This window comes from Sturnira hondurensis, unplaced genomic scaffold, assembly GCF_014824575.4.
Source record: "Sturnira hondurensis isolate 20B ecotype Veracruz unplaced genomic scaffold, ASM1482457v3 Scaffold0017436, whole genome shotgun sequence".
Taxonomy (NCBI): domain Eukaryota; kingdom Metazoa; phylum Chordata; class Mammalia; order Chiroptera; family Phyllostomidae; genus Sturnira; species Sturnira hondurensis.
In genome coordinates this window covers 14,826,307-14,894,190 of record NW_028090067.1, presented here as the reverse complement: position 1 = coordinate 14,894,190, position 67,884 = coordinate 14,826,307, and the positions used below count along the sequence as shown (strand labels likewise).

Below are 67,884 nucleotides of genomic sequence, written 5' to 3'. Positions count from 1 at the left end.
GCACCCACCCCGTCTAAGCCTCCATTTTCTCGCCCTCGGAAGTGGCAGGACCCAGCCTCACACTGGCTGCTCAGGGAGGCTGAGCGAGGCCGAGTGTGGGGTGAGTCCCATGGCTCTCGCCCCTGTGAGCAGCAGGCGGGGCCTCTGGGTCAAAGACAATGCGGGTGTCCTCCCGGGGCTCGTCCCCCAGATCCAACACCCTGGCGCCCACCTCGAGGTCCGCCCTGTGCTCTGAGGCTGTGCAAGCAGAGGCCAGTGTCCCCACACAGGCTGCTGGTGCCCCGTCCCTGAGGCCTTCACTTTTTTAAACTCATTCTTTTTGTCCGCAAAAACAATAACTGTGATTATCCACGTGGCTCTGGACTGGGACTGATTTTGTCCCCAAAATTGGCACGTGGCAATATCTGAAGGCATTTTGGTTGTCACAACCGGAAGCTGTTGCTGGCATGGAGTGGCGCTGGCCAGGGATGCTGCTAAACACCTTACAATGCACAAGAAGAATTACCGGCCTCAAGGGTCAGCGGTGCCGGCCGATGCCCGGAAAGCTGGCACCGTTCGGGTGCTGCGCGAGCTCGGCCAGCGTCAGACATTCAGTGTCAGGAGCCTCAGCCTTGCAGCAACTTCAGGAGGCTGCAGGGACATCTAGGAGAGAACGTTCATGCTTGGGAAAGTGAGAGAGCTTGTCTACAGAGCTCGGAAGAGGCCTCGCCAGGCTTCCTCACAGGACTCCACTATCTGCCCTCAAAACCAGGGAGGGCCCTCCTGTGTCTGCCCCCTACCCAGGGGGCAGGGGTCACAGCTAGGCTCAGCATCTACAAGCCCAGTTTGCCGGCGCCAGTTTCCCAGGCTCCGGAAGGAGCCCCCGACTCTCCCTGTCATGGAAGTGCTGGTCCAAGAGTCCGCTTCCCTGGGGTGCTCACAGTAGGGCTGGGTCACCAAGAAATGGCAGGGTTGACACACGTGGCTGAGAGTGAGAGCCGCTACCAGGGCCTTTCCTGGCCCCCTGGCCCCTCAGCAGAGTGCCTGAGGTGGCTGCTGGGTCAGCTGTCCTAATGAACCTGAATCCTGGTTCTGGGGCTCCCCCCAGGCCCCAGCTCCCCAGGTCTGCGGACCTTGTGCTGGCCCGGTCCTTCCCTTCCACATCTGAACCCCTGGCATGAGCTGCTGTCAGGAGAGGGAGACCACCCCCAACACTGGAATATGAGGAGGGTGGGCAGGCCGCCCAGGGCCACTGACAGGGTCTCCTTGGGCACCCAGCGCCTGCTCACGAATCAGGCACAGCGCCTCGGGCTCACTGGCCTGCAGGCCACCTCCCCGCCCAGCCCCTCTGGGTTCAAGGAAAGGCTATCAAGTTTAAGTGTGAGCAACAGGCTGAGTTCAAGTTGTGTCTCTGTCGTGACCAGCTGTGCTACTCTGGCCAAGTTGCTCAACCTCTCTGAGCTCCATGGGAGCAAGACCGCATGAATGCCTTAAGGTCCTTGTGAGAACCAGGCAGACAGGGAAGGGGCCTTGCGGACTGCATGGCCTGGCACAGCATCAAAGGACTCCCGCGGCACCTGCTGCCCAGGCCCTGCTTCCACCAAGGTGGGTGTGAGGGGAGACGCTCAGGGGACCCTTTTTCCTTCAGTGACATCTGCTTGTTTAATAGAGGACGATAACATTCACCAGGACACCCTCTAGGTGTAAATATTTACCCATCAAGAGCTCTAGGAGGACCAGCCCTAGGGGAACATCCAGGCTGGGAGGGTGGAACAGAGGGAGGCAGCCAAGGGGAATGGGAAGGGGCGAAAAGGTGAGTAATCACCACTGCTGGCAGCCCTTCCACAGCCCGACTTCACGGGGCCTCGGAGTCCTGCGTGGGGAGGTGCTACTGTCCCATTTGACAGAAGAGGAAAGTGAGGCCCGAGAGCGGCTGTCCCCCAGCTAGGCGCCCAGAGCAGCCAGGGCAGGGAGGAAGGGGGTTTCCTCTGGGAGGCAGGGGTAGGGGGGTTACCCTCGACCCAGAACAGCTCCGCTGGTGGAGCAACAGTCTGGGACTGTCCCAGCCTTTCCCCCCACTGAGTGCCCCCAGCACCCCATCCTGAACACCTCCATCTCTCTGGATCCATCTGCGGCCCTGCCTGCCCCCCTGAAGGACCCCACCCCTCCCTCCTTCTCTCCATCTCTAACATGGACCAAAAAGTTGATTCACTCCATGCAGTTCTGCAACTTCAGAGCCATGGATCGTCGGCACTGAGGTCCTGCCCAGTGCAGGAGCCTCCGAGTGACATTTCACCTGACACCCTGTCACCGCCAAGACACCTACAGCAGCCACCACCACCCCCCACCCTGCTCCTCCCACACACAGCCTTGGGGCCCCTCCAGGGGACAGGCCCCCTCACAGGGCCAATGAGAGAGTTCCTGCGCCTGGAGATGGACAGTGACTCAGAGTGCGACACCATCCGCCGAGACAGTGGGGAAGGTAGTATTACCCAGGCCAGCGCATGAGGCAGACAGGTGAGGGAGGGTCACAGGGAGAGCAGAGGGCGGTCCAGGCAGGGGCTCCACAGTTGCAAAGGCTTGGGGGACTGGGCTGAAGGAGGTTGGGGATCAGGGAGAAGGATGGAGGTGCTGGGACCTCTGTAGTTAAGGGGACCATGGTAGGACAGGGGCAGGGGGAACCGTGCAGCCCACTCTGCAAGCAAGACGACCAGGTCCAGCCATGACCTGAGTGGTTTTCCACAAGGGTTGGGGGACACGAATGGAGTGGGGCAGGGGCAACAGAGGGCAGAAGCCAGGGGCTGACGCTGCCCTGGTCAGCGGGGACCCAGTGAGTGCAGCCCGGTCCCACCTGAGCCAACCCACCCCCTTTGCCTTGAAAGACTAGGTGCTGAAAGGGGGTCCCGTGAGTGCTCTGACAGCCTCCCAGGACGCCAAAGGGACGATTCCGTCCAAGGGGCCTTGCCTGTGCCTCACCCACACCGGCCTCAGCTCCCCTCCCCTCCCTACAGAAAGGAGCTCATTTCTGAACCCGCTCGGGCACTGCTGCCGACCCAGCCAGGCCCAGGGAGCACTCCATCGCACGGGGAGCCTGGCCTGCTTCTGCAGGGGACAAAGGACAGACCAGTCACCAAGGAGGGGGTGATAAACAAAAAGTGCAACACAACATAAAGATGAACAAGGACACCAAAGCCACCCCCAAGCGGACCTGTCCACCTGGAGGCCACCCTGCTCAAAGCCAGATCGATTGGCCGTCTTCTGAAGCAACAGCCAGGGGCCAGGCAGGGCTCGCCGCGCCCCCACAGCACCAGGCGGATGCCGGATGCCGGCGGCAGTGGAGCCTGGCGAGGGGGCCGCGTCTGTTTCACTTGCTAAGGCTAATCCCCCCACACTGAGACCGTGAAGTTTGACTTAAATATTCCGGTTGCTGTGGCAACCTTCTCCATTGCTTCTACCCTGTCATTCTCTATTGCAAACCGCAGTAGGAACTTTTTGCTTCAATAGGAAACTTATGGTTGCCAAGGCAACCCTCTTACAGCACCCTGAGGATGCAGGTAGGCTGCAGGTGAGGGTGGGATCTGTCCATCGTGGCAGAGGACGGGCCCAGGGCAATGGGGGCTGAGGGGGAGATGTTTGGGATAGAACATGGGGGGAGGGGGGAGAAAGGGCATCCACAAGTTCACTCATTTGTTCCCTCCCTTGCTTGCTCATAAGTCATTCATTCGTTCGTTCACCTGCACCCTGGGTCGCTCCAACATCCATTTTGTTTTCTGGCTCTTTTGTTTCGTGTGGATGGGTGGGCAGAGCCCTGCACAGGCGTACAGCCCACCTGGAAGAGCGGGAATAGAAAGGGCGCTGGCTTTGGAGTCAGGCAGAGCTGGGTTTGCATTTAGAGGGCCTACTCTCCTCATTTATAAATGGAACACAGAACGGAACCTGCTCCAGGACCCCTGGGAGTAGCAAACAACGCATTGATACAGGTCTTCCCATGTGAGGAGGGTGAAGGCAGCCACCACCGCTCCCCTTCGCTCTCCAGTGGTGGGGAAGGGGTTGAGCCCAAGCGGGGAGGCAACGTGGAAACTGGGGTCAGGCCAAGGTGGCGGGCAGGGCTGCGGGAGCTCCTCACCCGGTTGCTCACAGAGAGGAGCAGAGAGCCCTCCCTCCCCTGAGGTCCCTGAGGTCCCAGAGGAAGTGAGGGAGGGACAGGATAGGAGTGGCGGGCAGCAGCGTTCCAGGAGGGCTCCCTGCCAGGCTTTCTAGGCACTGCCTCGCTGCACCCTAACAAGCCATGGGAGTTTTCTCCCCACCATTTGGCAGATTTGGAAACCCGTGCTCAGAGAGGTGGAGTCAGGTCACCCAGAAAGTAGGCGAGTCGATCAGGAATTCAACCGTGGGCCGCGTGCCTGCCAAGCTCCTCATTTAATTCTCACAGTGGCCCGGGAGGCCTGTTCCCGCACCCCCACCCCCGTCCCGCAGCTATGAGGAACATAGTGTGCGCAGAACATAGCGTGTGCGTGCACAGGCATGCCCAGGCTGGGCACCTCCGCTGAAACCACGTGGTGAGAGAGCCCCACTGCTTTGCGGCCTGTTTGACTGGACACTGGGCCTGAGACCAGAGCCTCTGCCCTTTCCGGTCCAGAAGTCACATGGGAAGAGGGACGGGAGGGGGAACCAATAAAAACCTGTTATTCTTGCTCCATCCTCAACGCCCTCAACCTCCAACAGCCTGGCTTCATGGGGACCTGGGCCTGGTCAGTGGTCAGTGTGTGGGATGGGGTGAGAGGCTTGGGCAGGGGCTTCCATGCTGCTGTGGCCACACAGAGGGTGGACACCAGGCTGGGAGGCCAGGCCGGCAGCTGGGACACACCACCGTCCAGGCCGCGGAGGACAGACCAGCAGCCCCTTCGACCTGTGAGGACTAGAGGTGGCGGAAGAGAAGGGAAAGGGTGACCCTGGGAGATGGGCATCGTATCCCTCCTTCCGGGGGGACAAGGCTGACAATGACCGAGGAACTGCAGGTCTCAGACTTGAACCCCGTCTGCGGGTCCGTGCCCAGGGCCCCTCTGGCCCCTCTCCCTGAGCCCCATCCTCTGCTCCCCTGCTCTCCCTCCCGTCCAGAACGTTCTTCCCCAGATGGCTGCTCATACTGCTCAGAGAGGCTTCCTCTGATCATTCCCTTGGCTTGGAATAATCAGCTTTAGAGGCAGGGGGTGGGGGCCAGGCGCATGAGACAAGGCGGCTGTGCTGAGTGAGTGCCTAAGGGGTTCTCCGCTCCGTTCTCCCCACCTGTCCCTGTGAGTGATAGTCTCCATTGTAAGTTTTAAAAATAATAATGGAAATTAACATTCCCCCCACTCTCCTCCGTCCCATTTCCTCGGTTCATTTTCCTCAGGGTTTCTCGCCCCCTGACATTGCCCTGTGTCTATTTGACCGTTGGTCCGCGTGCCCGTGAGTGGGGATTTGTCTTACTCACATCTGCCGCCTCGATGCCAAGCAGGTAGGTGGTGCTCCACGAGCATTTGCCAAGTCGACGGAAGAATCAAATGCACCAGAGGGGGCGCGCTTGGTCTAAAGAGTAGCCATGCAGCGGCGCGAGGCTGGGCCCGGTCCGGTTCCAGCCATGGGTGCAGAGCTGAGAGGAGGACAGCCTTCTGCATTCATTCATCCAACAAACATTTATGCACACACCTGTTGCCAGTGTGTCAGTCTGTGCCAATGCTCAGTGTGTCGAGTCTCGGACTGTGGTTGGAGACAGGCCAGGGGCTGTGGGGACCCTCACAAGGGGCACCTCACCCAGGCTCGGGCAGCAGGGAGGGCTTCCTGAAGGAAGTGACATCTAAGCTGAATTGCCAGCTGAGTAACATGCAGCCTGGGGAGGAGGATGGGTATCCAGGCAGAAGACCCAGCATGGCCACAGGTGCAGAGGGTGTCCAGGTGAGGGCACTGGGAGAACTGTCATCCTTCAGTGTGGCTGGGGCAGAGGGCAGGGGCGGGCCCTGAAGGTCAAGGTGCTTCTCACCCTGGCAGTCCAGCCCTGAGGCCTCCCACTGACCCCTTCGTTGCACCCCTATGATCCAGCCTCACACTGCAGAGCAAACACCAGTGGGCCCCGGACACACTTCATGGTGTTGAGGGGGCCGGGGTGCACCCCCAGCGTGTGTGCCAGGAAGCGCTGGCTCACCACCGGAGGGAACCAGGGAGAGCACGGCTGGGTTCCGTGCTTGGATTCAGGCTGCCGCATCATGCCTCAGGAGGCTCCCCGGGCGCAAACGCCAGGCCGTTCCCCAGGGTGGACTGGTGAGGGTGGGGGTAGGCAGAGAGGCTGGGAGTGTCCCCAGACCACGTAGCTGCCCCTTCAGTCCCCGTTCCCTTCTCCTGGCCCACCCCACCCTTGCAGAGCGTGCAGACAGTTCACCCAAAAGACTCAGTGACCCATGTGTGGGCCACTCACTTGCCCCTCCCAGGGTTGGAGACAAAGCAGAGAGACGCCTGTTGTGACAGACTCTCCGGCCCTGGTGGGACCAGTGAAGCAAACCCAGGGAGAGAAGGGGGTTGCTGTACAGGCAGCAAAACCTCACCTGTGGAGGGAACCCCCAAACCCCCACGGAGGGGGTGCAGGGGGGACACTCCCTTCTGCTCCACTCCCTGTGGCTGACAGAGTGCTCTCCCACGCAGCTCCAGGTTTAATCCCCTTCCTACAGATGGGAACACTGAGGCTGTCACTTTCCCGATCACACACCGCCCTCAGGGACAGAGCTGGGGTGGCACCCCCATCTAACGCCCCCGCCCCCTGAAGTCTGCTCTGCTCACGAGGGAAGCAGGGATGGTTCCCAGGAACCAGAGGGGCAGGGCCAGCTGGGGCTGCAGGGTGAGGGCTCCGCCCACTCTGGGGCCTGGGGACCCCCTAGGGGGTCTGGGGACCAGGCAGGAGGCGGGTGCCAGGGGATCTGCCTCTGTGGAGGCAACAAGGATCTTTAGAACAAACCTTGAACCCAATAGACTCTCAGAAAGATGGTCAGAGAATGGGACGAGAGGAGGAGGAAGCGGGCGAGAAGGTGAGCTGCTGGGGGTGGATCTGAGAAGCCAGCCTGAGAAAGCCTTCGGCTGAGCCCAGGGAAGCTCCCTGCTCCTCCCTCCTCCCTCGGACCCGCTCTGCGAGGCAGCCAGGACGCCCCCCAGCAGGCCTGGTGAGACTGGGTGGTGGTGCTGTGCCTGGGGCTCTCCGTCGTCCTCCCCCCGGGCCTGGAGCTGCCCTCTGACCCACCCCTTCACTCGTTCATTCACTCGGAGCACGTTGGGCGGGCGGTGGCATGACAGACAGGGCCCCTACGTGTTGCTGGTGTGACGGGGTCGGGAGGAACTTCTTTGGCTCCGCACCTGGGTTACCTGGTGGAGAGTCCTGGGGCTAGACTGTCCTAGCCAAAAACTGGTTCAGGGGCTCACCCCCAGCCCCACGAGAGCCTGGCATTCCTCGCCACGGCTTTGCTCCTTTTGCTCCAGACACGGGCTCCTTCACCTCTATGTCCATGGCCGGCCCTCCCCAAGGGCCTGAGCTGGGCTTGAGGGACACAGGCCGGCCCAAAGGAGCAGCAGCCGCTCCTGAGCTGCTCATCCCGTGGGGAGCAGTGTGGACTCGCCGCCCACACGGACACGGGCACCCTCTCTGGCCATCCCTGGGCTGGCAGCTGCAGGACTGGAAGGAGGAGCCACAAAGCCGGAGGAAGTGAAATCCTGCATTGGGACAGGCGGGCAGGAGAGGCCAGGCCCAGCAGAAGGCACAGCCCAGGTGTGCACAGGGACGGGGCAGGACCCTGCAGGGGAGTGCCTCTTTAAATCTGTAGCCTGGGTGCCTCGCTCGCTGGCTACGCCCTCACGCCACCCCTCTGCATGTGCCAGCACGGGAACGTCAGGGACCGTAATGGCAGTGACTTAGGAAGATGGGGGGCAAGGTTGAAGAGGACCGGGGCCGGGAGAGCAAGAGCCATCTCTCGGCTGGCCAGAGCAGGACGCAGCTCCAGCAGGGCGGGCACATGGCCTCTGTGGGAACGCAGCCAACGGTGGCAGCCCCACCAGAGGGAGCCAGGAACGCCCCCCAGCCTCAGCCCCTTCCCATCGGCCATCTCCAGCAAGCCCTGCCACAAACTGGACAAACACAATAGGACTGCCCAGCTGGGCCCGATGGGGACCACAAGGGCCCTTAAAGAGGAGGCAGGGGAGAGAGAGACAGAGGAGGTGCAAGGACAGGGTCAGAGGGTCAGAGGAAGGCAGAGAGAGGCCAGGTCACCTCGAATATACACGGTCCCTTCACCACATGCTCCCCGGGCCCTGACTCTGTGCCGGGCTCTGGGGACACCGAGACGAAGAAGGTGCCCTGGCTGCCTGCAGGGCAGCCCTGGGCCTCCCCAGAGCCCCTGGAAGCATGGCCCCGGCGCCAGCTGCCGGGGGTAAGAAAGTTGAAGTGTAGTTACCCGCACTGCTGTACTTGGAATTCTATGTTTTTCTTCCTTATAATCCTTGCCCGAGGACATTTTTTCATGGCTTTAGAGAGAGAGGAAGAGAGAGGAAGAGGAACATGGATGTAAGAAAGAAACATGGGTCTGTTGACTTCCATATGCACCTCGGCCAGGGACAGTATCCGCCACCTGGGCACGTGCCCTGACTGGGAATCGAACCTGCAACCTTCCAGTCTACAGTCTATGGGATGATGCTCCACCCAACTGAGCCATACTAGCCAGGGCCAGATGTGAGAGAGGAACATCCACCGGTTTCCTCCCATACACACCCCGACCAGGGATCAGACCCTCGACCTGGGCATGCGCCCTGAACAGGGATGGAGCCCACAAACTTCTGGTGCACGGATGGTGCTCCAACCATCTGAGCCACCCGGCCAGGACTCATCACTGCTGAATTGGGCTGTGTGGCCTGGCTCTGTGGGTTGCTGAAGGCAGGTCCACATCTCCTCCCGTCTTATCCCCATAGCACCTGGTGTGCGTAGAATATTCTGGTCAGTCCATGGGTCACAGACCCCCAGAACCTCAGAGCCCCAAACGGCTTCAAGGATCAGCTAGTTCAATGTTCCAGGTTCACAGGTTGGGGCTGGCCCACAGCCACATCCAGCATGGCTCCCCAAGGGGCCGCCCATGCCGCTGTACCCCAAAAGGGCCTGTTGTCTTGCTCAGGCTCTGCCTCCAAGCTGTGTCCATTTCTCATGGTTTTTGCACCAGCATCCTTTACCCCAGGGCCTCATTAAAGACCGTGAGTACCTAAATACTGGGATGCGACGTGAGGGGAGGTGCTAGGACCCACACTGCATCTGCAGTGTGACCACAACTGCACAAAAGTCACACCTGTGGATCAGGACTAGAGGCGGCAGTTTTCCTTCATCTGGGGAAGCCCAGCTAGACATCACGCCCTCTCCACTCTCCAGGAGATGGGCTGCAACAGGCCCGTGGCGGAGGCAGGATGAGAACCCAGGCCCCCGCCTCCTGTCTGGCCAGATTTAGGGGGCCAGTGGAGGACAGTGGGGAGGGCTGAGGTGGAGGCCCCGCGGAGCTCCCCCGTACCCTCCGGCCTGCCCCTTCTGGCCTGGGCGTCAGGGGACAGGCCCCCAGGACAGAAGCTGTGCCAGGTGGGTCTGGGGACAAGGTGGCTGCTATGTGGACCAGGTTCTAAAACAAGCCCTACTCACGGCGAGTCACCACAGCAACGAGAAAGTTGCTCCACAGAAGCGGATTCAAAAGCTACTGTCACAGTCACTGCCACTGTCACCTGGAGGAGCCTCTGCGGTCAGGCCCAGGGCGGGCACTTCACACGTTCACCACTGGGTTCGCCACCTGCAGATGGGGGCCCTGCGGTGGGGACTGAGGCCCTGGCCAGAGCCACGTCTGGCCCCAGGCCTGTCTGGCTCCAGGCTCAGCGATGGATGGGAACTGGGGGCCTGGACACAGGCCATCTCCCTGCCTGTCTCCAGCCTCCCGGGTAGGCTCATGGCTTCTGGGCCCATTGCTCCTTCCCCCCAAAGCCTCTGTTCCCTCTGTGGTGGCAGGACAGGCAAACAAGCAAGATGGGACCATGGGACTCCTGCCATAATCTCCCGCCCTCAGGGCTTCATCACAGCCTTGTCCCCACAGGACTGGTCAACAGCGCCACCCTGTGGCAGGTGGCATTGCTCTGCATCTGCTCCAAGCTTTCTCATCCCCTCTTCCAGGTGTGAGAAGCTCTTTGCTCTCTCCTCGGGCTGGGACTTCCAGTGACTTTGTCCGGTATACTCCGGAGAAGGTGTGAATACTGGTCAGAGTCCAGTGTCAGATGAGAGAGTCTGATGAGAGAGACACCTAGCTAATCTAAGCAAAAAAGGTGTGTGTGTTTTTCCATTTTTAAGCCATATTCAGTGGCTGAGCACCCAGGAACAACAGCCCAAAACACCCCACACAACCGGGCCACCACGGGGGCCTTGGCTCCTGCCTCCACCAGAAAGCTGAGAATCAGAAGTCACCACTCGGTGGCCAGCTCGAGCCATGCCCACTCTGCCACACTCCACACAGGTGCCCTGTGCCTTGTCTCTCCCCCACGACACGCAGCGCCAACTTCTTGTCCAGTCCAGGGTTCTGCACAGCAGGGTTTATGTCCCAGCTGGATGGCTAGCTACCTGCAGGGGGTCTGGGAATGAGTGTGCCGTGCCCCCGCTTCTGCGGACAGGCAGCAGGCCACGCAGAGGGCCTGGTGAGTGTAGCGTGTGCCACGGGCAAAGTCTGACCCTCACAGTCATTACTGTCCTCGGAGTCTCAATTTCCCAACTCTTCCCCTGCAGGGTCAGCCCCGGGGAAGGGGGAGAACAGAGGGCAGGGCCAAGAACCAAGTGCAGGGTCACACACACCGGCAAGGACAGTAACATGGCCACCCTACAGCCCAGGCCTTCCCAAGGAAATGGGAGGGTCCAGACGCCTGGCCTCTGGCCCCGGGGAGCCCCCTACTGTCTGCGTGTCGGTGGGAGTCGCAGGCCCTGTCTGGGCCTCCGTCTCCCCAGCTGCAACAGTGCTGGCGATCCGACGGGCCCCAGGGCCCTCAGTGGTCAGAGTCCTGCTCCAGCAGAGGGAATTGTGACTGGGTGGAAGCACTGCCTGGCCCAGCACCTGCCTCCCCTCCACCTTCTCTCCTCAGCGCCTGCCTGCGCCCCTGGTCTCCCTTGCTGACCGACCACCTCTACCCTCCCCCAGCCCAGCCTGCCCCAGGCTGCTCCCCCAGCCGGCTAAGCTCGACTGGGCTTGAGGACAGGGTGGGGCAGACGCTGTGGGCCAGGGCCTAGACTGTGGCTGGTCCCTCTGAGGCCAGGGGTTGGCGCTGGAGGCAGGGGAGAAGGGGCGGCAGCTGCTCTCTGACACTGCCCCCCCCCCCGCCCGGCTCCCCACCCCAGCTCTGCCGATGAGGGGAGGGCTCCACGTGGGCACCCTCCACGTGGGCACCCGCTGCCGTGCACAGGGCTGTCAAAGCAGCATTCCAGCTCCCGGGCTGGGGGACTGTTCTCGTGTCCACCGCCCCGGGCTCCGTATCAAAGCACCAGGCTGACATGGAAGCTCTTCCTCGGAGCCCAGAGCACTGACCTCTCCCCCTACGTGCTGGTGCGGACATTCTTTGTGAGCCTTCCTCCTCCCAGGCAGGAAGAAACGAGCTCTGCTCGCTGTATTCCACTGTCTAGGAAACAGAGTGGATGCTCAGAGAATTTAGTTGAACTAAGAGAGTCAATAACGATAATAGAAACAGTGAAAGAGTAGGCACCACGTGCCAAGCTCTTCTAAGAATGCTACACACGGCAATGCGCTTAACCCCTGCTACGCCCAGCATTGTGGGTGCTGCCAGCCTGTCCACGATGTGATGGATGCGTGAGCAAAGGCCACGTCCTCCCAGCGGGAAGGCGCTGGCCCAAGGAAAGGAGACCCGTCACGAGGCACACAGCACAGAGGGCAAGTGGCCAGGTGACAATCTGCTACTTACGACACCCAACTCTGCAGTGCAGTCACAGCTCCTCCAGGAGGTGTGGCGGGCAGACACCCTGCATAATCCCCATTTTCCTGACCTGTGCCAGTAGGGACATGTCATCTTAAACTGCGTAAACCAGTCCCAGGCCTCGGTGGCTGAAAACAAGAGGCGTATTTCTCACTTGTGCCACATGTGCATTCGAAGGGTAGGGACAGGGCTGTGCTCCCTGCTGTCCTCACCGAAGACCCTACCGAAATGTCAGGAGGAAGGGAGCTGGAAGAATTATGTACTAGTTCCAAAAGGTTTCCATTGGGAAGCCAAACGTTCCTTCAGCTCCTGTTTCATTGGCCAGAGCCTGGAACGTGGCTAACTCAAGGGGAAGGATGTATAATCTTCAATGGGCCCAGAAGGGGGAACTGTGGATTCTGGTGAAAAGTTGTGGGTTAATGATTCCCTCCTGGACGTGTGCTGTGCTGAGTGCTGGGAAGAAACACAAATTCAGCAGGGCCCATCCTCCCAGAGTTCCTTTTGATGGGGAGACAGAAAACACTGCAATCCAGCAAGACGAGGGTTCTGGCAGAGAGGGGTGCTCGCAGGGGCCCCAACCTGGCCCCGAAAAGAGAAGGCTCCTGAGGAACCGCCCACAGAGCAAGGCTGGGTGCAGGGCCCCGCCCTCCCAGGTGGAGAGGGGAGAGTGGCAGCATTCTGTGGGGGGCCCACTGCCCCCAGCCCCATCCCACAGGGCAACCCCAGGGGGATCTGGCTCCCATGGACTCTGGAGTTCTGCTCTTACCTCCGCAGGGCAAACTGAATGTGGGTTCCCACCAGAGGCAGGTCAGACTGTTTGGGGTGAAGACCCCAGGAAGAGGAGGGAATGCAGCCTCCCTATACCAGAGGGCACACCCTCTTAAGTGTCACCAGGCCCTCTAAAGGGACAGGCGGGCTTGAAGCTTGGGGGCCTCTGGCAGCCAAGAGGTCCTCAAATCACGCTGGCTGTGAGCAGGAGAGCCACAGGCGACTGAGGGGCGAGGCCAGAAGCAGCAGGTCCCAGACCAGGTCACCAGACGTCCTAACTCTAGTGCCGGTGCTTCTGTGGCCAGGAAGAAACCCAAGACATGGTGTTGTGGCCGCCTCCAAGGAGGGAAGCGGGTGACTGGGGGGCAGCTTTGGGCAAAGGGGACTGAGTCTTACGCCCCGGAGGATTCTTCAAGCGGAATCTGGGCTGCTGAGCCTGGACCAGGGAGTCTCTCAGTCCCCAGGGTAGGGGCCAGGGGGTCCCTGGGAAGCCACTGGAGGGAACCTGAGAATGGCCAGGCAGGGCCACGGGAGGTGGGCAATGACTGCTGCCGTGCCCGGTGCTCTGGCGCCCCCTTGTGGACACAGTCCTCACACCTGCAGGAGAATCAGAGGGCCCTCTTATCAAAAAATCTGACTGCCCTAACTGGTGTAGTTCAGTGGTTCTCTCAGTGTTTCTCTCCCTCCCTTCCTAACAGTACATAGAATCTTTGTTAAAAAATCTGATTGGAGGTAAAAAGACAAAAAAGGGACCATGGCTCAGGACAAAGAAGGAAGCAAACTGGATGCTCTGGAGCCTGATGCACAGGATTCCAGTTCAGCAGCTCCTGACCCGCGCGCACCAGCCACAGGCCCCGCCTGCCGAGCGAGTGCGCAGGCGCACACCCCAACTGTCCTCCACCCCTTGCTCGGTTTCATTTATTACCCTCCTTAACATTGGGGGAATGGAGGCCCGGGGAGACTGAAAAAACAGTCAATTCAGAGCACATGCCCAAAGAGCTAGCATTAGCATCCAGCTGGCTGACCCTCACTCCATAAGGACCAGTATCTTCTGCCAGTGCTGGCCCCGCCTCGCTCCAGAGTCAGACTGCTGGGCTCCACACTGAACAGCCGCGTGACACAGGGTCCCCCTGAACCTCAGTTTCCAAATCTGCGAAGTGGGCAGGGCTTTTCTGCGATGTTAGTAATAAAAATTCTGCATCCCAGGGACCTCAATCCCAGGACCCCATAAACACAGGAAACGGAAACCCATCTTTGAGCTGCAGACACAGATGAACGACACAGGCAGGAAAAGCGCCCTCTGCCCCTGCTATTTTGGTGCAAAAACAGTAACACGTGCCCTGAGTTTTGAGCACACTTTGAAATGCTGTTTTCTGTCACTTTAACACCAGCACACACTAGAACAATCACTGTGTGCCAGGCAGTCTCGTGGACGTCAGAAATGTGACCCCACATCGCCCTCATGTCCCTCCATGGGGTGATGCCCGAGTTATGAAGGAGGAAATCGAGGCTCAGGCAGGTACAGTAAGGGCCCGAGGTTACGACCAGAAAGTGGCAAAGCTGGGATCTGAACCCAGGCCATCGGGCTCTCAGTCCATGCTCTTGGCCACTGTGCTTTATTGCCCCAGGTTCTGAGTGTGCGTGCTCATCGCTGACGTGCGTACCAACATGAGCTGTCAGGAACCTCGGCGGTCGCTCTCTGGCCAGACCGTGTCCCAAAGCACACGTCAGCTTTTGCTCGTCTAGACCTGAAGCTTCCATCACAGTGATCACTAACTCAAACACAGAACTGGATGTTCTATTTAAATACTCGTATATTAAACAATATTAAACAATTAAAGCCATGAGAGATATACATTAAGCAAACTACACCGTTAAAACCACGTGAGTTTCCGAACCGAAGGGTAGAAGGACTGAGCCCTGAGCAAGCCCCTCAGCCTCTCCTCACTCGAGAGCTCCCCGCACAAGGCTGGACGTGGAGGTATGGGGTGGCCCTTCGTGGGAAGGGAAGACCCAGGGAGGCCTGGGGCTGAGGGGTGCCAGGAGAGGCCAAGTCATGGAAGGCAGGAAAGGGGGAATGGAGAATGCCACTGGAGGACAAGAGGCACGGCCGTCCTGTGAATACTGGTTTATGCCCGGCCAGCTGACGCCTGACTTCTGTCACCTCCATCAATCCTCAGAGCCACCCCAGGAGAAGACTGAAGGCACCCCCTTTTAAAGACGAGAAAAGGAAGAGTGATAAACAATGTGCCCAGCAGAGGAATGTGCGTGTCCCCGGAACAATCCCCTCTGAGAGTCCTGGCCTGAATGGTCCCCTCCGAACATGAGCTGACTTTCATGAGAGAGATGACAGCACATGGAAGACACATCCAGCTAGATAGGCAGTGGGGACAATGGCCTAGAGAAGCAGACCCCAGACGCAGAGCTGGAGGGGACCCACCAGAGAGTGACCCAGGAGAGGGGCTGGCCACCCGGAGATGTCTGTGAGGTGCCTGCAAGGCCTCACCCCAGCAGACACCCTCCAAACTAGCTGGGCTGGTGAGCAGCAGCACTCTGCTCACTTCCCTTCCTGCTCCTCGCTCGGTCTTTCCGGGAGCTCAGAGGTCTCCCCAAATAGCCAGGTACTTCCTGGCCCCAGGCTCTCTACCTGCTGCTCCCTCTGCAGGGATGGAGGGGTGGCTTTGCATGCTGCCCCTCCTATGATCCCCACACCCCATCTCCACCAGCCACAGCCAAGCTAGGGGCTCCTCCTCTGGTCCCTCCACAGAGCACCTGCCAGTCATCTACCAGGGGACAGGGACCACGCCAGGGTAGTCCTCCCTCAAACTGTCCCTCCTACAACCGGGACCAGCTACCCTGAATGCAGGCCCTGCCATCACTCACTGAGACACGTGGCTCTCTGGGCTCCAGCTTCTCCACCTGTGAAATGGAGGGGACCACAGTACCAGCACCCATGACCCACTTTACAAACATGGGTGATGGGCAATAGCCATCACCAGATGAGACCTAGGTGAGCGCATTCCCTGGAGAAAGAGCCCGCTCCATCGAGAGAGAAGCAGCCCACCACCGCAGGGTTAGGGCTCGCTCCCCAAACCAGGACCTGTGGACCAGGTCTGCAAAGACGGGTCCACATTCCCGAGTCTCCGTCTGGACAAGATGAAAGGCGAAAGGAAACCAGAAATGCGCGCAAGCTCTCAGGAAGATCACCGTCCAAATGAGAGGACGAAACACTGTTAAAAATCTCCCCGAAGTTATCAAAGAAGGCTTTGAACACAGTGAGTCAGAGAGAAATGGATTCAGTGCCTCTCATCTCCCCACCTCCTGGAAGCTGCAGTCGGAGCTGCAGCGGCCGGAAGTCACTCCTCAAAGACCCGTGGCGAGGCCCACGCCGAGGCCCCATTGTCCCACCCGCATTCACAAGGAAGACCGCAACCCGGTCTCCAGCGCTCGTCATCACTGCCGTCATGTTTCACTCGGTGGTTATTCTTAAACATTTCATCTGCTACCAGTTTATTAGAATGAAGGGTTTAACGTGTATTTCTAAATTCCCGTTTTGCTTGAGGCTTTGTATCACTAAACGTATTTTATTTCACTGATTTCTTTAATTTTGTGAATTCTAGCTTTGTAAGAGAACAAAATGATACTCACATTGGCATTTCAGTATCAGCAAAAAGACAACGAGCTAAACAGCAGCATCATTCGCCTTCCCCAGTATTGCTGCCACTAGTGCTCTCTGCCCCTCGGACCTCACGGCTCAGGGTGACGGGACTTGTGGCCTCCAGTTTACTGACCTCCAGTCCAACACAGAGAAGCCAGAGCCTACTCACGCCCCCCAGCATGCGGGCGACCCCTGGCAGAGAACCGCCTACAGAACCCCAGCACTGCGGCACGTCCCCACTGTGCTCTAAGACCAGCGGGGGTCCACGTCCCTGCACACCGAGGCCACCAGTCTCACCACTCAGCCAGGCCGGCCTTCCTGGGCATCTCCCTGGCAGCCACTCGTCCTCAACAGCCATGTCACCCCGTCACGGACTAGGAAACTGTGGCACAGAAAGACTGGGTGAATCCAGCCAGTCTGACTGCACAACTGTACCTCCTATCCAACCACGAAGCCGTGGGGGACAGCCGAGGCTGCCGAGGCTTCCACGCCTTAGACAGCACCTCCCATCACACTGATCTTGCTGAACTCCCACCAGGGCCAGCGAGAAACCCGGTTCTCCATCCCCACAGAGCAGCTGGACCACCAAAGTAAGAGCCCTGCCCAGGAGCCCGAGCGGCAGATGCAGGTCAGAAACCCAGCAGAAGCCTACACAGACCCAACACACACAACTTTATTATTTTGACAAACTCCAAAAGCTCACTTCCTGGACCTGCCTGGGCCCAACGTGCAGAGGCAGCGAGCAGTGCAGGGTGGCTCCTTCCACCGGGCCAGAGAGGAGCGCTCCAGGGCAGTTCAAGAAGATGGCAGCCGGAGGCAGAGGCAGCGTGAGCTGGCTGCCGAGGGAGTCAGGAGGTGGGTGGCCCGGGCTCACTTGAGGCGGTAGAGGACCTTGCGCTGCATGCGATGCTGGACCTCGCCCCGACGCAGCATGAGCTGCAGGACCTTGTGGACGGCATGCTCCGGGTACTTCTGCGGACACAAGGCCGGATGCAGGAGCAGCTTCCCGAGGGGACCCCAGGACACCCACCAAGCCGCCCACTGGGCCCTGCAGGGCCGCCCCCCACCCCGACAGATAACTTTCAGCCACACCCCTTCGTGTCCTTTGATCATGAGGGCTCACGCTTCCTGACTGCCTACCAGGCACCAGGCCCTGTTCAAAGTCTTCACAAACCCAACTCACTCGGTCACCACAGCCACACCCGTGCAGCGGGCGCTATACCCACCCCCACTTCACAGCGGAGGAAACTGAGGCACGGAAAAGCCCTGTCACTTGCTCAGTCACACAGCAACTAAGTGGTCCACCTGACCCTAGAACTCAAGCTCCTGACACGTGCTGTCTCAGCCTTGGTGGGCTCACCTACAGAATGGGCATGGTTCTCCCTGCTGCCCTACGGATAGAACTGCCCTACAGATCAGGAGGAGATGGTGTACATGACAGAGGAGCTGAGAACAGACACCAGGCCTGTTCCTGAGACTTAAAGATGGTGACGAGTTCTCCATAGCATCTGGGAGGCCAGTGCCTCTCTATGGGGTCACTCCTCTCTATGGAGTGACCTGAGCCTCTCAGGTCACTGTCCCCAGGGACCTGAGGCTCACCCACCCATCTCTGCTCATCCCCCGCCACAAAAGCCAAGGATGGGGGGACAAATAGATAGGAGGGTAGGAAAAAGCCTGGTGTGGCTCCACCAGACCCCCAGCCACCTGTCCCCTCCCCCTCACAGGACTGCCCCAGGCTGAAGCAGTCCTGAGGGGAGGCACAATGAGCCCAGGTCTGGGATGAGGAACAGTCTCCCCACCACGGTGTCCCATTTGCCAGACAAACAGGACACGGGTGTTGGTGGATGGGAACTGGGCCATGGGCATCCTCCCCTCCCCTGCTGGACCCAGAGAAGGCCCACCTGCTTGGTGAAGTCCTGGATGATGCTGTGCTCTGACACCTGCGAGCCAATGGCAAAGCGGCGCTTGAGCTGCTTCTCGATGCGGCTCAGCATCTCCTGGTCCTCCTGGCTGGTGAAGCCCTCCACCCCTGCGGGCACGAGAAGGGAGGCCGGTGGGTAGGGCAGGGTGCTGGGGGCATCAGTCGGCCCACGGCAGGAGGCTTGGAGCCAAGGAGGCCTCTATCCCAAGGGAGAGCGGCTAGAGCCAGCCTGGGAAGAGGAACTTAGAGGCAGAGGAACAGAGCGTGCTGGGGAACTGGGGTCCTGGCGAGGACATGGCTGAAGAGACAAGGGGACAAGGTGAACCCGTGGGGAAGGATGTTCCGGGCAGAGGCCACGGCAGGCACAGAGGCCTGAGGCAGGAACACGCCCGCCTGGTTCAAAGCCCAGTCCTCTGGGGCCCAGCAGGCACATCATGGGTTTTGCTTTGACTCTGGTTAGAGCAGTGTCCACTGGCGGGCTCTGCAGACACAGGAGCTGACTCCCGTCTGCAGGGAGAGGGAAGGGAGTTGCCGTCAGTGCTGCCAGAGGTCTGCAGACAGGCTGAGCCTGCAGCAGGCAGGGGCTGAGGGGCACTGAGGGAACCTCTCCGAGGGCCAGCTTTCCTGTCTCTAAGGCAGGAAGGACAAAGTGGCCAGCATGGCTTCCGGGGCAGGTGTAAGTAAAATGAGGGAAAGAGCTTCACAGGAGTGCATTCTGCTGTTCTCCACCCATGATGAAGCTGCGTCCGTTCCTAACGAACTGGCCCAAGAGGGCTGTGCCCGAGGGTCTGGAGAGGACCGCTGCCTCTCCCCACCCTGGAGGAAGACGGCTGGGGGAGAAAGCAGACAGGAAGCAAGCGCAGAAGAGCAACAAACACCCTGGGCCTGTGGCAGGCTGCACAGCCCACGGAGCCCCCAGCCCACATCCCACCCCCGCTCACCCGATAAGGTGCCTGACAAGGCGGCATCCAGCGTGGACACCTGGAAGAGCCTCAGGGCCTCCTCCACGTCCGCCTCCGTGGCGAAGGGCTGCAGCTTCATCTTGCTGAGGGCCTCGGCAATGCGCACTATGGCCTCCAGCTGCCTGTGCAGGGGCGACGGGACAACGTGGTGGTCTCAGCCGCCCCTCCTCCCCCGCCCATCCTGACACCAGGTGATGCCTGCCCAAGGGAGTAAGACTGCAGGGCAGAGCACAGGCTGTCCCATGACCTGTCACGACCCGCCTTCCTTTCCTCCTCAGTTAATGAACCCCACCCTTTATTTTGGCACGTGACACCAGGCTAAGACATTTCCTGGCCTCTCTCGCATCTAGTGCATCTGTGTGACTCAGGTGTGGCCAACAAGTCCGAACATTTCTGCAGAAATTCTAGGAAGTGTCCTTAAAAGGTGGGCCCTTCTTTTCCTTCCTCTCCCACTGCCTGGAACACAGAGGTGATGGACGAGGTTCCAGCAGCCATCCTGGACCATTAGGATGAAGGCGAGTCTGAAGGAATCCAGGCTACTGGCGACAGGGGCCACAACAGCCCTGGACCACCAGTCCCTCGGAACACTTCTACCCGAGAGGGAGACAGGCTTCCAGCCTCCTTAGACTATTTCCCTTGGGCTTTCCATTACATACGGCCAATCCCGCTCCTAACTAATTAACACCGAAGGCAGGATTCCAACCAGGTAGGTCGAGCTCTTCATCACTACACTCGACCTTTTAACTCACAAGGATGAAGAGTGTCAGGAGCTGAGAAAACTGAGGTCCAGAAAAGGAAAGAAATTTCCCTGCAGTCACACAGTGGGCCTGAGGCGAGGACCCAGATCTCTTGACTCACAGGCCTGGGCCTTCCCTCACCCTCAGGCTTCCCTGCAGTGGAAGAAGCCAGACAGAATCCAGAAAAGAAGGTTCTAGGTTTTCCTGACCTTACGTAACCCAAGAAATACAAATGACCAGGGAGACCACTGTTGCCACTCCGAAAGGACCCCTTCCTGCCCAGCAGGCCTTACCAAGGGCCTGCACTGTGTACTTAGCAATGGCCATGGTCCCCCCTTCCAGGGCACACCCAGCCCAGCCCAGCCCAGCCGGCCGGCTCACCGCACAGTGATGGGAATGCTGGAGCGGCGTTCGCTGTCCCTCTCGTGCTGACGGGCCCCGCTCCGCATGAGGATATACCGGTTCTTCAGCTTCTCTGCGGCCTCCGCCGACAGCCGGGGGCCACACCTCCTGCAGAATGGTGGGGAGCAGCTGCCACGAGGCCAGGAAGGAAACCTCCCTGCCCACTGCTGGCTTACGGTCCCACACTCCCCAACAGGCAGGACGCCGCCTTTGGGAAAGATTCAGGTAAGATCTGGGCTACGAACAGGTGCCACAGAGACCAACAGCGGGAGAGAAAAACAGGCGCCTTCGCCAGAAAACAGGAAAGAGAAGTCAGGTCCATCTGCAGGGACTGTCGACCACCCCTCTGTACTGCCAGGTGACGCGTGGCTCGTCATGAAGTGGGGTGGCCTCATCCGCAGTGCAGAACACCGACAGCACCACGCAGCCCACCAGACGGCAGGCTCCCAGCAGTCCTCAACGCCAAACTGCTCCACCGCCCAACACGTCAGAGGACGTGATGATGTGCAACAACGCCCACAGGAGGCGTTGGTCCTGGACCACGTGGCTACTGCCCAGGGACAGCGAGCACTCGGACCCTCCCAGTGGGGACGTCCAATCCCAGTGGGGGCCACAGTGGGGATGTCCAATCGATGGGGGTCCACCCACGTCCTGTCCCCTCCACCTGGCAGGTTGGCTGACAGCGACTTAAGGGAAGCCTCCAATCTCCTCACCCAGCCCTCATCCTAAGGGTGGGAGACCAAGGCCAGGGGTGGGTAGGGGCGAGCTCCCCGAGGCCGCGAGGAGAAGCTCAGAGCTGAGGAAGACCCAGAAATGACTGGGCCCCACACAGCCCTCCACCCGAGAAGGCGGTGAGTTAGGGCCCGCACAACGGCCGCGTTCACCTCCCATCAAGGGGCCCTCAAAGGCCCCTCCACCCCGGGGTTTCGGCTCCAATGAGACAGCCGGGGCGTAGGTCAAGAGCCCTGGCACAGGGGCTAAAGCACAGCGTCTGGAGCCAGGTACCTGCGTTCAGATCCTGGCTCCACTCCCTCCTTCCTGTGCCCTTGGGTAAGTTACTTAACCTCTGTCTCAGCTTCCCTATCTATAAAATGGAACAGTAACACACCAGTCTTACAGGTTTCGGGCCAAGGGCTACAGTTTACTTGTCCATAAGACACTCAGAGTAACACCTGGCACAGAACAATGACCCTACGTACCACACTATTATTGACCACCAGTAACAACAACAGTAATTAAAGCCACAACTGCCACCTACTGAGCGTTTACTGGGTACAGGGCTGTGCCACACATTTACTCATGGTCTTGGGCAATCCTTACAAAGGCCCAGTAAACATCAACCCGGGAAAACAAGGCTCAAAGGTCGTGTACTGGCCTAAGGTCAGACAGTGGGGGCGGGCACTACCCAGAGCCCGTGTTCACACTAACCACACTGCCTTGCNCACCCCGGGGTTTTGGCTCCAATGAGACAGCCGGGGCGTAGGTCAAGAGCCCTGGCACAGGGGCTAAAGCACAGCCTCTGGAGCCAGGTACCTGCCTTCAGATCCTGGCTCCACTCCCTCCTTCCTGTGCCCTTGGGTAAGTTACTTAACCTCTGTCTCAGCTTCCCTATCTATAAAATGGAACAGTAACACACCAGTCTTATAGGTTTCGGGGCAAGGGCTAGTTTACTTGTCCATAAGACACTCAGAGTAACACCTGGCACAGAACAATGACCCTACGTACCACACTATTATTGACCACCAGTAACAACAACAGTAATTAAAACCACAACTGCCACCTACTGAGCGTTTACTGGGTACAGGGCTGTGCCACACATTTACTCATGGTCTTGGGCAATCCTTACAAAGGCCCAGTAAACATCAACCCGGGAAAACAAGGCTCAAAGGTCGTGTACTGGCCTAAGGTCAGACAGTGGGGGCGGGCACTACCCAGAGCCCGTGTTCACACTAACCACACTGCCTTGCCTTCCTGAATGTCATGGGGGAGGGGGCCTTTGAGACCATCTAAATCCAACTAAATCCTTTGAGACCATCTCCAACTTTGGAGATGGAGAAGCTGAGGCCGACAGCCAGAGTGACCTGTATGAGGTCAGAAAGCAGCAGAGCAGGTTCAGCAGAGCTGAAACTCTGAGAACAGCATCATCTCAGGCGTCCTTCACGAGGAGCAGGCCCAGGGAATGGGGTTCTCTCCCCCTCTGCTGGGGAGCCGGCAGCCCCAGCCCACGGGGCCGGCATGCGGGACTCACGCGCGGCAGTAGGCAATGAACTTCTTCAGCTTGGTCAGGTCGATCTCGCCATCCACAGCCTGGGTCTGCGTCAGCGCGCTCACGTGCAGAGTGATGACGTGTCTGGCCAGCATCTGGCAGGCAGAGGGGACCCTGAGTCGGCGGGCAAGCTCCCCCAAGCGTGGTCCCAATGGATATCGAGCAGGCAGGGATTCCGGACTCTAATCGATGGAATGGGGTGGCCCTCCACCCCGGCGGCAGCTGCCAGAGCACTCATTCCCCCACTGAGAGAGCAGAATGGCGGACAGGAGCCCCATCCACACCATGACCTAGATCCCACAGGGCCCCAACCCTCTGGGCTCATCCATTACGTAAGCCACCGAGTTCCTTCCAGAAACTATCCAGAACCTGTCACTTGCACACAGGGGGAGTGGGTGATCCAACCCCAATCACATGGTGCATCACTCCCAGGAGAGACAGAACTCTGCTCCCTAGTTCAATGCTCTCTGCAGTCCCCAACTGCCGCCGCCGTGGCTACCACTTAGGGCCTCAGCTGATGGTCAGGACTTCGGCCTCACCCCTCGTCCTCCCTCCCCCAGAACCGAGGGCCTGGTGGGAGCTAAGCCCCGTGCACCCTGTGGCCCTGACGCACCACATCCCTCTCCTCATTGTGCTCGTCCTTGACGATGAAGATCATGTCAAAGCGGGACAGGATGGTGGGCATGAAGTCGATGTTGTCCTCCCCCTTCGTCTCATCCCAGCGGCCGAACACGGAGTTGGCAGCAGCCAGGACAGAGCAGCGGGAGTTGAGGGTGGTGGTGATCCCGGCCTGAGAGGGAGGGGCGATGACAGGTCAGAGAGGAGGACCCCACGCCACGGCTCTCAGGCCAGAACACGTGCACACCATCCTGGGCCTGCTGCTGCCGTGGTCGCAGATGCCTGGGCAGACAGGACGCGGCCCGGCGCTCAGGGCACCCTGGGCACGCAGGCCCAGGCTGGGTCTCGGCCGAGTGGGCTTGCCAGAGAGGCCCACTCACCTTGGCGATGGAGATGGTCTGCTGCTCCATGGCCTCGTGGATGGCCACGCGGTCGTCCTCTCGCATCTGGGGGAGGAGGAAGCGTCCATCAGAGCAGGCGAGGGGTGGGGAGCAGCGCCGGTAGGAAAGCTGCGGCACGACCACCCCAGGTCCTGGCCTCACGCCATGCCAAGGGCAGGAACCGGTCACCTCTCATCCTGGTGACAACTGGGTGGGCTCGGCTCTCCTCTCCCTACTCCCCCGATGTGGAGAAGAGGTCAAGCTACTTCCCACCTGCCCTACAGTGACAGGCAGGGCACAGTGTAAGTCTCCGATTCCATGCTGTCCAGGCCTAGAAGTCCACACCCCCTGCCCCCGTCACCCTCACCTTGTCAAACTCATCGATACAGACGACCCCGCCGTCAGCCAGGACCATGGCTCCGCCCTCCATGATGAAGTTCCGGGACGAGGGGTCCCTCATCACCGAGGCTGTCAGGCCTGCTGCGCTGCTGCCTTTCCCAGACGTGTACACCTGGGGGGCGGCACGGGGAGGGGGTCAGGGCCCAGCAGGGCTTCCACACTCCGGCCCCACCCACACATCACCGCTGGCTACAGAGGACAGCACAGGACTCGGGGAGCCTCCCTCCGGATGGGGAGGTCACCCGGCCCATGTGGCCTGGAGGCGCGCCCCCACCGGGCAGTTCTAATCCACCACGGCCGAGTCCCAGCGGAGGCTCTGCCCCAGCCCCACGAAGCAGCCCTTAGGGGGCCCGGCTCGCAGAAGCAAGGTGAGGCCCAGAGGACAGAAGCAGCACACTTCTAGGTGCCCGCAAAACCACCACAGACTTCTGACTCCCAGGAAGAAGTTCCCCCGACCCCGACTCCCACGTCATCTGTGTAAAGCCCCGCAGGCCCCCGAGCCCTTCAACTGCCAATGTCCAAACGGAGACATGCTTAAGCGCAAAATACACCCAGGTTTCAAACAGCACTAAAAAAGTAAAGTATGTCCTTGGTATGTTTTATGTTAAGCTCTATGTTGAAATACTTTAAGTATACTGGATTAAATAATATCACCCGCATTAATTTCACTTGTTTCATTTCACTTTTTTTTTTAAAGATTTTATTTGTCCTTAGACGTGAAGAGAAGAGGGAGAGAAGTATCAATGAATGTTTGCATCTCGTGCGTCCCCTGCTGGGAACTGGCCTGCAACCCAAACATGTGACCCAACTGGGAATCGAACTGTGATCCTTCGCTTCACAGGCCCGCGCTCAATTCACTGAGCTACACCAGCCAGGGCTCATTTCACTTTTTTAATGCAGCTGCTAGAATACTTAAATCACACCCGTGGCTCACACCTGTAGCTCACACATTCTTCTACGGGACAGCTCTGGCACAGAGCATTTGGCATACCTCTTACCTGTCCAGAGACCACCCCTACCACCCGTACAGCCTGTCCCACTGGACCCGGCAGGTGTCCTTGCCCCTCTGATCTGCAGACACCTCCGTCACTCAGGGCGGAGGCCCCGGCCGTGCAGACACTCATGCTCAGAGCCCTGTGCGAGTACTCACTAGTGAGACACTTCGCTGTTCCATCCATTTCCTCGCCCATAAGACGCGGCTCCAGCACCTGCCGCAGAGCTGAGGTGCAGAGTACGCGAGTAAACCTACGTAAAGCACTCCAGACAGCACCTGCCCCTTGGCTTCATCCGTGACTGTGACCAGTGCCATGGTTCACTGCACGGACAATGAACTGAGGCTCCGGGAGCTTAGGTGACTTGCTTAAGGTCCACAGCCAATGACTCGCTTAAGAGGCTTGGGCCAGGCTGAGACCCAAACCCCATCCTGCCTCTCCTCCAGTGTTCTGCCACCACCCCAAGACCACACTCACCTGCTGATTTCCTTCCCCCTGTGCCGCCTGGCCACGACCAAGGCGGGTGAGGAAGAGATTCTGGGTGGTCCTGCCCTCCTGATGTGGCAGCCAGGGAGAGCAGCCCCGCCCCACACTCACCCCAATGGGAGAACACTTCTCCACAAACTTCAGCAGCTGGGACTTGGCCGTCCCCGGGTCCCCCAGCATCAGCAGGTTGATGTCTCCTCGGCGAGTGAGTCCGTCAGGGAGCCTAGGGGAAGATAAGCAGATGGGCACGAAGGGCTGGGACTCAGGCTGGTCAGAGCGGCGGGCTGGCAGTCAGCCCCCAACTATTACTGGCCAACCATTAAAAGGAGAGGCAGGGGCCCAGGCCTGAGACCACGGTCACAGCCCCATGACCCCTAGCCTCACCCATGGTAACCCGGCTCCCAGGGAGGGGAGGGTCAAAGAAACTGGCACTTGGGGCTGGGCTGGGCGCTCAGTGAGCATCTGATAAACATCCCTGGTAGTGGACAGAAGGAAAGCAGGGGAGCTGCCAGTGGGCAGGCGGTACACGCAAACCAGCACCACACGGGCAGGCTCCCTTAGGTCTCTACGCTTCAGTTTCCTCATCTGTAAAATGGGCGTGATGGCAGATTTCTCACAGGCTTACAAAGACTGACTGGGTCTCGGACACATATCAGCCCTTAGAAAAGGGCCTGGTGCACAGTAAGAATTCAGTGAACAGTAGCCGCTAGTAATACTACTTTCTAGACCTGTATTATGTTACCATGTCACTTGGTGCCCATAGGACACACCGGGTGCCCTTTGAGTGCTGGGCTTGTCCCATCATGTCCACGTGGAAATGTGGCTTCAGAGAGGTGGTTTCTCGCGTCCACACAGAAAACAAGCAGCACAGCAGAGATTCAATCTCTCGCCTCCAGACTGCACACCCAGAGCTCTCCCCACGGTACCCGCCAGGCACCCCACAATCCACGGAGATCAGAGGCTAGTCCCCAGCCAGATGACAAGGAGCCTGGGAGCTGGGGATGCGCCTGCGTAGCAGGGAAGGCTGACACACCAACCCAGCCCCAGACCCGGGGGACCTGAACCTCTACCTTTTTCGGGAACCCCCAAAGAGTAGGCAGGCGATAGCCTTCTTCATGTCCATGCCCCCAAAGATGGAGGGGGCGATGCTCTTGGAAATGACCTCGTAGACATTGGGGAGAGCAGCCAAGCGCCGAAACTCCTCCTCATCCTGTGGGGTCACAGCCCCGGCAAAGCTGCGGCCTGGGTGGGGCAGGGAGGGGGTGCATGAGAGCTGGGTGAGGGGGAACCAGCTCCAGCCCACTACCCCAGCCTGGGCCCTGCTCAGGGCGTCTCAGAACGAAGGGTCCTCAGAGTCGAGACAGCGCAAGCACCAGCAGGAAGACAGAGCCCCAGTTCTCCCCTCAGGAGTGGGCCTTCACGGTCCAGGGTCCCGTGAGCGAGAAGAGTAGGGGGGGGTCAGAGGAGCTGCGGGCCAGACTGTGGAGGCCCTTGGGGACCCCTGGCAGTCTGCCACCTTCCTAAGAGGGGTGGAGGGTTCTCAGACCAGAACCAACGTGGTATCTTTGGTTACGACAGCACCACCTACCGTGACTGCAGTGCAGAAGAGTGGGGGAGGGAGCGGGACACAGGCCCAACAATGACGCAGCAGAGACATGGGATCGGCCCAAGGCACAGCACAGCCTGTTGGCAGGGCCAGGCAGAGCCCCACAACCAACTCACCAGAGCCATCTGTGTCCACCTGGATGCCCAGGACCCGGATGTATGAGCTGCGGATGCCCACGCCCACCCTGTCACGGCCCCTGCTAGAGGACAGGCCAAACTTCTTAATGGAGTAGATGCCCATGATGGTGACCCTGTTTCCGGGGACGACCTTGTCACACAGGTACCTGAGAGGATGATGGGGGAGAAGGGGAAAAGCAGGTGAGGGCCTGGTGGAGACACAGTGTTCCAACTCCACTCACCTCATCTCACGGCCCACCCTAGCATGTCTTCCGAAGCCTCACAACCTGAGCTGGTTCCAGATCTCCCCATCCCTACGGGGCCAGAAAACGGGGCCTTCTCCCCTTGTCACAGCCTACCCCATGCCCGGGGTCTCCACTGCTCGAAGGACGACGCTGACAATCCAAGTTACGGTGGTGGCCCGCCCCTCCCGCTGCCACTGCCTTCACAGGCTCACGCTCTGCTGCTGGGGGTTGGAGGGGAGCCCTCAGAAGCCCCGTCTCAAAGTGGGTGACTGTCTACTCGCTACGCTGCACACCTGACACTAACACAAAATAACACTGAACACAAACTAAAGTTGATGAAGATGTAAAAAGCAAAATGAAATAAAAATAAAAAACAAAGCGCTCCATCTTCTCCGCTGTCAGCCTTTATCCCTTCGCCGCCTCCAGGGAAGCCTGCCTTCCTCGCCCCCAGCCCCCGCCCCCCGCAAGCGCCACTGCCCATTCCTGCCTCCTCACGGCTCCGCGAGCTCGGCCAAGTCCTTTGGCCTCTGGATTTCCTCCTCCTCTTTTGAAAAAGAAGATGTTGAAACAAGGAAGCTCGAGTCCCTCCAGCCAGAGTCAGCGTGGCGTGGAGGAAACGCTGGGACGTGGACCCGCACGCTGCCGCTTAGGAGCTCTGTGACTGCAGGGTCGCTGCAACTCAGAGCCTGGGGGCTCGCTCACTCTTTATCTGACCCCTCAACCGTTGTGGGGTCAGGCGCGGTAACAGACACAAAGTGCTTCATACGCCAGAGGCTGTCACAGCCTAAAAAGGGTTGTCACTGCTAACGGCAGACTCCATGAGTCCTCTCTTCCTGCACCCCACTGAAGCTTTGTGGGTCACAGACTGCATGGAGAAAACCTAATATATAATGAGTACTTAGCTTGGGTAAGAAACCGAGCTCAGCACCTGACACGCGTTTTCCAGTTTAAACCTCACAGCAGCCCGATGAGAGATCTGGGGTGCCAGGATCGATCCCGTTTTACTGATAAGAAAACTGAGGCCCAGCAAGCTCATGCAACTTGCTCAGGAGTCTGACTTCCACACATTCTGCCACCCCTGAAGCAGCTAGTGAAACCTGCAGGTCTGCGCCAGGGATGAACCGACACCCCTGAACACCTGTGCGGACCCCGGCTCAGACCCCCAGCCACCAGGCCTCAACTCGGCCCCCTCTCCCTCCTTCCAGTTGCTCCAGGAAACCCAAGGAAGACTCTGCACAGCAGTAGCGGGCAGGGGGCAGGCTGGGACAAGGCCCCGCCAGCAGCTGGAGATCTGGCAGTGCCCCCTGGAGCCTCCCAGCTCTAAGAGGGCAGGACTGTCTCCCGGGGGGAAAAAAACACAGGCTCAAAGCTCCTCCACTCAGAGTCAGTGACGTGCTCTTGATCTGCAAAACGGGGGCTGACGTGCCCGATGGGAAGACAAAACTATGGGAAGCGCCAGGCACAGAGCAAGAGTCCCCTAACCAGCCATCTCTCCTCCCGCACCCACCACGCTGGACAGTTCACACCAGCACCAGCTTAGGAATAACCAGAGACACCCATCCTCACAGATGCCGCCCCAGCCCCTGCCCACCTCACCTGTCACAGTAGAGCTGCATGTGTCTGGGCATCTCACCGTGGGGCACTGCGTCAGGCAGCTCCTGCAGCTTCAGGGTCTGGAAGTCCACGCACTTGCACTTGTCAGGCATGATGAAGTACGGGTCCAGCGGGCACTTGGGGCGCCCGGCCTGCTCCCTGCACCAGGGAAGAAAGGGTCACCAGAGCTATCCTGAGAAGCCAGAGCCCCAGGAGCCCCTACCAGGAGTCAGCCACCAAGAATGACGCAAGGTGTGGCAAGCAGCAAATCAAGCATCTCCATTAGCTGGGAAAGGCCCTGAAAAGGTGGGTCTATAGGGACTGGACACTAGATCAGCAGTACGGAGACTGGCTCCAGGCTAGGCTCTTCCATGAACTGGCTGGCAGACATGTCACTGCCAGCCCCTCACAGGGTCTTGGGGTCCCCACAGGGAAAGAGGGGCCAGGTTGCCAATGATCTTCCTAAACCCCCACTCAAGTCCCAGGATCCAAGGGTCTGGGCATGTCGAGACTCTCTGCAGGGTCTAGGCCTCTCTATGCCCGTATGTGATGAAATCATTAACTACTGTAGCAGCTTCACAGCAAAGCACAGGCTGTGTTCCAGATGCCAGGACACAGCAGTGGATAGAAGCCCCTGCTCTTTCAGAGCCTGGGTCCTAGTCAGTGGGGGCTGGAAGACAAATGAGCAAGTAACCATGTGACAGCGTAACGGGCAGCTCTGTGCGCTCACGCAGGTGGGGGAGAATGGATGGCCGTGTAGGTGCCCATCAAGAGCAAGATGGCAGGTCAGGGGGCAGACGTGTGGAGCAAGATGAAGGAAGAAGTGAGGCATGGACTACGGAGGTCAGAGGAAAGGAAGTTCTAGGCAGAGAAGGCAGCAAGCTCAGGGGCCCCGCGCCAGGAGCGTGCTCAGTGTATTCCTGGAGCAAGAGGGGGCAGCAAGGCTGGGCCTGGAGGGGGAGGGAGGCCTGATGGAGCAGGGAACAGAGTGTGGAGGGCAGTGCAGGGCACAGCGTGGACTTGACTTTGGGTCAGACGGAGACGACCAGAGCACCTGTAGCGTGGGGTCGCCTGACTGTTGGCTGGAGAAGTGACGGGGGACGGGGGTTGACACAGGGGTCAGGGAGGAGGCTTTGCACGGCTGCAGAAGAGAGACAAGAGCAGCATGGAGCCACGCCAAAGGCAGCAGGATTGGTCCGAGTCTTTAACACAGACTCACAAGCAGAGCCAAAGGACTCCTGCGTACTTGGATGCAAAACGGAAACAAACACCACGAAACCAAGGACTTGGACCCGGACACCTGAAGCCACAGTGTCTCCCTTTTGGGGGAGGTGGGGGCTGTACGGACAGCTGTGGGCATGGGGCGGGATCAGCTCCGTGTGGGACCCGGGACCAATTCCAATCTGGAAATTGGGCAGCCTGGCAGATGGCCAAATCTGAGTCTGAGTGTCTTCTGCATGTGGACCACATCTAACACTCTAAGGTGTCACCTGGAGGACACAGAAAAAAGAGGTGGGGCTGGGCCCTGCCTGGGGCACTGTGACACTTGGGTCAGGAAGCTGAAGACAACAGGGCAGGAGGCCAAGAAAGAGCAGCCAGGGAGGCAGGGTGGAGCCTTTAGACGGGGGCTCAGTGGCGGTTCTCTGTGAGGGGCCAGACAGGAAGTATTTTCAAGACCAAGAGCCCACACGCTCTGGCTTTGCAGTGCGAATGTGGCCACAAGCACAAACCAGCGAGTGGCTGTGCCCCTGGGGCCTTTGCATCTGGCCCGGCATGCCAGTCTGCTTTGGAAAACTCCAGATAAACTCACTCCTCTGAACTGCTTTCCCCTCCTGACCCTGGGCTCCCCACGAGGGTCGTTCAGGTATCCTGGCGGGGCAGAACTCACCACTGCAGAGGGACCCCACGGTTCAGAGCCCCGAGCCCCAGGGTGTCAGTGCTGTGCCTCTCCCACTGGGTGCTGCCTGCCCAGCCCCTCCCTGCTGCAGCGTCCCCATCCCACACATCTCCACTCGGGTCACCTCCTCACAGCCCCTGGCGGCCGCTCAAGACCCACTCACGTGTTGCACTTCCTGGGCAGGGCGTAGCCCTCCAGGCCAGGCCGCATGGCGATGTTGGTGAGGGTGTTGCGGCAGCTACGGCACTGGATGGAGATGCGGGTGGCCTTGGCACGGACCCCAGACGCTGAGATGATGATGCCGGGGATCTTCACCAGGTGTGACATCATGTCCGACTGTAAGAGAACCATCGGAGGGCGGCTAGTTAAAGGGAGCCAGGTACACATGAGATTATGTGCCGGTCTTTTTTTAATGAGCACTAAACTATATAGGGGTAAAAGGCCATGTCTGTGACTTACTTTAAAAATGCGTTAACAAAAACATGAAAGGAAGTAAGGCAAAATGTTAATCACTATTAAGTCTAGGTGAAGATACATGGTCTATCTTTTTGTAATATTTTACAATAAAAACCAAGAAACAAGGGAAGTTCCTTCCATCATCTTTTCTTCCCCACCCCCAGTAGTTTTCCCTGGACAGACAGGCAGGCAGCAGGTTCACGCTGATGCCCTTCCCTCTGAAGCCCAGCGCTGGGGAGAGAGAAACACAGAAAGGAGGCCNTTAAAAATGCATTAGCAAAAACATGAAAGGAAGTAAGGCAAAATGTTAATCATTATTAAGTCTAGGTGAAGATACATGGTCTATCTTTTTGTAATATTTTACAATAAAAACCAAGAAACAAGGGAAGTTCCTTCCATCATCTTTTCTTCCCCACCCCCAGTAGTTTTCCCTGGACAGACAGGCAGGCAGCAGGTTCACGCTGATGCCCTTCCCTCTGAAGCCCAGCGCTGGGGAGAGAGAAACACAGAAAGGAGGCCAGAGCCGCACGCATTGGCCACGGCCCACGGGGAGACTGGGGCTTTCAAACCACCAGAGCGCATGTGTCTTGGAAAACAATCTACAAAGCTGCAGGGATCCTGGCACTGCAGAATCTCAGAGCTCGAAAGGACTGGGGTGCCCCGGCCCAGGCCTCTAAAGCGCCCCCGACCAGAGCCCCGTCCAGAGCAGCCTCTCCTCTCGCTACAGGAAAGCCATCGCCCAGAGCAGGCCATTCACTGTGTCTGCCAGTGAGTCTGTGAACAGGAAGCTTGTCCCTGGCTGGAGCTGAGGTGGCCTCTCTGATGAAAGAGCTGTCCCGCAGAGCAAGCCTAATGCCACTTCCAAGGACAGGGAGACCATCTGAACTCAGTTTTGTTCCGAACATGGTCCTGGAGCCCCTCCCTGCTGCTGAGAATCCCCGCTACCAGGAACAAAGGAGAAGCCAACAGGCTCCACAGCCTCCAGAGTCCATGACCTTGCTTCTGGAGCAGACCTGCCATCATGCTAACCAAGGAAGGCCCCACGGAGACCCCCCCCCCCCCCAGAGCTGTAGGACTACAGGGATTGGAGCAAAGCCCAGAGCAGGGCCTGTGGGTGCGGTGCGCAATGAGGAGGGCTATCAGCCCAACAGGGGGCACCGGGACCCAGCTATAGCATTCAGCAAGCACAGGCACAGGCTTCCTCTCATGTGACTCTCACACCCGCCTTGTGACGGAACTAATGCCCCGACACCCCTTCCTCCTCGCTGCTCTCAGAATTCCACTCCTGCCTCTTTTACAAATTCTCCTTCCACACGGCAGCCAGAGGGACCTTTCAAAATGCAATCAGTCTGTTGTTCTACGTAACCCATCCCTGGTTTCCTACTGTGATTCAAAACCCAAGCTCCTTTCTATAGCTGGAAAGGCCTGGTCCTTGGCCTCTCCACCCCTTTCTTCCCATCCTTTCCCCAGTCTTCGCTCCCTGGACTCTGGTTCTTCCTGTTGCTGGAAACACACCACGTACCCAGGTCAAGCCTTTGCACCTGCTTCTCCCTGAGCCTGGGCTGCGCCTCCTTCGGGCTGTCACGCTGCCCTCACACCCGCTCCAACAGCACTTCCCCAGAGGCCTGCTCCAACTGCCACCGCCTTCCTATGCGCAGTCACTTTTTCCCCCGATTTTTGTGACTCCTGTCCCAGCACTTGGAGTCATCCCAATGCTCCATGCCTGTTTCTCTCTGGCAAGCTCCCTGGGTCTAGTGAGAGTCTAGCCCAGCACCTAGAGTATTGCAGCCGCTCGGCAAGTACTTGCTGAATAAATGAATGAACAGCCGGATGACAGACAGGCCCTGTCTCTCCTGCTTCCTCGTTACACTGTAGCCACACCAACTGGCTTTCACCATGTCCATGGACACCCCGTGCCCTCCTCACCAGCTGTGCATGCACCCCACCCTATCCCAACACTCTGCCCCAGCTGCTCGTTCTCATCCTCTGATCTCCACTCAGTGTCACCTCCTCAAAGAAGCCGCCTCCACCTTTCCCAGAGGCCCCCACATCTTCTCGTTACCCTCGTTAGTTTCTACCACTGCACTGACGACCACCTAAAACAATCCTGGGGGCTGTTCACTAGCTTCCTCAGCCTCCCCTGGGGGGATATACCCTCTGTGAGGACAGGGAACTTGTCCTTCAGTTCACGGTTGTTTCTCCAGGACCCGACTTGATGCTCTGCCCCCAGGACCTCAGGAGACACCTGTCCGTGGGTTAGTTCTGCTCAGGCTCCCACAGCCGGCGCCCAGGCTGCCGGCCTCCAAAGCCCCTCTACACCATGCAGCAGCCACTGCCGCCCTCCAACCCGCCTCTAGGCAAACCCACCTTCAGGCTACGAATGCTGGACGGGCTGGCGTCCGACTTGAGCATGACCTGGATGTCCTGAAGTGCCTCCTCCCCAGTGGGCCGGGGTCGGGTCACCTCATCGGCCACCTCCTTGGCAGCTTCCTCCAGCTGAAGAGGAGAAAGGAGCAGGCTGTCAGTGATGGGAGCAGGATAGGTCCTGGGGTACTCAGGGATGGGGTCCCACTCACCAGCTGCAAATGTTCGGTAGGCTGCTTGTACAAGAAGTCGGCCAGGTCCTCGTCAAAGCTGGCCAGGTCCTCCATCTCCACCTCGATCCAGTACTCCCCCAGGTTGTAATGCCGCTTGAGCTCATCCCTGCAGCAGGCAGGTGGCAGGGTGCAGGTGGGGCAGAGTGCAGGGAAGAGGAAGCCCACACTGGCTGAGGTGCGCTGCACCCTGGACAGGCCCTCCCCTCGCCAGTACCGCCCCAAGGTGCTCTTGCCTTGCTTTCTTTCATTTTTTTGCTAAAGCATTTTTAAAGTAATTCCTTCCCCAGACGCGCGCGGAATTGCAGAGGCTCCCCACTGCCGGCAGACGTATCCCCCGCAGAAAGCCCCGTGGAAGGATGTTTCAGCACCCAGACAAGGTTCTGACACAGGTCAATTGGGAGGCTCTCATTGCACAGCAGTTCTTGTTTCAGGGCTCCCTGGGGCCTTTCACTCTCTCTGGGGGAGCTGACAAAGCACACACTTCAGAGACTGGGGACCAAAAGCAGCAGACACGGTGTCTACCTTGTCATCCATTCACCAGACTATTTACAGAGCATCCATGGGACTATCATCCCAAAAACACATTTGGGGACCACAGACCTACACAGAGCCCTCTCCCCTTCTACCTTATGCCCGGGAACCACACAAAATAGCCAGCCTCGCCCAGAGAGCCCTCACTGTGACGGGCTGCCCGAACATCTGCCTGTGCAACTGCTGGGTGGGCCTCTTTCCACACAACCCTTCTGTCAGCTCCAGGGTCATCTTGAACTTCTGCTCCTCTGGACACCTCCCCTAACTCTGCTTTTACATTCCTCTGAGGGCACTATCACCAAGTAATGATTTGTTGGTCTCTGTGCCTCGCTCCCACTGACTTCTTGAGGGCAAGTGAGACGAACCATTTCCTGTTGGTATGTCAGTGTCCAGCCCAGTGCCAGGCACCCAGGAGGGCCATGTCGGCTGGTGCGTGAGTAAGCAGAAACAGGAACGGCTATGCCCATTTAACTGACCAAGAAACACAGAGGACCAGAGAGACTGTCACGTGGACGTCACTCCACCGGAGCCTAGACCTGCAAACCCCTGTCCCCTGAGTTTGAAGAGCCAGCAATGGCGTGGTGTGGTATCACAGGCTGCACAATGGCTGGGCGCAGGGACCTTGCCCAGTGTGTTTAGTGCTGCAGCCCAGCACCCGGAACAGCACCGGGCAGGCAGCAGGCGCTCAGTCAACAGCAGCTCCAAGACTGGAATGAATGAATGAATGAATGAATGAGTGAGTGAATGAATGAGGAAAATCACAACTCCCCTCTCCACCTACAGTACCCACAGAGAACTGGCGTTTCCCAGGTATCTGACACTCCGTGGGGTAACAATAAAAAGACATAGGAACAAGATCTGGTAAAAAGAACCAAAGGGCCCAAGTGGTTCCAGCTGGGTTGAGCGACTCAACAAGTGACTCACTTGAAAATTAACTGCAGGTATGACATACACAAAACCATATGACACCATGTGCGGGGGTCTGATGAGGCACCGCTGGGACCAAAATCCCTAGAACGGGACAGGCTCCTTCACCTCCCCGCCAGTTTCCCCGTCTGTGTCCGGACCAGGACACCAAAAGGCTCTGGGCGCAGGCGTGTGCGCAGCTCCTCAAGCAGAGGGGGCTGCAGACGCCTGTCCCCTCCTGCCCCGCTCCAGCCCGCACCTGTATTTGAAGGTGAAGCCGGTGCGGTCGGTGCCCACTCGGTACTGCCGCAGGAACTCCTTAAAGCGCCTCTGCAGCTGCGACTTGCGGGCCTTGCCCTCATCCGCCGCGGCGTCCCCCCCGAAGCTGTCACTGTAGAAAATGCCGGGGTCGTCGAAGCCCGACATGACTGCACCTGGTGCGGGGACAAAGGGCTGGAGCAGACTGGGGACAGCGCGCGGCCTCCCCTCCGCCCCGACGTCTGGGCCTCGGCTCCCGATGCGGGGCAGGGTGTCCCGCTCCCACTCCCGGATCCCCACCCCAGTCCTCCCGGGCCAAACCCCTGGCCGCCCTGACTGCGCGCCCAGAGGCAGACGCCTGCCGACGCCGCACGGAGCCGGTTCCCGCGTCCCCACCCGCCAGTCCCACTGGGCTCACCTCTCTCTTCCGGCACTCCACGGACCCGGAGACACGAGCAACCCACGAGCCCCGCCGCCGAGTTTCGCGGGAAAAAAGAGACGCTGCGTTCGGACGCTGCGAACGCTGCGTCCCCATTGGTTCGCTTGGGCCCCGCGGCCAGTAATTGGACCGTTCTGGGTCCTAGAGTCGGCCTCTGGGAGCGGCATCCAAAGCTCATTGGTTCTGGGGCTCATGACGTCAGGCTTCCTGGCCTCCTTCCGGACTCCATTTTGCGTGCCAGGAAATTTGGCGCGAAATTTCTGATGAAGGAGAGGAGGGGAGGGGCGGGGCCGGGCCCAAAGATGGAGGAGGGGCGGGCTTTCGGGCCCAGAGTAGGCGGGGTTGTGCCTAGCGCTCTGTAGTGTGCGCTTCTTAAGCCTTTCTGAAAGTCTCCTAAGAAAAAGACCTCTATCAGGGTCATGGGGTGAAAGGATCAAGGGTTCAGAAGGTCTAGGTCCCATGGGGGCTGGGAGGCCACCTGCACGCCTGCTATGTGTTCTCAGTGTTAATACTTCCAAAAGCTGGACAGTCATGACCAGGCATAAGTCACTTCTGGTCTCCTTAACGCACGTCATCCCAAACTTGGAACTCGACTTTTTCGTAGACCCCCGAGATGCTGGGGGGTTTTACATTGAAGACCTAAAATTATTGGAAATGTTTAAAATTTGCGAGAACTCACGATCAGATTCCCAACCTAGCTAGAAAAATGGTTAAGGTTTGGCAAAAATCGACGCGTGCTCAAGTAGCAGCAAGGGCTACAAAATCTCCCTGCTTCTTCAATCCCAGCCCCGACACGAACTGGAAAATACGTTTTATTCCCTTTTCCAGCTTCACACAAACGTATGTTGATATTTACGGGGAATGTTTAAAATGTGTATTTTTAGTGTATAAAATGATACAGCAAATGAGTGTGAGACTGGCTCTTCTCATTGGAAGTCTCTCTGAATGTGCACATAGATCCGACTCAGACAAGCTACTATGTTTCATAGTAAGAATACAAGTTATTGAGCCATTTCCCGGTTGGTAGATTTCAAGGTTTCTCTCCCTTCCCCTCCCTCCCTTCCTGTTTTTGCCACTGCAAACAATGACTCCCCATGCCCTTCCACAGAAGACAGGAAACCCATGGCACCCACGGTCTCCTACGTGTCGCTTCTGGAGCTCATTGCACTTCGGAACCTCCCAGAGAGCTTATCACAAACAGGATTGCAGACTCCGCCCCACGTGCTCAAAATCAGGGCCTCCCAGGGTGGGCGAGCCCAGGGTCCAGAGGCCACAGGCAGAGACTGGTGTTGGGACAGCTCCGAGGCCGCCCCACCTGCTGTGGGAGGCCGGTGTTTTGTTCTCATCTTGCCAGAGAACAAAAGGAGATTTGAAGTAACTTGTCCAAGGTCCCTAGCTTAGAGACAAAGCCAGGACTAGGGACAAAGGACCTGGTGACTCCCAGCCTTCTGAACCAGTTTTCTAAGGAACCACCTTGTCTGCTGGGTTCCCAAATATGCCTGCAAGTAAAGGGCATTTGCTTTCCCAGACTGGGAGGCTGTATTTTAGTTTTTTAGTTTTTTAATGTTTTTTTAAAAATAAAATGCTATTCTTTATTTCTTTTTAGACAGAGGGGAAGAGAGGATTAGAGAGAAACGTCAATGTGTGGTTGCCTTTCACACGCCCCAACTGGGGAACTGGCCTGCAACCACTGGGAATTGAACCAGGGACTCTTTGGTTTGCAGGCTGCCACTCAATCCGCTGAACCACACCAGCCAGGGCAGGAGGCTGTATTTTTAATGGGGCTTTCAGGACTTAGGGGAAAGACTTTGGTTAGGGATGGAGCTGGACAGGCCTGGCTGTCCTTCCTCACCCTCAGAGAGGGTGACACTCCTCCCAGATGGCTGTGAGCATTATATGATGTGACATCAGTGAGGTGACTTGCAGTACAACCACCACTTGGTGAGAACACAACACCTGCATCACCAGCGTTTCATAACAGGAGATAATAACGTACAATGGTGGCATTTTCCACACACCTATCTCGTTTGCTTCTCAAGACAGGCCGGCAGGGTGGGCCTCACTGCAAGAAGGTTCCAGGTAATAGAACCGAGCCCTCAGAGAGGTTAACAACTAACCTTTTAATGGCAGAGCTACAAAGTAGCAGGGATTTCAACCCAGGGATAGTACGTAAGGGTGGGCTCATGGTCCAGGGTTCAAATTTTATCCCAGACCCCGCTCATTTCAGCTTAATAGGGCAACCCCATCCTCAGTCCAGGTGAGTCTTGCATCAAGCAGGGCTCACCACACAGAGTCGCCCACCATCTGCCTGAAGCTCAGCCCCCACCAAGCCATTCTCAGAACCGAACTCAACATCCAAACCAGCTCCAGCCATCCGCACCTTCACCCCTTCTCCCCACCACCCAAGAAACAAATGAGAAAAAAGGTCAGTTCCCCAAGGGTCACAGAACCCAAGAAAAACGCTTCAGGTTACTACCAGGCAATGCAGTTTATTATTTTATACACAATGAGAAACCAAGGCCACAGTGCTGTTAAACTGATCTCCCTCAGCACCGAACCAACCCCCCAACCCCCACCCCCCAGCCCCGCTATAAAAACAACACAACACAATGAAACACCACGGGCAGGCTAAGCTGGGAACAATTCGGCTCCAACAAAACAAGACAAACACAAGACACATCATCTTGGCACGTGTGCGTGAAAATCGCCACGGCCCATGGGGAACTGAGTGGTCACGGCACGTCCACCAGGAGACAGCAAGCCCAGGGCGTCTGGAGGGTCAGGACGATTGTTCCTTCTGGCCATGTCTTCTGGGCTCTGCTGCAGGAACAGGAGAGGCGATGCTCTGAGGGCCGGGCAGGACCCCTCACCCCACTCGGGAAGTCCAAGTCACTGGCTGGATGTGCTTTTTGGTTGGGAAGATGCCACAGACTCCTTCTTCCTTGCCGGAGAGAGCGGGATGTGGGGTGGGCAGGGGAGAGCTGATAGCTCCCACTGCCCATGGGAAGAAAGCCAGCTAAGAGAGTCTCCCTCTCTAGAAAGAGGGCTCTCCACTGGACAGAGTCCATGGCCCCGGGAACCATCATGGTGCATTCACATGGCATAAAGGCCCACGGCAACCGTTGCCACCAGAAAGCTGAGCGTGAGAACCCATCGGATGAGCGGCGCCTGGGAAAGGACACTGGGCTGGGGCTTCCCTCTGGGAGTGTCCGTGGGAGTCAAGCCTGAAGGAGAAAAGAGGTCAGTGTCAACAACAGGTGGATAGGAGTGGGGCATCTGACTTCACAGAAAAACAGCAGAGGGGCCTCGGCAGTCTCTGGTGAAGTCCCACTCAATGCCAAGATTCTGCCATAACACACACAGGTGGCGCTCTAGCCACTGCTTGACTACCTCCAAAAACAGGGAGCTTACTACTTTACTACTGCTCCAAGCTGTCTACTCATCCATGTTCAGCCAGTCCACACTGGGAGACCATGCCCCCCAGGGGGACTCCAGGGGACCACACTTTCAGACCTGCTGCAATAAGGCAACGTCAACTCATCCCACCAGGTTGCCAATCCCATCAGGACTGGCTACATTCCAAAGACTCCCAGGCACAATCCCAACAGAGGGGCCCATATGATCCTGGCACACCTGGGAAAGCCACAGGGCAGGTGGGTGACGGTGGCACCAAGCAGGCGGTGACCTTCACCTCTCCACTCGCCCTCACTCCCAAAACCACATTCCTGCTCACAGGTGCCAGGCCTGGTGAGGGTCCATTCTCTGGCACACTTTGGTCTTTCTGGAAGTTTCCCAGCTATTCTCTCAGCACAGCCACTGCCTCCATACCTCTTCTAAGGCTCATGCGGGAGGGACTGACACAAAACCAGGCCCAGAGCAGGGCAACAGCTAGAAATGGCCCCAGACGCCCTGCCCCATGTCAGGGGTGACTGCTCAAAAACCACTAAAGGAACCCAAATGAAAGAAGAAAGGCTTCACCCCGGACTTCCCGGGGTCCGCTGTGTGCCTCTCTCCACTTTTGAGCCAACGACACAGAACTCACTCAGCTGCCCTCGGTTTTAGAGATGGGGAACTGAGGTAGGGAGAGGTCACATGTCTTGCCCAGAGTCACACTCTGAAGGGTGAGACCTCATGCCCTTTTGCCTGCACCCCACTTCTCACTTGAAACATTCAGGAGCCCTGGCTGGTGTGGCTCAGTGGATCGAGCACCAGCCTGCGAACCAAGGGGTCACTGGTTCGATTCCCAGTCAAGACACATGCCTGGGTTGCAGGCCGGGTCCCCAGTAGGGGGCCGGTGAGAGGCAACCACACACTGATGTTTGCCTCTTTCTCCTTCCCTTCCTCTCTGTCAAAAAACAAATTTAAAAAAAATAAATAAAACCTTCAGGAGATAGAAGAGCCAAGAGATACCAGAGCCAGCCAGCTGGGCCAGGCGACCCTCCCACGGAGCCTCACCTTGTGTCCCGCTGCCGGCCCGCCGGCGGAGCCCCTGTGCCTGCAAGGGGCTCTGGTCCTCAGCTTTCTGGGTCAGCAGCTCCTGCAACTCCTCAAACAGCTGAAAGAGAGAAGACACACAGGCTGTCTCAGTGAGTGATGGTGCCAGGCGCCAGCTGACAGGGGGATTTGAAGTCTTGTCATGAAGTATGCAGGACGTGACAAAACCCGTAAAAAAAATACCACTCATGCGCCCTTCACCCCGTGTAAGAACTGAGATGCTGCGTGTGCACTGCACTCGCCCGTCTGCTCTCCCCCGAGTGCTCCTCAGTGACACAGGGGTTACGGCCACCATGCCTACCCTCACGTCCCTCTGCAGAGCACTGTTCCGGGAGCGGTGCCCAAGCCCATGCAGCCTTCTGCAGCCTGCCTTCGTCACAGCCCTCAGCGACAGCCTCCGTGGGAGGCATGTGTCAGAGCATGCATTAGCTGGGGTCTGTGATGAGGAAGCTGCCGCCCCTAAAGGTAAGTGCCTGGACCCAGGGGTCAGAGGCAAAAGCCAGTCCTCCAGCGGGGCTCTTTGACACCTCTCTGAAAGACTGATTTTCTTGGAGGATCCACCAGCCACATTTGATTTGTTGTTGTTTAGGGGAGAGGTCACCGCTCCTAACTACTGCGGGGAATGAGGAGCCAGGAGGTTGTGAGCGGGAGCCCCAGTCCCCCTAGTGCCTCCAGATGGGAGGAGGGAGACAGGATTCTACGACATCTGGGTTAGAAAAAACCTCAAGCCCCCAGGTGTGTTCGAGAACTCCTTCTTCCGAGCCTTCCTAAAAGCCCACCTTGCCCTTGGACTTAAGGCACTTGGAGAAAGATGTATCCCGCCTTCCTGGCTGGGCTGAGAGGCCCCAGAGGTCAAAGGCTACATCTGCAGCACATATAACCTCTACAGTGCCAACCTGGCTATACCCAAAGGGCACACACAGCCTGCGTGCTGTCACAGAAGTGACAAGCCACAACTGTGACGCTCACGCCACATAAGGACAGCGGCTACCAGCAGAGGGCTGGCCCTGCACCAGGCCCTGCTGTGGGGACTTCATTCATATAAACTCACTTAACCCTCACAACTCTGAAGAGGCAGGTACAAATATATACCCACTTTATGGATGGGGAAACTGAGGTACAAAGAGATTAAGGGATTTGCCCAAAATCAGCCAGCCACTAAGTGACAACTGGAACCCTGGCTCACGCATCCCTGCACTGAACCGTGACCTCTGCCCACCCCCTTCCCTGATATAAATGTCCCTTAGAGGAGCAGCCGAGGGAGGTGGTGGCTATCCTGGGCTGCAGGCGCCTCACCTGAATGTTGAGCAGGAATGAGGTCTTGGCCTCTTCAATGACCCTTTGCCTGACCTCGGGGGTCATTGCCAGTGAGTTCATGCGGGAGCGGTACAGCTGCTTGAACTTGGTGGCGCTGACGATGTTGGGGAAGGTGAAGAAGGCCAGGCCCTCGCCGGAGCTGGGCAGGTTCAAGGCCTTCTGAGCAATCTTCTTGAGGACCTGGCCTCCAGACAGGTCACCCAGGTAGCGGGTATAGGTGTGGGCCACCAGCAGCTCGGGCTCCCTGCGCCCCACCTCTTGGAGTCGCCGCACATAGCACTTGGTGGCCTGTGTGTAGGGGATGGCCTCCTGCCAGTGGGGTCCGTACCAGAAGGCCATGTCCTGCTCCAGGGCGGCCCTGCGGTACAGTTCCTCCGGGAAGTGGAGCGGGGCGTAGACTGGGTTCTCCTTGTTGCGCTCAGTCTCCTCCTCCAGGGCCTTGTAGACGTGGTACAGAGAGGCCATCACCAGCTGAAACAGGAGCAAGCAGGTCAGGCTGCTGCTGAGGACAAGAGGCCCCACCCAGCCTTTACCGCCACCTTCACAAGGGCCCTCACACCCTCCCCAGGCCAGGCTCCCACCTCCAGCGGCCCCTCTAGCCCTCACGACAACAGCAGCCAGAGAGGGCATCACGTGAGAAACGCCTGATCAGCACTTCCTGAGCCTAAAGCCCCTGTACCCCCACACTGGGTGAACACAGGCCTAACTGAATCCTCATGGCAACCCAGCATAGTTACTATCCCCATTTTACAGAAAAGCACACGAAGGCTCAGACAGGGTAGGAGATGTTGAGGCTGCACAGCCAGTAAGAAATAGAACTGGCGTCAAGCCCAGGCATCACTAGGAAGCCGTCACGGCTCCGGAGCAAGGGAATGCCTGCATGAAAGTGCTTCCAGGAGACTCGGGAGCCTCTGGCCTTTGACCTCTGGGTGACCTGCTTGCAGGGCCACACTCTCCTTCCTAGAGGCCCACTCTGAACCCCACCACCTCTGACAACTGGGCTGGAGTAACAAGTCCAGTGTACTTTGGCTGGGGAGGAATTCCTGTTACACATTAATTCTCTAGCTGTGGGGCCATGGGGGAGCTCCCTCTCTGGTGGTCTGAGTGGCTCTGTGCTAGTCAAGCCTCGGTCCCCACCCCCTGCAAAGGGAATAATCCAAGCGTGTACTAACCGGGGCTGGTATGATGGTCAAGGAGGGTGACCCAGGTAAAGCCCTGGGCGCAGCCTGGCACTCGGGGCTCAAATCAGAGGCCATGGCCATGAACGCCGCCTCCTTCGGCATAATCTAAGGGAGCCCTGGGTCCTCTCATGGACCTTTGTTCCCACTTTGAACTCAGTGGCTTAGGGGTAAGATCCAAATCTACGGTTGCTGGGGAGGGGGTATTCCAGCATCACCGCTCTGCTCCCGCTCCCCCCGTCACATAACAACTGAGCGCATGTCATCCTGTGGAGGGGGAAGGGGGGCCAGGAAGAGGGAGCAAAGGCTAGACCCAGCCCCGCAGGATGCCGGCAAGGGCCCCAACCCCACCGGAACTGCACCTTAAATCTCCCTTCACTGCAGCACTGCTCGGGTTAGAAGCGGGAGGGGTGTCAGTAGCGGTGGGAAAAAGTTCCCCCACTCCCTCTGCCCAACCTGGACAAGCCTCTCCCCATGCTGACGTTTTACTATGAGGCTCTTGTCTGGTTCTCTGTCAAGTACTTCCCTTCTGCTTGCACGCATTTCACAAGCTCGCTGGCAAAGAGCACCGTCAGCATCTTGCTTACAGTGAAGGCTGAAGGTAAAGGAAAAGCTGCCTCGGGGCGGGAAGACGAGGTGTCCCCAGTCCCACCGTTAGGAAATGGGGAGCTCGGGCTCCAGCCCTCGGAGGCAGATTAGAACTGAGTCAGCAGCACAGGCTCTGAAACGAGGCCTGGGTTTGAGTTTGGCCTTTCCATTTACTTACGGGGCCATGTGACCTTCTATTAGTTCCTTAACCTCCTCCAGCCTCCCCTTACCTTCCTTTTCAGGGCCGAGGCACAAAGCAGATCTCAAGTGCGTAAGATGCCGAGCTTAGAATAAGTGCGCTCCCGATGGCACGACCACCCCAGCCCCTCCACAATACTATACAGCAGGCCACGGACTCGCTGTGTGACCCTGGGTAAGTCACCTCCCTTCTCTGAGCCTCAGTGTCATCATCTCTAAAATCATCCTCTCAGACATTCCCATCTGGTCCCTCAGCATCCTGGGTCCCAGTCCCCACTGAAACACTGGCCTGAGCCTTGGGCACACCCATACCTGTCATACCCTTCACCAGGGCTTGTCCCACCAGACCACATACCTTAAAGCCTTCTTGAGTCACCTGGCCCTTCTGAAAATTCCTCATGAACTCCACATTCTCTGCCTGGGTATGCACCTCCTTGGTGGCCTCCTTCAGGGCCTCGGACAAATCCTGGGACATGCTGCGGAGGGAGGGTGAATATGAGGGTGGCTGTGAGCAGGGTCCTTCCCCAGGCTGAGCCTCTGAGCGGGCTGCTTGCCTGCAGTCCTTCAGAAGACTTCTAAAGGCTGCTCCGCAGAAATCAGTCTGGCCTCCCATCTAACACACCGGCCTCATTTCCAACCACCTTAATAAGATGCAGGCCCATCACCACTCCTCAGTCACTAAAACATATTGTAATATTGTCCCCAAAGCCAAGAGGGAGAGCATGGCCCCAGAGATTCCACGGAAGGGGAGAAGGCAGCGGCCCAACCCAGGAGCAGCAGCAGGGGGCCGGGTGAGCATTTGCACTCACACAGAACTGCTCTGCTGAGCTTTTCCACCCAGGATTTAATTCACTGATTTTGTTGAGGATTCAGGTACATTTCTCATGATGCCCCATAATATACTCATTATTATAAAAGCATTTAGGTTAAAATGTCCGAATAAAACTGTGCTTTACTCAAAGCGAAAATTTCTTTCTGGGAGTACTTCTGCCGTGCATGTCTGATTCTGCCTCCCCAAAATTATTATTTCTCCTTTCTCTTCTGCCACACCCCTTCCTAAAAATCATCCACCCCTGTTCTGCACATTCTCTTAGGAGAAGGGAAAGAGCCAGCCTTGGATGTGGACAGGCGACCGAGGTTCAAATCTCAGCTCTGACACCTCCTGGCTCAGCGTCCCTGGGCTGGCTGCCTCCCTCCCTCATCCGTAAAACAAGGGCGCGGTGGCCACAGCGATGTCTCGACAGGTATCGAGAGAGAGGTGGGCTTGACTAAGGGTGGGCTCTGATAAGGGAACCACACGCCCAGGATTGGGCAGCCCGGGCTCCGGCAGCCGGAAGGGTCCTAGATTAAGCAGAGGACACCCCAGAGCGCAACACTCAAAAGCCCAACACTAAAAACAAAGTTGGATACCACGGCGACACTCCGTCCTGTGGTCCACCCACCTCCGCGCCAGGGAGCCGCGCACGTGAATCTCCGCTCGTCTAAGTAACACGGATACAGGCAGGATTGGATCCCAGCCCCTGGCTTCCCGGCTCTCTCTGGGCCGGTCGGGAGGGCTGGTCCCCGCGTCCCCGGCCCCGCCGCCCAGGGCTTACCTGTCGGGCTGCGGGCGCTCCATCTGGCTGGGGCTGGCTCGCTCGGGGCTGGCTTCGTCTTCTCCACTTGAGCGGAAAGAGGCCGGCGAGTGACTGCCGAGCTGACTCCCGCAGCCCATTTATCTCCAGGGGCGGGTCACGTGGCTGCGGCCCAAACAGCTGATTCCAACTTTCTGGCAAGACCTTTCCACGCCCCCGTCCGCCCGCCCGCGCCCCGCCTCCCGCCTCCGCCACCAGGCCCGCGGGGCTGGAGCGGGAAGCGGTCACATGAGCCCTGGAAAACAAAACATTTGAAAATACGACGTTTAAAAAAAAAAGAAGAAGAAGAAGAAGGGCTCTTCTGGAAATCTGAGGAGCTGTGTGATTTTGCCCCTTCCAGAACCCCCTGCCCAGTGATGGGACTGGAGGCACCCCAGGAATCTGAGGGTTCCAGAGAAGCGGGTCTCAGAGGTAGTGGGCTACATGCGAGCCTTCAGCGACCAAGGGTTCCTAGCTCACAGACCAGGCTGGCTTCTCATTCCAACTGGAAGCCATACCCCCAGCCCCTAACTTGGCTACAGCAGCACCCCGGGCCCCAACCCCGGGGCAGAGGAGGCCCCCCCGGGCAGAGCTGGTCTGGTCGTCTCCTCTGTCCCACTGCGGAGCTCGCTGAGTCAGCTTCCTGACTTCCCCTTCCCTGGCCTCCGGCACGGGAATGGTCCAGATGCGATTCTTCGCCCCTGTGATGGCCAAATAAGCCCCCCACCCCCATCCCCAAGGATTCCACATCCCAATCCCCAGAACCTGTGGATCTGTCGCCATCCAGGGCAGAAGAGATTGTTCAGATGTCAGTAAATCAAAGCCCTTGAAATGGGGAGATTATCCTGGGTTATCCGCCTGGGCCCAATGTAATCACAAAAGTCCTTATAAGAAGGGGCTTCAGGGTTGCAGATACAGCAAAGAATGTGGAAGGGAGGCCAAGGACAGAGCCAGAGGCTGGAAGGTACTCTGCTGCTGGTTTTGTAGGTGGCGTTAGGGGCCACGATCCAAGGAAAGCAGGCAGCCTCAGTGGGAACGCTGAGGCACCATCTCCTGAGGATTCCAGAAGGCGTGCAGCCCTGCTGACACACTTTCAGGGCTGCTGACCTGCAGAGAATAAAGTCGTGTTTGAAGCTCCTCTGTTGGTGGTAGGTCGTGACAGCACTATGAAAGAATACAGCCCCCCTCCAGGCCTGTTTTCTTCATACCTGGGGCAGAGCCCCAGCTTTGGGAAGTAGAGGAGAGGGCTGAGTAGTGAGCCCCTGGATGTTTGCTCTTCTGGCCGCTCCCAGCACGGTGCCTGGCCTTCCCTCCTTAGAGCTTTACTCTGTCAGAATCCACTGTTCACTTCTCTAGTCTTTCCTTTCAGAGTCATCTGCTTGCGTAGAATGGGCTAGTTGGTGTCGTTTTGTTCTGTTGTTGTTTTTTGTGAACACTGGAGACAGAAAGTGGACGAGGCCTGAAGCTCACCTTGACAGAGCATGTGTGCTCAGGATCCTAACGGGGGACGTCTGGACGTAGAGAAAATGCCCCAGAAAGGGGACCCGGGGCCATGGAAGACACATGCGGCTGGAAAACTGGAAACACTGAGGTCTGCTCCAAGCCAGCGTTCTCCCACGTGCAGTTTCAGGTCACCCTCACCAAACCAGGAGGTGGGTGTTGATGTGTTGGGGCAGAATGGTGGCCACCCAGGATTGTCCATGGGCTAATACCTGGAACCTGTGAATGTGTCATAGATGACTTAGACTTTGCGGATGAATTCAAGGTTTCCGATTTTAAAGTAGGGAGGTCGTCCTGGATTTTCTGGGTGGGCCCCAGCTACTCATGAGTTCTTATAAGTTCAGAACTTTCCCTGGTGGAGGCAGAGAAGACGTGGCTGGAGAAGTTAGAGAGACAGGAAGTGGAGGAAGGACTAAGACTTTGGTACGTCAGGAGCAGGTCAGGGCAGACCTCACAGGCTGGGAGGGGTGGGAGCAGCCATGTTTTGGCCAGCAGGGAACAGGCTCCCCAGATCGAGGACAAATTAAGGCCCCTCAATGGGACAAGCATGACATGTTGGCCAAAGGTGGCATGGACAAGAGCAGCATGGACGTCAGTGTGGCTGGAGCAGAGAGAGGGAGCGGGCAGGCGGGAGACGAGAGCAGGGAGAGGAGGGGGACAGAGCCCAGGGGCCCCGTGGGCTGTGGCAAGGACCTTCTATGAGTGGGGGACAGTGGAGGGTTTGGAACGGAGGAGTGTGGGATGTCACTTCGGTGTTGCTGGGGTCAGTGGTGAGACTGCACTGAAGAAGGTCAAGGGCTGAAGGCTGCCCTCTGCAGGGAGGCAGGGGAGAGATGGTGGAGGCTTGGACAGGCTGGGATGAGAAGTGCTCTAGGACAGCCATACATTGAGGGCAGAGCCATCAGGAATTTCAGAGTAGAGAGTGGGGTGTGGGGGAGAACCGCAATCGAGGTTAGTGACCCCCAAGGTTTCGGTTCCACCAACCGGGAAGGCAGGATTGCCAGTGTACTGCGATGGCGGGTACTCTTGGCAGCTCCGTCTTGGAGGAATCAATTTTGAAATGTATGAGACGGGGCTTTGCAAACAATGTGATAAAAAGGAGCTTTTTGTCCGTTTCTAGAAGTTTCACTTCTCCTCCCTGCCTTGAAAGCTGCCCTTTCACCCACCACCAGGAGGGAGCCTGAGGAAGCGGCTGGTGACTCAGCAAAATGAGTCTGCTGTTTGCCTCTCCGCGAGTCCCCCCTCCCAACCATGACACAGCAGAAACGCAGCTGCGGTGAGGGGGGTGGAGGGGGATGAGGAAATCTGGACTCAGCACTTGGGTGGTGCTGGCGGCGCCTGGAAAACAGAAGTGGTTTGGTCGCAGGGAGGGGCCAGAGCTGTGGCCTCCCAGGTTCTAACAGGGCAACACAGAGGCGAGACCCCAGCTAAGGCGGGGGGCACACGGTGCCTGGGAGTGGGGGGTCTCTTGTCTCAGCTGGACAGTGTCCCGGAGTATAGAGAGACCCCTCCTGAACATCCTCAAGCAGGGGAAACCCTGGATAAACAAAGTTACACACAGTTTCCTGACCCCACCCAAGCCTCTTGTAGTCCCAGGAGGACAGGCCTTTGACCCCACAGGGCAGGACCCCCTGGGGCGAGGTTCAGCTGAAATGGAGCGCGGCCCTCCTCAGCAACAGTGAACAAACCAAATCAGAAAGCACATCCCCAGGGCCCTGGCTGGTGTAGCTCAGTGGATTGAGCGCGGGCCGGCGAACCAGACGATCGAGGTTCGATTCCCAGTCAGGGCACATGCCTGGGTTGCAGGCCAGTTCCCTGCAGGCCAACTCCCAGCAGGGGACGCACAAAAGGCAACCATACATTGATGTTTCTCTCCCTCTCTTCTTCCCTTCCCCTCTAAATAAATAAAATATATATAAAAAAAAAGAAAGCACATCCCCAGACTGGACACTGGAGCTTTCTGGGTTAAGGGCAAGGCCGTAAACCCACGACGGACTGGGAGAAAATCCCACGTGCAACAGGCAGAGGGTGAACACTCCTAATAAGAGAGCGCCCGAGAGCAGTGAGACCCCTGGGAAAGGGTGACATTTAACACTGGGTGCTTATCGTGAGCCCCCTGAGAGGGCCGGGAGACGACAAAGAGTCGGAGGAGAAGGCGGCTGGCCAACTGCCAGGACACCCTTGCAGTCTTCATCTCCTCCGCTCCTCCTCCCCCAGTGTTGCAGGTGAGGCAGCTAAGGTGACTTGCGCCACTCCTCTGGTCAACGGCCGCCGGTAGCTCCCCCAGGCCCCTGGATGCGGTGCACGCTGTTTAACCTGCACTCCCTGCCCTCTGCCCTGGGCTCTGGCTGCATTACCAGAGGGGTGGGGGCTCAGCCCACTTGCTCCCCTTCTCCATACCTGCTGCCAGCCTCAGGAACACTCACCACTCCCTCCCACAACTGTTACAGCACAGTCCCTTCTGTGCCATGGCTCAGGGGGCCCCTCCTGCCTAGAATGCCCTCTCTCACCCCTTTGTCAGGCTAGTAGTCATCTTCCAGAGCCCAGAAAGGGACTCTGGACCTCAATGAAAGAGCTAAACCGGTAATATTTATTCTATAGAGTAAACCATAAAGGAAAGGGGTGGTATAAGGGGTCTTCATGGTAACGGGGGAAATGCAATGAAGATTACAGTTTAAAAAATCATAAAGGTGAGTGCGGGCCTGCGAACCAGACGATCGCGGTTCGATTTCCAGTCAGGGCACATTCCTGGGTTGCAGGCCAGTTCCTGGCAGGGGCCAGTTCCCAGCACGGGATGCACGAGAAGCAACCATACATTGATGTTTCTCTTCCTCTCTCCTTCCCTTCCCCTCTAAAGATAAATAAATAAAATATTTTTAAAAAATCATAAAGGAAAACCTTAGTGATCTTAGGTTCAGCAAAGATTTCTCAACTACAACACAAAAACACAGAAGTTCAGAAAAAATCAACCAATGGGACTCTATAGAAATAAAAACTTTTGCTCTTCCAAAGACTGTTATGACCTGGCTGGTGTGGCTCAGAGGTTGAGTGCCAGCCTCAGGGAAATGCAAATTAAAAGCACAACGAGATACCACTCCACACCTATTCAAATGGCTACAATTGAAAAGACTGTCTACTTCTACTGCTGAGAATGTAGAGCAACTGGAATCTCACTGCTGGTAAGAACACAAACTTATCCTGTAGGGGGTCAGAATATGCCACCCCAAGATATAATGCCACCCCAGAATATGCCACCACTTTGGGATAAGGGTTATTTGGAGCTGCAGACAACTGAAGAACTGAGGAACTGTCAGCCGGGCTCTCCGCCTTCCTTCTCATTTGCCTAGAAGCCAGCCTAATCACCGAGATCACTCTAGACTAGCCCAGAGAGGGCGCCCAGAGCAATCCTCCTAAGACACCTTCCCAAATCAGCCCCTACCTTGCGTTGTTCTTCTTCCCCATGTATCTACCCTGCCACCGCCTGCTCCCTTTCCTTTGCCTTGTCACTTCCCTACAAAATACAAACCTATTGTTCTTTGTTAGGGTATTAGAAACGGTTCTGACCCCACTTTCTAGTTGCTCGTCCTTGACTTTCTCCCTGTGTCCGTCCACTGCCCCTGCTCGTAAACTGTTCGTTACTCTGCCATTTGTCGGTCTGATTTCTGGGGCCCTGGCTGGAGAGCAGAGGAAAAAGCTTCTCCCCCCCACTACAGTGCAATCACTGCAGGACACAGTTTGGAAATTTCTTAAGAGGCAAAACACACACCCGCTGTATGACACAGCCATTCCCCTCCTACGTGTTTACTTACCCACGTGGAACGAAAGCACATGTCCATGCAAAGACTTGCACACGAATGGTCTCCGTGGCTGGATTTGTCATAGTCCCAAACTGGGAACAACCCATGTGTGTGTGTGTGTGTGTGTGAGCAGGTGAATGGATGAGTATGTTGTGGTATAACATACAGTGGGTACTCAGCAATAAAAAGGAAAGAACCTCTGATCCACACATGAATGAATCTCTAAATACTTGTGTTAAGAAAGCCAGATCCCCCCCAAAAGATGCTTACTATCTAATTACATTTACATAAAATTGTATGTAAAATGTATATAGAATTATATAAAATTCTGGAAAATCTGACTAGACCGGTGGTTATCTCATTGGAAGGTGGGGGGGAAGGATTACAAAGGACCATGAGGAGACTTTGGGGAGTGGTGAATAAGGTCCTTATTTGATTGTAGAGATGGTTTCCCAGGTGTACTTACTATAACTCATCAAATATATACCTTAACAAATTTTTAAAGATTTTATTTATTTAAAAAGCTTTTATTTATTTATTTATTTTTAGAAAGAGGGGAAGGGAGAGAGGAAGAGAGGGAGAGAAACAGCTGTCGGCTGCTTCCCCCACGCCCCCAACCTAGTACCTGGCTCGAAACCCAGGCTCGTGCCCTGACTGGGAATCGAACAGGCGACATTTTGGTTCTCAGGCCGGCACTCAATCCACTGAGCCACACCAGCCAGGACTCAGATTATATACTTTAAACCTGTAAAGTTTCTGTGTGTCAGTTATATCCTAATAAAGCTGTGAAACAGACACCCAGGCTTTCCCGAGGTTCTTCCCTTCACTCTATGGCGCCCGGAGCCCGCCACAAGGCAGCCAGCCCCTACACTACGTATTTAATAAATGAGGCTTAGCAGAGTTAAATTCCCTGCCTATGGTCACACGGCTTACCTGGGACTCAAGGTCAGATGCATCTGTCTCTATAACACACTCAAGTTCAACAACAATCAGCTGCCCAGAGAGAGAGACCCTCGACTCGAGGCAATGAGGGGTGTAGAAAAAGCAATGTCTAGCCCTGGCTGGTGTGGCTCAGTGGACTGAGCATCGGCCTGCGAACCAAGGGGTCGCCAGTTCAATTCCCAGTCAGGGTATGCGCCTGGGTTGCAGGCCGGGTCCCTGGTGGGGGATGCATGAGAGGCAACCACATGTTGATGTTTCTCTCCGTCTCTTTCTCCCTCCCTTCCCCTCTGTCTAAAAATGAATTAAAAAAACAACAAAAAAGAAAAAGCAATGTCTTTCTCCAATATTGTCCACCCTCCTTTAGCCCAGGTCCAGGGACTGAAGACCTATGGCCAGACCAGGCAGCAGTCCGGCCTAGCATTTGGGAGCTCTGTCCCGTAGGGCGGCCTTACCAACACGGCGCCTGACTGCGGCTCTAGGACGGGTTCGCTGCGGTCAGGGCACTTCTAAGTCGGGCAGAGTGATTAAAGCAGTGAACTCTTAGCAAAGGACCTGCAGTCCAATCCGGTACCTGTGACTTACATGGGTGCACTTTGACCCCTCTCAGCTTTTACTTTCTCGTCGGACAAAATGGGCTCCCAGGGATATGGTGAGGGTTAAATGAATTTAATATTCATAGGAAGCTCAGAAGGGGGCCGGGCACAGAGGAGCCTCAGTGAGCAGTAGCTGTCAGGTCTGGTTAGAGGGCAGCATCCGGTTCCCCTTTCATGGTTCTGCCAGAGCCTTTTCCTTCCTAGAAATTTCTGGATGATTCTGGGTAGGGTGTGGTTACTACCATCTGACAAACCTTGCACTCAGTTAGTTTTGAATCTCAGATACCTCATTTTTACTTTTTTTCCCCTCAAAAAGTAAACTTGGAAATAATTTCAAATGTCTAGGAACGTGGCAAAAATAAATAGAGTCCAACAGATCCCTGGATTCACCAGGGTTGTGTCATATGTCTGTGTGTGTTGTGCCACATTTGCTTCATCTCCCACTCTCTCTCCATACGTATATATGTATCTATATACATGCTTCCCTGGCTCATTCAATAGTAAGTTGCAGGGATCACATCCCCTTTACCCTCAAATTCTTTAGTGAGTACTCTTTTGTAACAGCAGGACAGTTATAAACGCCAGGAAATTGCACTTCCACACAGATCCATTACACAAAGCCCGTATTCCAACGCCCCCCCGCCGCCCACGGGGCTCCAGCCCAGACCCTGCCTTGCATTCTCTTGTCCTGCGTCTTTGCTGGCAGGCAGCCGGTGTTTCACGACCCTGCCGTTTTGGAAAAGTTCCTGCTTGGCCATCATCCCTGCGTTTGAATAGATCCTCACCTCTAATTGAGATCGCAACACCCAGTCTACCAGGCTCTTCCATTTAATGAAGCTCCCTGGCCGTGGGAGGCTACTGAGAAATACTAATTTCCTAAAACAGGAGCAAGGAGGCCCACAGGCTGAGGACCTGTGGGAGGAGTGCGGTTTGGCTTTGTCAGGACTCAGCGGTCAGCCAGGACGTGCCAGCAGGAGCGAGTTGCCCCGCAGACTGCCGGGACTTTGGCCGAGGGGCTTAAACGAGAAGCGAGAAGCGGCTGAAAGCGTGACTCAGCCAAACCGTGACTCAGCGAAAAGCTGCCGGGGTGACCGTGACTCAGCAGGAAAGACCTAGCGTCGAGCTGGCTCGGGAAAGGATTACTCAGCAGGATCAGGCGCTCCAGGTGGTTCCTGGGATGGGAACCCAGCCCTCCTCTTCAGGCCCCGACCCCTACCCCTTCAACTCTCTGACCTGCGTGCAGGGCTGATGGAGGCTTTAGTGAGCCCAGGAGTGACAGACACTGGGGACTTTAACAAATGAAGTGGAGCAAGTGACTGCCATTCACAGCCCCTCCAGCAGCGTGGGAGCTGCTGTAGCAGCCTGGGAGGGCGTTGGCAGATGGAATGATGGGACAAAGTCCCGCCCAATTCAAGACACACCTGGAGACTCTCTGGGGCCTCAGTTTCCCCATCTTAAAACTGAGGGACAGAAGCCCTGGCTGGTGTAGCTCAGTGGATTGAGCGCGGGCCTGCGAACCAGACGATCGTGGTTTGATTCCCAGCCAGGGCAGATGCCTAGGTTGCAGGCCGGTTCTTTGCAGGCCAACTTACCAGCAGGGGACGCACAAAAGGCAACCATACATTGATGTTTCTCTCCCTCTCTCCTTCCCCTCTAAAGATATATAAATAAATAAAATCTTTAAAAAAATGTTTAAAATAAAAAAAACAACAAAAAAAACCCCTGAGGGACAGAGATAAGCTCCCTCCACATATGACGTTCCATAGGGTGGCTCTGTTATCATCCTTGACTTTTAAATAATCCATTTGTATCCACCAGTTAGGAAATACTGCAAGGCTACCTAACTACGTTTAACTTTAATAATCCCATAGCTGGAGACCACCATTAGTATTCTAGCGTATTTCTTAGGATTAAAAAAGCGATAAGCTGTATCCCGCTCAGAGCTGTATGTATACAGAATGATTATATGTAAAGGACAATCAATAATAATAATAAAGGACAATGACAAACTGAATGCAGCTTAAGAAGTGGTCTTTCTTCGGTCTTTTTCCACGCCAATGCTACTGACCCAGGAAAAGCCGGTGTTCATGCTGCCTGTCACCTACCAGACCCAGGAAGCAGAGACAGGGATCGAATCTTTTTGGGCGCTTGATTCAGATGGCCGGCGATCTGAGAAGACGGTGAGTTTGTACCCTAACAGGCCATCTTAAATTCCATTTTCAACGGACCCATTTTATAAGAAGAAAGTGTAGGTGAGGGGTTTGGAATTCAGGGAGAAGGTAGTCAGATAAAAGCCACAGCTTTCTTCCATCTGGGTCCTGGGTGGCAGGCATCTCCCCCAGGAGCACAATGACTCAGATACCATCTGGATGGCCTGCGGTCCTCCTGGGGCACAAAGGTGGAACTGCTTATGGTCTCCTGGAGTCAGGGTGGGTCAGACCTTCGGTTCCTGGATCAACAGCTCTCTGTGCACATCGATGACTAAGCTTATTGGCTACTACCTGAAACTAAACTTTTTCCCCATCCGAGTCCCCCATCACTATGGCTGCCATTGTAATGTCTATTTTGTACCATTGTCTCCCTTTTCCTTAACATGACAGTTTTCCAAAATTATAATCAGCCCCTGGCAAGTAGGCACCGTTTCAAAGGCTGCAAAAATCCATTCAGTGGACACATTCATTCAACACATAGTATCCAATGCCCAGCCCCTGCTGCGAAATGGTTTCTCCCTACTTTTTTTTTCGATTGAAAGAGAAAGATGAGATGGATTATTTAAAACAAACAAACAAAAAATAAGCTCAGTGGCTATCACCCACCAGGGGAGGGGTGTCATTCATATCATAGAATCATCTTTCTCATTTCTGAAAATGCATTACTTACCCTTCCCCTCCCTGCCCAGGTCTGGAAGGAAAGGAGGAGGCACTGAGGAGGGAGAGGCCTCCCGCTGTCCCCGGGAGGTGGGTGAGCTGACTTCTCTGGGACAGAGAGGAGCCTTTGTGCCCAGGGTTCCACGGAAACGTTTCTTTTAAATTTCTTTCAAAATCAGAAGAAAAAGAGAATACAGGAATAATAGATACAGAGTAAGGAAGCCATGCCAGCATGTACGCATCTTTCCCCTACTGCAGCCCTCCACTGCGATGAAAAATTTTTCATGGAGGAAAGGGCCCTTGGAGACGGAGGTGCAGCCGTGCTGGGAGGCTGTGGTCCGGGTGAGAAAGTGGTCAGGCCGGGGTTAGAGAGAGGTGGGCACAGGGCTTGAGGACAGCGATGGGCCCTGCTGGATTTTAGACGACCCCTCCCAAACCCTCAGTCAAAGTCTGCCCTGAACTGAAGCCTCCGGTGGGATGTCTCTGGGAAGGAAGAAAAGGGCTCCTAGAGAAAAGAGGAGGAGTTTTCTGAAACATCAGGACACCAGCCTGAGGGGTGGCCTGTGGGACCTTGACCTCCCCCCAAGGGCAGGTGCCCTGGCGGGTGCAGTTAGGGCTGGGACTGAAACCGGAAAACACACCGGCACCCAGGCTGCCTGTCACTACCAAACCCAAGAAGCAGAGACAGGGATTGAATCTTTATGGGCGCTTTATTCAGATGGCCAGCGATCTGAGAAGATGGTGGGTTCACACCCTAACAGACCATCTTGTCTTTTCTTTCCAGGCCAAGGTTTTTATTGCAGGGAATAAACAAGGTGTGGTTCGGGGCTTTGAAATTCAGGGAAATGTTAGTTGGATTAAAAAATGACTACAGCATTCTTGTCCTGGGCGGTGGTCGTTAGCTGTGCCCCAGGCGGTGGTCATCTCACCCTGGAGTACAGTGGCTCAGATATCATCTTGAGTTGCTTACAGTCCTTCTGAGAACAAAGGTGGAACTGCTTATGGTCTCCTGGAGTCAGGGTGGGTCAGACCTTCAGTTCCTGGAACAACAGTTTTTACTTGCATTGATTACTACACTTATTAGCTATCACTTAAAGTAAAATTTTCCAACTCTTAAGTCTCCTGTTAGGACCTTTGCATTTGAGACTCCAAGGACGGGGCATTTCCTTCCAGACTGAGGGGGCTGCACGTCCTTGTAAATAACAACCAGAGGAACATCTTCGGGCAAAAACTGCTTCATGAATTCTTTTTTTTTTTTAAATATTTTATTTATTTATCTTCTGAGGGGAAGGGAAGGAGAGAGGAAGGAAACATCAATGTATGGTTGCTTCTCGTGCATCCCCTGCAGGGAACTGGCCCCTGCCGGAGACTGTCCTGCAACCCAAGCATGTGCCCTGACTGGGAATCGAACCACGATCGTCTGGCTCGTAGGCCCACACTCAATGCTTCATGAATTCTTGACGCTGGTTTAGCTAGAACCCGAGAGCAGAGTTTCTGGATCAAGTGGAGACGTCTGTTTAATGCTTCTGGAGTATTTCACTTAAGTAGAGGTGAAAGTACATTATTAATTTTTATGCCTTTACATATTTCCTACGTTTCTATAGTAAATGTGGGCCGGGGGGGCGGGGCGAGCAGCTTACTTCAGTTTGAGTGACAGCCAGGAGGAAGGACCCCGTCCGTGTTGTTTGGCTGAGTGTAGGCACTGAGGGCTCCAGGAAGAGGCCTGGTATGCTGCATCCAGGGTAGGGAGGAGCCTGGCCACAGGTTTCATGGTGGGCCTTTGATGCCGAGCAGCTGTCCGGGCAGCTGGGTGTGCGTGGTGTGTGTGTGTGTGTGTGTGTGTGTTGCAGGTGCAGTAGGATGCTGCGGGGGCTGGCGCTGTGAGGACCAAGAAGCTCCACGGTGTTGAAGGTGGAGGCACAGCTCTCCCTCCCGTTGTCCTCTCCCCCCAGCAGGAGCTCAGCTGCAGGACTCTGTGGGAAGGGCAAACAGTGACTGGAAAGGCCTCGCTGTGCCCCTGTGGTGCTGGGGTGAAGCTCAGGGTAGCCCTACGTCTGTTATGGGCAGCAGTTTGCACCCCCCAATTCACCTGTTGAAGCCCTAGCCCCCAATGCCTCCGAATGTGACTGTGTTGGAAATGGGCCTTAAGAGGGGTGACAGAGTTGAAACAAGGCCCTGGTGGGGGAGGGGGGTTCGAATGCAATGCCACTGGCGTCCTTGTAGGAAGAGGAGTGATCTTCGGAGGCACGGCCCGGGAAGGGCCTGCGAGGACAGGACGCACCGAGAAAGCTGCCTGGAAGTCATTCAGAGAGGTCCCAGGGAAGCCGCACCTGCTGACACTGGGACTTCCAGCCTTCAGGACTGTGAAGGAAGAAGTTTGAACTGCTTCACCACCCAGTCTGTGGCCTTGGTGATGACACGCCTGTCGCTGCTGGAACAGGGCCCTGGACTCTAAAAACAGGAAGGGGCTGTGGACCATCAGGCCCACCCAACAGCTGTTCCCTCGTCCCTTCTCTCTCTCTCCTTTTTCGTCTGGGAGACATCTCAGACCCACTGAAAAGCTGGGTCTGAAAGACACGGTGAACCCCCCACACCCGTGCCTTGGATCACTTCTAGCTCATCCTTTGCTGTTTTTGTTTCTGCCTCTCCTTTTCTCACTTACTAATTTTTCTCCCAGAACCATCGCAAAGGGTGCTGAGGACATCGTGACATTTCCCCCGTAAGAGCAAGGATAGAGTCCACGTGTCATCATCTCACTAAAGAACGTGAAGGCTGGCCCTGTGATGTCCCTAATGTCAGCCCACGTCCACCTTTTCCCAGTGGTCTCCGAACAGTTCGAGAGAGACCCTCGCCCCCTGCCCCCTGCCCCCCATAACTCAGTCAAGGCCGTCGCCTTTCAGCCTCTTTCCTGACATAGACTCTTGAAGAACTGTTTTGAAAGGACATGCCGGTCATGTTGAAAATGTCCCGTTCTGGATCTGTGGATTTCTCACGATGAGGTGACTGCACACACATTTTCCGCAGGAAGACCACATGGCCTTGCCACATCCCCCCGCAAGGGAGACGAGGAGATGAGTCCCACCTGGCCCGTCGTGGGCAGAGTTTAGAAGCAGACTGGAACCAGATTTTTCCTTTGCTTTTATCAGGCCCGTGTCCCATGATGCAGGACAGGAAAAGTGCCTTTGTGCGAAGTGGGAAACGCTCCCTGACTGCGGGGAGGCGGGGTCTGTGAGTATCGGTGATGCCGCTCTTCCCCGGAACGCCTGGTGGTGGGACCCCTTAGGAATGAGCCCTGTGACTCGGCCACGTCTTCAAGTGTCCCTGGACCTCAGTGTTCTTCTCCAGAAACCGAAGATAATAACAGTACCTGCCCCCGAGGTTTGTGTGAAATGAATATCGTCCAGTATTCAGCATTGCACCTGGCTTGTTATGGCTCAATCAAAAGTAATTATTATTGTGGGTACGTTTTTATAATAGTGATTATTGACGAATAGAAGTGCTCTGGTCCGGCCACCTGCCTCCTTCCCCACACCCTGAAGGGAGTGAGCAGAAGTGAGGGAGGGAGGGAGGGGGATGAGTGGGGCCAGCACATGGCTTGGGCTTAGCTCCCACACGGGAGGAAAGATGTGGCCAGAAGCCCGGTGTCCCAGGATTCGCCGCAAGGCGCAGGACCTGGACACAGGGCCACACCGGCCCACGTGAGTGGCACCTGAGGAGGTTGCTACGTCACCCAAGGAACCTGGATCCCCTGGTGGTGAGGGGGGCTGTCTCCTGTCTCCCTGGGAAATGGTGGGATTGTATTTCCTGACTCCCTGTGGGGAGGGGAGGCTCTGATTGGTCAAGGCCAGTGTCTTGGGACCAGAAGAGATCCCTGTCATATTTCAGGCCTGAGCTTTCTGGGGTGGTGAGAGCCCCGTGCCACAAACCTCTTTTTCTCGGGCTCAGGATGGCCAGTTTTCAAGATGGAGGCATCTCCAGGTGCCCCGTCCCCACGTGCCTCCTCCTGCCAGCCCTCCATGGTCACGGGGTGTGCCCAGGACATACCCCTTTTCATGGTGACAATAGTTACTAAGAGAAAGTTGCTAAGACAGTAGATCTTAAAAATTCTCATCACACACACACACACACACACAAAGATTTGTGGCCCTGGCTGGGTAGCTCCGTTGGTTATGGTTCAGTCCTGACACACCATGGTTGCAGGTTTGATCCCCGGCCAGCGCACATACAGGAAGCAACCCATGAACGCATCAGTAAGTGGAACAACAAATACATCGATGTTTCTTTCTCTTCCCCCTCTCTAAAATCAAATAATTTTAAAAGAAAAATATTTGTGCCGTGGATGATGTAGCTCAGTGGATTGAGCACAGGCCTGCAAACCACACGGTCAAGGTTCGATTCCCATTCAGGGCACATACCTGGGTTGCAGGCCAGTTCCCGGTAGGGGACTCACGAGAGGCAACCATACATTGATGTTTCTATCCTTCTTTCCTTCCCTTCCCCTCTAAAGATAAATAAATAAAATCTTTAAAAAAATATTCGTAACTATGCGTGTTGATGGATGCTACCTAAACTGACTACGGTGGTCATTTCAAAACCATCGTGTCGTATACCTTAAACTAATACGATGTTATATGTCAATATAGCTCAATAAAACGGGACAAAAAGAAACAGCGCTGTGTTGCTGGGAGTCGCTGTTGTTTACTTCCTTGGTGTTCCTCGCCCCTGCCGAGTCCTGGCCCAGGATGGCCCTTCCACCAGCTCTCTGCTCTTTCCCACGCTCCTCTTCTCCTGGGGCTGCCTCCTCTCCCCGTCCTCTCTCTGAGTCCTAAACCTCGGTTCTGCCGGCCACAGCGAGGACCCCCATTTTACAGGTGAGGAGCCAGAGCTCCAGAGCTGCAGGTGGTCGGGGGTAGAGCCAAGGTGAGCCCAGGGGAGGCAGGGAGCCCAGGGGAGGCGTGGGGACCGCATCTCCTCGGTCTCCGTGCCCTGCAGAGGGGGAGGTCTGGAGGGGACTGACTGACCGCCTGGCTGTCTCCTTAGGGTTCTTGGTCAGCCTCGGCCACCTCCCCCACACAGGTGAGGCCACCTTGGTTTGCCGCTCGTCAGCAGAACCAAGGTTCTTTGGAGGACTGGAGTGCCCCGCTGAGATTCTAGAGCTTTTGGTCCCAGATGAGTCACTGGGAAAGTCACTTGCCCTCCGGGCCTCTCCAAGCTCCTGGGGGACGCAGGGGTGTTTGGTGGGATGGCAAATCCCAAACTCAGAGGCCTCTGGGGGCTGAGAGGCAGCTCAGTGAGTGAAGCTACTGTGGTGGGGAGTTGGGGCCTCCACACTGCCCCCTGAAGGGGGCCGTTGGAACTCCGTTCCAGCCAACTCTGACTGTGCAAGACATCCTCTTCGATTATTATTTTTAGAGAAATGAGAAGCCCTGGCCACTGAGTGTCATAGTCCGAGTGTTGTTCTGTAAACCAAAAGCTTGCCAGTTCAGTTCCCAGTCAGGGCACATGACTGAGTTGAGGGTTTGGTCTCCACTTGGAGAAAGTGCAAGAGGCAACCGATTGATGCTTCTCTCCCCTGCCCCTCTCTCTCTCCCTCTATCTCCTTTCCATCCCCTCTCTCTAAAATCAATAAGCAGGTCCTTGGGTGAGGGAGGATTTAAAAAAAGGAGACAGAGAAATGGGAAATTTCACATTTTGCCATTGAAGTCAATTTTTAAAAAATCACTCTGCAAGGCTCCGTGTGGCCGATGGGCTGCCAGTGGGAGACCTTTGGGCCAGCTGTGTGTCTGTGCCCCCCCGCTCTCCATCTGGTTCTCTGATTGGCGGGTCTGTGACCCCTGAGGTCGGGTGGGGTTGATCCAGGATGGGATTTCAGAGGTGGCTCTCCTGGCCTCCCAGCCATTGGTACCGCCCGTGCTGCCCTGTGTCACCTGCCATTCCAGGGGGCCACGGGATGCAGCCCCTACACACGTTCTGGGATCTGAGAGCTCAGGGACTGGTGACATTCCGTGCTGCCTTCTTCATTCCACCAAGTGAGGTCTTAGGGTTGGGTCACCCTGGGCCAGTCCCAGCAGCTCAGCAGCTGGGCCTCGTTTCGTGGAGACCGGGTACTGCAGGTCACTACCAAAAAACCAGCTGATTGTTCACCGGGAGGACACGGACTGCAAGTTGTTCTCTGAAGCCCCCTCAGAGCTTAGGGAGGGTCACGGTGACACCTCCACTGCAGGGACAGAGGCAGGGTCTGAAGCTGGAAACCCTGAGCCCCAGTTTCCTAGCTGGGGAGGCCAGGCTGAGTCAGAGAGACGGGAGCGCCTCAGCGTCTGCCACAGACTGCCCATTCAATTTGTTCAAAAGTGACCTTTAAAAAGGTCACTTAAGGCCCTGGCTGGTGTAGCTCAGTGGATTGAGCACGGGCCTGTGAACCACACGATCGTGGTTCGATTCCCAGTCAGGGCACATGCTTGGGTTGCAGGCCAGTTCCCACCAGGGGACTCACGAGAGGCAACCATACATTGATATTTCTCTCCCCCTCTCCTTCCCTTCCCCTCTAAAAGTAAATAAATAAAATCTTTAAAAAAATAAAAAGGTTACTTAAAAAGTATTCAAAGCCTCACAAGTTTGTAAGTTGTGAACCCCAGAGGAGGTCCATTTTTTCTAATCATGGTACCAAACATAAAATTTTAACCTTTTTAAAAAAGTATATTTTATTGATTTTGCTATTACAGTTGTACCATGTTTTTCTCCCCTTTATTACTCCCTACCCTGCACCCCCCTCCCACCAACTTCCCCCTCTCTTAGTTCATGTCCATGGGTTGTACCTGTAAGTTGTTTGGCTTCTCTGTTTCCTCTATTATTCTTAACACCCCCAGTCTATTTTGTACCTACCAATTATGCTTCTTATTCCCAGTACCTTTTCCCCATTCTCCTCCCTCCCCCTTCCCACTGATAACCCTTCATGTGATCCCCATTTCTGTGATTCTGTTCCTGTTCTAGTTATTTGCTTAGTTTTTTTTACTTTTTTTAGGTTCATTTGTGAGATTTTTAGGTTCAGTTTACTTGTTTTTCATTCTACTGTTCATAGTTTTGACCTACTTTTTCTTAGAAAAGTCCCTTTAACATTTCATATTTTAAGGGCTTGGTGATGATGGACTCCTTTAACTTGGCCTTACCTGAGAAGCACTTTACCTGCCCTTCCATTCTAAATGAAAGCTGTGCTGGATAGAGTGATCTTGGATGTAGGTCCTTGCATTTAATGACTTGGAATACTTCTTTCCAGCCCCTTCTTGCCTGTAAGGTTTCTTTTGAGAAATCACCTTACAGCTTTATGGGAACTCCTTCATAGGTAACTTTCTTTGTTCTTTTTGCTGCTTTTCAGATTCTCTCCTTATCTTTAATCTCTGGTAATGTAAGTATGGTGTGTCTTGGTGTATTCCTCCTTGGGTACAACTTTTTTGGGACTCTCTTAGCTTCTTGGACTTGCATGTCTATTTCCTTCACCAGATTGGGGAAATTTTCCTAATTTTTTCGAATAAGTTTTCAATTTCTTGCTCTCCCTCTTCTCCTTCTGGCACCCCTATGATTCAGATGTTGGAACGTTTAAAGCTGTCCCAGAGGTTCCTAAGCCTCTCCTAATTTTTAAAAAATAAACACTTTGGCTGAATGTTTATTTCTTCCTTCTGTTCCAAATTGCTGATTTGAGTCCCAGTTTCCTTCCCTTAACTGTTGGTTCCCTATATATTTTTCTTTATTTCATTTTGTATAACTTTCACTTCTTCCTTTATTTTGCATCTGAGCTCAATAATTTCTGTGAGCATCTTGATTACCAGTGTTTTAAACTCTGCATCTGATAGGTTGGCTATGTCATCGCTTAGTTGTATTTTTCCTGGAGGGTTGATTTCTTCTTTTATTTGGGACATATTTGTCTGAGCGCACCTGTTATGTAGTAAGGGGCAGAGCCTTAGGTGTTCACCAGGGCGGGGCAACCCATGTCACTGCACTGTGGCTCTGCATGTGGGGGAGGGGTGTGAGAGGGAACAATGCCTATTGCTTGGTTCTCGGCTCAATTTCAGTCACTTCCCTTGCTTCCCACAAGTGGATTGTGCCCCTTCTGGTGCTGGTTCCCGGGTGTGTGGGCTTGTGTACATTCCAGGACCCTGTGGGCCTCTCCAACGAACTCTCCTGTGAGGCTGGGAGCTTCTCCTACTACTGCAACCCCCATAGGTGTTTATACCCAGAGGTTTTGAGGCTTCATTTCCCCAAGCTGGAGCCCTGGGTTGCGCGGTCTGTCTTGCTCCCCAGTTGTCCCTCCTGCTTTATCTGCATGCAATTGTGGGACATCCCAGTCCGCCAGCTGCCACCTTGTTGTGAGTCCTCACCGCCCCGGCTTCCCATCTCCGCCCCTCCTCCAGTCTGGATGAATGTTTCTTTAACTCCTTGGTTATTGGACTTCCATAGAGTTTGATTTTCAGGCAGTTCTGGTTGTTTTCTGTTTATTTTTTTTAATTTTTTTAAAATATAATTTTTATTTAATTCTTGTTCATGTACAGGTTTCATTTTTTTAAATTTTTTATTTATTTTTAGAGAGGGGAAGGCAGAAAGAGAGGGAGAGAAACATCAATGTGTGTTTGCCTCTCACATGGCCCCCACTGGGTTTCTGGCCTGCAACCCAGGCATGTGCCCCGACCGGGAATCAAACCTGCAACCCTCTGGTTCACAGGCCTGCACTCAACCCACTGAGCCACACCAGCCAGGCTGTTTTCTGTTTTTAAATTGGTTGTTATCCTTCTTTTGCTTGTGCGAGGAAGCGAAGCATATCTACCTGTGCCTCTCCACCTTGGCCAGAATCCTCATCCTAATCTTTTTTTAAGTATGAAGTTCAGTGGCACATTGTTGTGTGACCATGACCACCCTCCATCTCCAGAATTTCCCATCTTCCTGAACTGAAACTCTGTACCCATTCAGCGATGCGCCAATTAGATTTCATAGCTTAATTGGTCAGTGTTGGGGGGCTGGCCGGGTGAAATGGGCTTCCATGAGAGGTGGTGAGTTTCCCACCACTGGAGGTGTGCAAGCAAAGGCTGGACTTGATATACAGGGACTAGCTGGATGTCCCCTAGTCTGACCACGTACTGGTCTTCACCAGGTTTCTGTCAAAGGGCAGACTAAAAGCCTTACCTGCTGTGAACTGAGGCAGGAGGTATTCCTGTGTGGGGTTTTGTCCCCAGGGGGACACGATTCTGACCTGTGGTTTGCCTGTGTTAAAAACAAGCTGTGCAGTGAGGCTCCGCTGTGCCTGACACAGCCCCAGCCTTGTGCAGAGTCCATTCCTGCCCACGCTGTCTCCTTCCAGAGATGTCTGACAGCCACCCTCCTCCTCTGCAAGGAGGGTGAGTTGGAGAGTATGTGCCCCATGACAGACCCCCAACTTGTTCAGGACACAGACGGAAAGGTATTCAGGGAAGGTGGGCCCAGTGTAGGGTGTGTGAATCAAGACCAGAGTCACTTGTCTGAGCCCTGAGAGGGGAGTAAAGTAATGGGGGGCTGGGAGGGAGGATGGGTCAGTTCTGGAGGGAACAGCAGGTGCAGAGGCCCTGTGCTCAGGTGTGGAACTCTCAGCTGGGAGACACAGCCTGTGTGTCTGGGGTGCAGAGTGTCTGGCAGGGCCCAGACCCCTCCTGCCTTGGAGACCAGGCCAGGAGGTGGGTCTTTAACCTGAGAGCAAGGGAAAGGTTTCAGGGGTGAGTGTTGGGGTTTGGGGGTGTGGCTCTGTAAAACACGGTCAGCTTAGCCCTTTGGAATGTTCTCTGGCCCCTGTGAGGAAGGCACTGAGGGGAGGGCAGCGCGATGCTTTCACCCCCCAACTTTGCGCCTGGTGCAAGTCCAGACCCTCCAGCTGCAAACTCGATCCCAGGGCTGGGCGTTTGCCACTTCCCCTGCCCCTCCCCCTGCTTCGGAGAGGCCTCTGCCGGACCGTGCTGACTCAGAGGTTAAACCACTCCCCTTCTCCTTTCTACAACACCCCGCCCCACGTGTGAGCAGAGAGCACCTTCACTAAAGATCTCCACTCAAGTCACATTTACGTGACATCTGAGAGAGGTCTGTTCTTCCAAGCTTTTTCAGGATACACTGTCCCCTCCCCTCCCCACAGCAAAGTAATTCTTCTCCAGGGAACTCTTTACCAGGTCTGGTAGCCCGGGGAGGGGGCTCACACGTCCCACTCCTCTCCCGGCCCCTCCTCTCTCTGTAGTCTCTGGGCTGGCCGTCCCCCTTCCAGGGGGCCACTGAACCTACCATCCATCTCCCCCTCACTGATCCTGCTCTCCCCAGCTCCCTCCCCTAGTCTACAGACCCAAAGTCACCATTCACAAACCTGACCCCGACAGTGGGTGACACCGTGACCACCTTCATTTTCTCCAACCACCGCCCTGGACCAAGCCCCACCTACCACTGCAGCCCCAGCAGTTTCGCCAACATTCTGGTCGCTCTGAAGCATGACAAAGCTCAGTCTCCCATCTGATTTGGCTCCAGCCTCCACCCCTCCCCTCAGTACTTCAGGGATTTTCTGGAGGGGCTCCAGGCAGGTGTGGGGGGCAGCCTGCTCCTTTACTGCCCTTCCCTCGGTCTGGGTCCCTTTCTTCTTTGAGGGGCCGTGGTGGGGGAGCAGGGAGACAGAAAAGACCCGTCTCTTGTCAGCAGGTGCCACTGTGGTGACGTCCCTGCTGTGTGAGGGGCCCTTGACGTCCTCCTCGGGGTGGCAGGTGTCTGTGCAGGCCATGGAGAGGTGGGTGACAGAGGAGAGGGTGGCTGACTGGCGCGTGTGCTGGATGAACAAATGGCGGATGGACCAGCGAAGGGCTGAGAGGACAGAGACAAGGAGCAATGGAGGAGGGGCCAGGAGGCACCCTGGCTGTTCTCAGCCCCAGGGCCTCTGACCGCCCCTGCCTGGGTCTTCCAGCTCCACTGCAACACCTGAGAGAGCTCAGTGGTGTCTTCCCTTGACCTTCAGCTGGGGACCATAAATGACATGCCTGATGGGAGAGGAACTGGGGACGGATGAGGCAGAGAGCGGATCAGGGCTGCTTGGTGGAATTTGGGGTCTCAAAGCCAAGGTGCTCACGTGTCAGGGAGGCTGGGACAGATGCGAGTGAAATAAGGAGCCCAGTGAAAGCCGAGGAGCCCACCCTAAGGCTGAGTTTGCAGAGTTGAGGTCAGGGGACAGGAAGCCGAGCTGTGCCCACTGGGACCTGTGCAGAAGCCAGGGGGTGGGGAACAGCAGGTGTGATGCAGGTGAAGGCTGGGGCCCTGGGCGTCCTGGCGGCGTCTGGCCAGGGGTGAGCAGGCTGTCCTCCGCTCCTGCCCCTGCCGGTGGGGGTTTGGCCCCAGACAGTGGGTGGGCCCAGCGGGGCTGGACCCGCAGGCTGTGTGGGCAATTCCTGGGACAGGCTGCCGGGAGCACTTCTGGTACAGTGAGAAACAGCCAGTTAGAACCGAGCACAGTCCCACAGCGATGCCCAAAGGGATAGGTTAACTCCTCAGCAGAATGGACAGACCACCCAGAACAAACCACCTGCCCCCTGACCCACGGGCCTGCAGACAACCGTGGGACCAGAGGCCCCGGGAGAGGCGGTCTCACTGGACCGGCTGGGAGCTGAGGGTTAACGTCCCGTGGGGGCAAGCAGGGAGGGTGCCCGGGCCATGTGTCTGCGGAGGGGCTCCTGGCCGCCCTCCATCCCCCTCCACGTCCGCCAGGGCAGGTTCTGTGGGAGACACCCCTGGTTCCGGTCAGGGATCTGCCACAGACTTGCTGTGTGGCCTGGGCCAAGTCTCTGCACTGCTCTGGGCCCGAGAAGTCCCTGCTGGCCTCCTGCCCGGGTGGGTGGTCAGGAATCGTTTGCAGACTAAATGGTGCCTTCTGGCCCACGAAACTTAGGGCTGCATATACATAAAGAAAGATATTTATATTTATTTGTTGGGAGGGGGAGAGAGGAAGAAAGAGAGAGAGAACCATCAACAGCCTCCTCTCGAGTGAGTGCTGCCCGGGACTGAGCCTGCAGCCCAAGCACGTGCCCTGAGTGGGAATCAAACCCGAGACCTGTGGTTTGCAGGATGATGTGCAACCCGCGGAGCCACTCCGGCCCGGGTGGACCACACATACATGTGCTTGTGCACACATATACACTCACACATGTGTGCATACCCGTACCTGTGTGGTTTGGGCCCTAAGCAGCCTCAAACCCAGCCCCAGCCCTAGAACACAGTGCATCCCACCCCAGCTCCCATAAGGACCTTTCTTCCCAGAAGAGAGGTCTGGGTGAGGCCTGCCCACTTCCCGGCTGTGACCTTGAATCGTTCAGCCCACCCTTCTGAGCCTCACTCTTCTCTGTAAAGTGGAGATTCCTTTCCTTTCCATCTCGGGAGCCCAGGCCAGGACACCACCCTGCAACTGCACCGGAGGACACCACAGACGGCCCCCTCACCCTTCTCCTCAGTGGGCGGCTGCCAGCTTCCCATTTCTGGGGACTGGGGTGGGGCGAGTGCAGGATGTTCCCGGCGGGGGTTTCACTTCCCTCCTGAGCCCCCCACGAT

General features: G+C 56.4%; 2 protein-coding genes across 2 annotated transcripts; both read right to left on the bottom strand.

The window, feature by feature from the left end:
* Positions 1-17,059: 17,059 nt before the first annotated feature.
* Positions 17,060-36,318, bottom strand: MCM5 (minichromosome maintenance complex component 5). Its single transcript, XM_037068193.1, has 17 exons — positions 36,195-36,318; positions 35,778-35,952; positions 34,061-34,187; positions 33,852-33,980; positions 31,192-31,364; positions 29,135-29,290; positions 27,294-27,460; positions 26,642-26,813; positions 25,683-25,794; positions 24,062-24,205; positions 23,695-23,760; positions 23,310-23,486; positions 22,679-22,791; positions 20,410-20,538; positions 19,271-19,413; positions 18,310-18,437; positions 17,060-17,380 (listed from the first exon to the last, which is right to left on the bottom strand). The coding sequence occupies exons 2-17, from the start codon at positions 35,942-35,944 to the stop codon at positions 17,279-17,281; spliced, it is 2,205 nt and encodes a 734-aa protein (XP_036924088.1). The 5' UTR covers positions 35,945-35,952; positions 36,195-36,318; the 3' UTR covers positions 17,060-17,278.
* A 2,366-nt stretch (positions 36,319-38,684) lies between these two features.
* HMOX1 (heme oxygenase 1) lies at positions 38,685-45,683 on the bottom strand. Its single transcript, XM_037068219.1, has 5 exons — positions 45,586-45,683; positions 44,346-44,466; positions 42,006-42,497; positions 40,671-40,770; positions 38,685-39,439 (listed from the first exon to the last, which is right to left on the bottom strand). The coding sequence occupies exons 1-5, from the start codon at positions 45,606-45,608 to the stop codon at positions 39,309-39,311; spliced, it is 867 nt and encodes a 288-aa protein (XP_036924114.1). The 5' UTR covers positions 45,609-45,683; the 3' UTR covers positions 38,685-39,308.
* Between the last annotated feature and the right edge of the window lie 22,201 nt (positions 45,684-67,884).

Coding starts and splice junctions, on each gene's coding strand:
- HMOX1 (XM_037068219.1), bottom strand. CDS start 45,608: ATGGAGCGCCCGCAGCCCGACAG. Junction 42,498..44,345: donor TGACTCAAGAAGGCTTTAAG/GTATGTGGTCTG, acceptor CTCCTGTTTCAG/CTGGTGATGGCCTCTCTGTA. Junction 39,440..40,670: donor GGCCGGCAGCGGGACACAAG/GTGAGGCTCCGT, acceptor TTTCTCCTTCAG/GCTTGACTCCCACGGACACT.
- MCM5 (XM_037068193.1), bottom strand. CDS start 35,944: ATGTCGGGCTTCGACGACCCCGGCATTTTCTACAGTGACAGCTTCGGG. Junction 26,814..27,293: donor GGTGGACACAGATGGCTCTG/GTGAGTTGGTTG, acceptor TGCCCCACCCAG/GCCGCAGCTTTGCCGGGGCT. Junction 24,206..25,682: donor AGAAGTGTTCTCCCATTGGG/GTGAGTGTGGGG, acceptor GCCGCCCCCCAG/GTGTACACGTCTGGGAAAGG.